This window comes from Trachemys scripta, chromosome 3 (genome assembly GCF_013100865.1).
Source record: "Trachemys scripta elegans isolate TJP31775 chromosome 3, CAS_Tse_1.0, whole genome shotgun sequence".
NCBI lineage: Eukaryota > Metazoa > Chordata > Testudines > Emydidae > Trachemys > Trachemys scripta.
The window spans coordinates 87372519-87444593 of NC_048300.1; the positions used below are offsets into that span (position 1 = coordinate 87372519).

The 72075-nt window shown below is 42.8% G+C and overlaps 1 long non-coding RNA gene across 1 annotated transcript; it reads left to right on the plus strand.

Moving 5' to 3' along the window:
- The first annotated feature begins 45263 nt into the window (after positions 1–45263).
- On the plus strand, positions 45264–58080 carry LOC117875607. The gene is made up of 3 exons (XR_004645303.1): positions 45264–45931; positions 50028–50213; positions 57871–58080. It is a non-coding gene; the product is annotated as an uncharacterized LOC117875607 (long non-coding RNA).
- Positions 58081–72075: the final 13995 nt, after the last annotated feature.

Here is a 72075-nt window from a genome sequence, read left to right on the forward strand (position 1 = left end):
GTCGGGTATTCACCCACGAAAGCTCATGCTCCAATATGTCTGTTAGTCTATAAGGTGCCACAGGACTCTTTGCTGCTTTTACAGATCCAGACTAACACGGCTACCCCTTTGATACTTACATGTCATAGTTAACCAATAAAAGGCGGCATGGTCTTGGGAGGGAGTGTGATCTAGTGGGTAGGGTAAGGCAATGGAACAGTTTTATTTCTGGTTCTAACATTGACTTGCCAAGGGTGCTCACTTGAGATGACCTGTTTTACAAAGATGCCAGCTATGAGGAATCTGTCCAGGCCAAACTCTTGCTGATAGAACTGTTATATCATCACTTCATTAGGTATTCTGCACTATACATATGAAATTATATGTATATTCCTTAATCATTATACTCCTGGGGGAATTCTGCACCAAAAATAAAAAATTCTGCGCACAATAATTTAAAATTCTGCAAAATTCTGTACATTTTATTTGTCAAAATAATGTGGGGTTTTTTAATGCAAAATGATCCACAATTACAGATTGAGAACAATGTTGCTGGATGTGCAAAATAATTTGTCTCCATCTGCATGCAGTTTTATTTTTTACATTTCTACACTCTTTTATTGACAGTTCGAGGGACAACAGTTAGTTTCTTCTTCTCCTCATCATGCTCTGCGGCTTCCTTGGCTTGTTTCGCATCCTGTTACTAGGCACGCAGGCTGCTACGTTTCTGCCTCAGGGGACAGAGCCTGCCTTGTGCATAATAAAAAGCCCTACTCTGTTAGCCCAAAGCAGATTATAAGGTGAGGCTGCTCAGAAGATGGGCTCATCTGCCAGCCCTTCCCCCTCCTGTATCTATCACCGGGAGAGTTAAGCATGAAACCAACAGGGTCAGGTGCAAATACAACAAGGTTTATTAGACCAACATGGTCTTAAAAGCAGAACCCTTGTTACAAAGCTAAATAACATAAGCACAAATAATAACAAAGCCCATGTAATAACAAATGCCTTGGTTGTTATCAGTAGATTGAAATGGACTTGAAGTCTGGAGTCCACAAACCTGATACACTGGGATAACCAAAAGACAATAAAAGGAAAGTACAGTAGCATCTCTCTCTTTGTCCTACGCACGAACCCCAACTGTCCAAGGGATGGACCCCGACTGTCCCACAGAACAAATCCCACCACGCGACGAGGATGGTTCTGGAATCCTGGACAGAACCGAGGAAGACAGGAAATGCTTGACCACTGGAACACACTGGAATGCTGGAACAGGATGCGATGATCACCAGGTAAGTGGCTTGTCCTCTTCTGTCTTCCGTCTCCTATGCATCATCCTGAGTGGTAGTATGCAGACTCGCAGGTGGAAATGGAAACAGATGCATGCAGTGTAGGACACAGAGGTAACCTAGGATCTTACACTACAATCCTGGCCTAGCTGGACTCCTTCCACAGACTATAACATAAGAGACACTGACTATCACTAGGATGGACAGCTCCAAGCAGCAGTGAGGCTGGCACCTGTATAGTCTGCTGTTACTAGGCAGATTACACAGTCATGTGTTCTAACTGCTCCTTGTCTTTCCCACTCTAATTTGAAATGGGCTGTTGGGGGTGGGGGGGGGTGGGAAGCTCTCCGTGAAGGAGGGCGTCCAACATGGAGTCCTACTTGTTGTTTAGTAAAATAAGATGGAGACTAGAGTAGAAACCTACCAAAACAAGATTTTTACCTCAACAACCCCTCTACGTCGGGCATGCCACAATAGCAAGTGAGACGGAGAGAATCTCATGCCCCCTGATGATGAACAACATCTCCCACACAGGCACGCACGCCCACACCCCCCTCCAACAGTGCTTTGCGTCTCTGATGGCTGCTCCGGGTGCGCTGGAACAGATGTGCTGCCAGGGAAGATGTGCCTGTCCCCCGCAGATTTCTTTTGCATTTTTCTGCGTGGGGGGCACAGCAATATGCGGACCATAAGAATTCTGCGCCCCCCAAAGGCACACAGAATTCCATCAGAAGTAACATTAAAAACATTAAGTTTGGAAAGTCAAGCACTCAAAAGTTAGGAAATGCCAGAATTAAGGTTGCCTTGATATGATCTAGGATACCACACCCCAGCTCCTTGTCCCAATCTCCCCATCCCCTTTCCCCCAGCTTCTTGCCTGTTTTAGTTCTGGTCTCCTTGCCCAGCTTGGCCTCTCCAAGGTGCCCTTCTGAGTCCCAGTCTTCCCTTTACCCAAGCTCCCAGTCAGTCTCCCTTCCCCATGGCTCTCAGCCCTTCTCCCTACCTTCTCCCCCTACACTGGCTCCCAGTCCAAGTCTCTTTGCCCAACCAATCCCAGTCTCCCAGCTACCAATCCCAACCCCACCCATATTCTTTGCCCTAACCCCCTCCCCCAACTTCTCCCTTCTGGCTCTTGTTCCCTCTACATTCCATCAGGTAGCTTCCTCCTCCATCTGCCTGGATGCTAGCAGGGTGCACATTGAAAGCACAGGAAAGACAGTCTCTCTGCTCTCTGTTCTGGCCTGCACCAGCAGGAAAGGTACTTCTCAATCTCTGCAGCCTGGGATGGAGCATGCTGAATATAGATTGAACCTTTGGAGAATTTAGTTGCCAAACTCCAACAAGTCTCTACTGAACATGCAATCAGAATTTTTTTTTCAAAGATTTATGACTTGGCCAAATTGGAATTGTTTTCTCCCCCCACCCCCACAATGGGAATAGCAAGATGACACCAGGCCACTCCCGTGCCAAATTTGAAGTCCCATCTCCACCCCTTGGAAGTACTAGAGCTGCTCAATGAAAAGGTTGTATATCTCTTTCAACATGTCAAAACAATGTATTCCCCTCCTCCCCCCCATCTTGTTCTTGGAAATGGCAGAACCATTTTTACTGAAACTTTTAACAAAAAGTCAGCCTGAAGTAGAAACCCAATATAGAAATTTTCAGCCCCAATGATTAAAGTTTGGCAGTTATAAGCAACTGAAAACAGGGTCATATAATGGAAAGTCTCAGGCAACCTAACTGTAGGCAGTGCTACCAGCTCTGCCCATAGTAACTCAATGGAACGACTCTCAGAGTCTACAATGGACTTTGCATCAGGGCCTTAGAAAAATTAAAGCATGGAGCTGCTTAACTTGATGATTTCACTCAGCCCCTTCAAGGGGCATCAACTAGAGGGAGAACGCAGCAACAGAGCTATGAATTTTATGAGAAAGGAGCTGCATTTTGGAACCTGGCATCTCATTTGGTGTGGGATGTTTCTTCAGAGCTGCCACATTGTGTGTAATGATACAGTATTTTGGGGGGAAATAATGTGCAGTTAAAACTATATTCTGAGAGTGTGTCAGCACTTCTAACTGGAGGTGTAAATTGCGACTCAAGGAGACATACCTGCACTAGCTCTGAGTGAGCTAGCATGCTAAAAATAGAGTGTAATCATGGCAGAACACGTCTGGAGGGCATAGCCGTCCAGTTACGCACCCAGCATCTCATATAGATACGTCCTAGCTATATTCTATTTTTAGCATGCTATCTTGATCACAGCTGGTGCAGGTATTCCTCTGTCAGAAATTTACACCTCCAGCTCTAAGTGTAGACGTACCCAGCGTTATAACCATGTCATGCCATAGCCTGGACTTCTAGATTGCGTGGGTTTGGTGGGTCAGAAGAAGCTCAGGTAAAGTTTAAAATATTCATAACGAAGAAAGATTTAGTCTTTTATTTAAAGTGAATTTTGTATTGTGGTCTTACACCACTGTGGGTTCAGCTCTGGTGGCTCCAGTTTCAAGCTTAACAGAGTAAAAGTCACCTCTGCTACTTGCTTCAGATTTAGAGTCTCTAGGAACACATAAAGACCAAGGGTAGTGACCACACATACATTCACAAGTACAAGGTCTAGTCTGTTTTACAAGTTTTGTTAAAGTTGCAATTAAAGTTCTGATTATAGAATTTCTATATGTTTAGGTAAAGACCTATGCACAAGTTACAACTATGGTTATACTCACATCCTCCTAGATAGTGTTAAAGTCTGATGGGTCTCTCATGGATTGACCATTAGTAGAGGGATGGTTCCTGCTGGAGTTTCCTGTAAGAAATTCAATTTTCCAAATTTGGGCACCCCCCTTTTCATAATGTGATTCTGTCTATACCTACATTCTGTGCATGCCCATAAAAGTGTCAACGCTCTTTTTCCTTATTGGTCCAATGTCTCCTAGAAACATAAGTCACCCAATACCTATGGGTTGTGTAGGTTCTTTTTATTCTCATTAGCATTAACGCACAACCTGTATCCTGTGGTTAAGACGTGTTGGAAACAGATGTTCCTTTGCAGCATTTCTGTGATTTAAAATTCATCTTCCGGCTAATTTTTCGCAATATCACCCATTGGTACATCTTTTCCTGTAATCTTCTGGCATAGGGTTATTCTTTGGTCACTTACTTACGTCAAGCATTTCTTTGGCCTATGGCTAAGCTAAAATCTTACAGACCTTTTTGCGTTTCAGCCTTTCTTACTTAGATATCTAATACATGATTCCCTCTCCATACTGATCAATCTTATACTTCTATAAGCCTACAACTTAACTCTATTTAGCATACAATGATTATATATGACATAACATGTTAGTTAAACATAACATCGCACAATAAATGAACAATAAACTAAACTCATTGGCTACAAAGAATAAATGCATTTAATTTGGCACAAAACTAACTATCTCCTGTTGCTCTCAGAATGATTGAGAACTTTGGCTCTCAGTCTTCTACTTCATCTTTGGGCCAAGCGGACATAAAAGAAGTTCAGCATTTTAGGCAGCATTCAGAGACCATCTCTATAAACACATCCTTCCCTAGCTCTATTATTCCATTCAGCCAATTCACTTCTTCATGCAATTGTATGACCTCCCTTTGCCCCATGGTATCCAAGGAGGGAAGAGAGAGAGAGTCCCTGGCGTAGCTCAGTGGTACAGAAATAAGGATTTTTACTCTTTTTCAGACTCCTAAATCCACATTTTTAGAGCATGTGTGATGTCATCTGGGTTAGCAAGTTTGTTCCAAAGCACTTGGTGCTCCTGAAAATAAACAGAGCGCTAATGTAATCTAACACGGTCCATATTGTAGCAAAATTAATTTGCTGAACCATCCCAGCCCTGGACATTAATTTTCAGTCAGAGACCACCACTGTTTGTTTGAATTGTTTCCCTTTGCTAAGCAAAAATGATCCTGTCTTCTCTGAGAGCATCAGAGCGGATATTAGGGTTAAGTGGAGATATGCTGTAGATAATTGGCTAACAGTTTTGTAAGCTGAAGTTTTTAATAATGCAGGACACCATTTGCTGAAATACGCCTTAGGGTGAAAGTTGACACTTAAAAAAAAAGTTTACATTCAGAAATTCTCTTTGTATCTTCAAGGAGACATGCAAAGAAAACGTGCACTGTGTCTCCCTCTTGTGCAGTGTACTGAAGTGTTAAAATTAGATATTTGCGTCAGGGTTTGGTCTCTCCTAGGTACCATAGCTGTCTGGTGGCTTCTCTGTTTACCAAGAGAGCCTATGGTAGATTAAATGAGGGCTGTTACCAGCAATTTGTCTTGGGTTAGAACTTTTAAAAAATTGACAGTTTCTTCTTGCTTCTGTAGAGGTGGCTGTAATCATCACTAGTATTGCTCTGATTATTTCTTACTAGACAGAAGTCTCACCTCTCCTTTCTACCCTAAGTTTATCATCTCTAGATGAGGCCATCCATCCTTGATTCCATATGGGAAGCTAGGGAGACAGGAGGATATGAGATTAAGTGATGCTATGTAGCAATTTGTCGATTTTTATGTCATCCAATGGCTATTTTATTGTGAGTTTAATTCCCATAATCAATCACATGGAGTTTTATGTGTTTAAAATAAACTTTGAAAAATCAGAGGCCTTATGCATTCTAATGCATGGCTTTCTCAGAATGAGGCTAATGCACCCACCGTTGACTAAAAGCTGATGAACATATCTGTTGGGTGGGAGTTAAATGCCTTCAGGGTATTGGATTTATACTTATACAGCATCCCTTCTCTCATTTATAACATAAAATATGATGTATCAGAGACTGAAGCTTCCACTCACCCTGTGTGGGATCATTCATCTCTTTAAAATTCCACTTGTTTTGGATCAATTGGCTTTGGTGGGGAAAATACCTCATGTTGAGAAGCTATTTGTGCAATTTGTCTGGAGGTTCAGGTGCTACCATAAGAGGCTGAAAACTCTTGTAATTAACCACTGGAACAACTTAGGTGGTGGATTCTCCATCACTGACTATTTTAAAATCAAGATTGGATGATAAAAGATATGGGATAATTTTGAGGTAATCCTATGGTCTACACGAGATGAGAGTAGATGATCACAATGGTCACTTCTGGCCTTGGAATCTATTAAAAACAAAACCCCAATCCTGTACGAAGATGGCTTTGAGTTCCTCTGCCTAAAACAGGATAACATTGCCTGTCAGCTTTGTTTTAGAAGAGAGTGGTTTGGTTCCAGGGGATAAAACATCCCAGCAGAAGTCTATGTGTTCCATCTTCCCTATGGCTACTCTCTTTCCCAACTGATTGATTACTCCCAAACTCTTAGAGAAGAACCCACTGGAGTCAATGGGGCTACCTGGGTTTAAGAGAGCAGCATTCAGTCTCTATTGTTTACTGCCCCAGTTTGGGCATGGGAGGCAGCCTGTAGAGAGGCAGCTGGTTTCTGTGCTCTTTCCCCATTGTGCCCAATTCTCACTCATTCCATGTTTCAGCATAGCCTGGCCAGCCCAATTTTCGAACTAGGTAGGAATGCCACTGGTAAATAAGGTCTGGCTCAGGTACATGGGACAAGAAGACTCTACTCACGTCTGTACCAAGTCACTCCCAAATTCAGCTGTACTAAACACTGGGGCTTTAGCTTAGCCACGTGCTTACGTTCTTTCTTGAAGCAGGACCATAAGGATGGGCCAAGTTATGATGATTGGGCTTGTTTAGCGCACAAAATATCTTCATCATCTCAGAGACTCTGTGTTGTTCCCTTATTGCCCTTTGAACTTTGCCTGTCTTCTTTCCCCCAGTTTTATCTCAGCCTTTTCAAAATGCATCAGCTTCTTAAAAAAGAAAATAGGGAGGGGGAACAAGTCATAAATAATGTAATATACTTTTAATATACTCTTAGCATACTAGGTTTTTATGAGGAAATGAAAGGATGAAAGTGTTTTTGAGTAGACGGGGAAAAACGGGGTCATTAACATTAAATAAAAATTTACCTTTTAAAACAACTTCAGACCTACAAAAACACGGAAAAAATACATCTGTGTAATGTATAGTAAGTTATAGTTTCCATTATTAAAGCACAGACAGAAGCAACTGTACTACAGTATGTTCCTTAAGAGGGTGCTGTGAGTCTCACACTGATGAGGGGTTGCTAAGTAGGTTCTTTTACATTGATTACTAATGTAAACAGGGATATAAAGAAATCCCTCATGTGGCCAGTGCCCTCCCAAAAACAGAGCTTCCTCTGTTGTATTAATTTAGATAGAATATATGGGCTAAAGGTGTTAACATGACCCAGTCACTGTCCACATTAAACCGTGTTAAACAAGGTTTGGGGTTTGGTATACAGAGACCTTAGCCTGCTTAGTACCAAGGCAAACACACCATTAAAAAAACCCCACCTTTTATTAAAGATACAGAAAAGAAAAAAAAAAACAGTTAAAGCATTTGAAATGTAAAATATTAAATAAGGCTTTCATTTAACAACACCCCATGTTCCCTTTTGCTGGAGGCATAGTTGCTAGAACTGGGGGTGCTACCGCTGGCTTGCAAGCTGGCTTGAAGTGGTTTACATCATATGTAGGGTTTACAGTTTGGTTCAATGGCTCTCAGCACCCCCTCTGTCCAACTTGTTCCAGCACTCCTGGCTAGAGAAAGATTTTAGAAGGAAAAAACCCTTGTTTGACAGCCTTTTGGATGGTATTAAAAATGGTAATAACTGTCCTTTTGGAGGAAGGAAGAAAGAAGAAGTTAGTTGAAGGGGGCTGGAGATGTTCATGTTGTTAACGTCTGATCCAGTTTGCTAAGAAGACAAGACAAACACACACAACAGGGAAGTGAAAAGAACAGCAAAGGTAGAAAATTCAGCTTCTGTCTGTTGTTGACTCTCATTTGCAACCTCACTACTCGAGAAATACAGGCACAGCACATGGTCTTATTAGCCACTTTGAGACCTAGCAAGCTGACACCTGCATTGGGCTGTGTAGGGCATTGTTTTTAGTTGCCTCTTTCTGGTCATAGACTGTTGCAAAATATACAGTCTTGGCCAGCTAAAGCAGGGTCTTATTAGACAGAAGGAAAAAGAAGAGAGATAGGAAAGAGAAGAAATAAAGTGGGAAAGGAAAAGAACATGTGGTGGGGTGGGACTCTGGGAGGGAGGAGACAAGTTTACATCCCAGGTGGTGTTTGGGATTCAGTCAGAACTGGTGGAAGTAGTGATGTCATCTGACTCCCTCTCTGGCCCAGTTTGGTCAGGACATCTTTTAGGATCAGGATATCATAGGCCCAGGGAGATGGTGGGGTTGGTAACCATGATGGTGAAGCTTGCTCCAGTAGCCAGTTTTTCCTCCCCAAAATCTTTCTGAAGAAACCAAAAGGAGTAATGAGTAGAATAAGCCATCCCCTCATTATTTTGTCCACCCATTAGGCCTAATAGTTGACATACCAATTTTAGTTTATTCATTTTCAGTCCTCAGTTTCTCATGTTTATCAGGCATGATCTCAACAGTTCTTACCTATGGTAACCTATGGGTTACCATAGAATCATAGAATATCAGGGTTGGAAGGAACCTCAGGAGGTCATCTAGTCCAACCCCCTGCTCAAAGCAGGACCAATTCCCAACTAAATCTTCCCAGCCAGGGCTTTGTCAAGCCTGACCTTAAAAACCTCTAAGGAAGGAGATTCCACCACCTCCCTAGGTAACCCATTCCAATGCTTCACCACCCTCCTAATGAAAAAGTTTTCCCTAATATCCAACCTAAACCTCCCCCACTGCAACTTGAGACCATTACTCCTTGTTCTGTCATCAGGTACCATTGAGAACAGTCTAGATCCATTCTCTTTGGAACCCCCTTTCAGGTGGTTGAAAGCAGCTATCAAATCCCCCCTCATTCTTCTCTTCTGCAGACTAAACAATCCCAGTTCCCTCAGCCTCTCCTCATAAGTCATGTGCTCCAGCCCCCTAATCATTTTTGTTGCCCTCCACTGGACTCTTTCCAATTTTTCCACATCCTTCTTGTAGTGTGGGGCCCAAAACTGGACACAGTTCTCCAGATGAGGCCTCAACAATGTTGAATAGAGGGGAATGATCACGTCCCTTGATCTGTTGGCAATGCCCCTACATATACAGCCCAAAATGCCGTTAGCCTTCTTGGCAATAAGGGCACACTGTCGACTCATATCCAGCTTCTCGTCCATTGTAGCCCCTAGGTCCTTTTCTGCAGAACTACTTCCTAGCCATTCGGTCCCTAGTCTGTAACAATGAATGGGATTCTTCCGTCCTAAGTGCAGGACTCTGCACTTGTCCTTGTTGAACCTCATCAGGTTTCTTTTGGCCCAATCCTCTAATTTGTCTAGGTCCCTCTGTATGCTATCCCTACCCTCCAGCGTATCTACCACACCTCCCAGTTTAGTGTCATCTGCAGACTTGCTGAGCGTGCAGTCCACGCCATTCTCCAGATCATTAACAAAGATATTGAACAAAACCAGCCCCAGGACTGACCCTTGGGGCACTCCGCTTGATACCGGCTGCCAGTTAGACATGGAGCCATTGATCACTACCTGTTGAGCCCGACAATCTAGCCAGCTTTCTATCCACCTTTATACTCCATTCATCCAGCTCATACTTCTTTAACTTGCTGGCAAGAATACTGTGGGAGACTGTATCAAAAGCTTTGCTAAAGTCAAGGAATAACACATCCACTGCTTTCCCCTCATCCACAGACCCAGTTATCTCCTCATAGAAGGCAATTAGGTTAGTCAGGCATGACTTGCCCTAGGTGAATCCATGCTGACTGTTTCTGATCACTTTCCTCTCCTCTAAGTGCTTCAGAATTGATTCCTGGAGGACCTGCTCCATGATTTTTCCAGGGACTGAGGTGAGGCTGACTGGCCTGTAGTTCCCCGGATCCTCCTTTTTCCCTTTTTTAAAGATGGCCTATATTAGTAGGCCTTTCTGTTTGTTGTTTTCTCTCCCTTTCATATCCTTTCCCATCCACATTTGTTATTTAGGTTACTGTGACATTTTATGAACTTTCATTTATTTTTTACAATTGAGCTCATAGGGTAAATTTGTAGGTCCAGTTATTACAACAGCTCCCTGGCAACCTTAATTAGTATCCCTCCCCTTTGGGGAAGTGTGTCCAAGTGGATGGATTTTTTTTTCTTTCAAGGTGGAAAATATGATATTGCGAAAAGAAAGAAAAACATGTTTGAGGCCGCAGCTCCTTTTTTGCTTGAACATGCTGCAAAGAAACATGTCAGGGTTTAATATTTTTGAATAAATGAAGAAAGATTGAAAGGCACATTTTTAATGATGAGATTTAGGCACATTAGCTTTCATCTAGTCTCCAAGCTACACGTTGGAAACTACTTTTTTTTAGTGAGTAGGAAAATCAAAGCCACCCTTAAAATGGTGTATAATTTTTATAGAGAGAGAAATCAAAGTACATCATAAACTAGTCATTAATGTATAGGTTTCTTAGGCCACCTCTTTAGAGAAATACTACACAGACCTGGCAGAAATTTTTCAAATTGAAAAGTGGCCTGTTTTTCATATGGAAAATTTCCAGAAAAATGTGTCCTTTCATTGAAACAGGAAGATGAAAATGTAAGCCATTTTGTTTTTTGCAATTTCAGTTCATTTTTTTTCTATTTTTATCTTTGCTGCTGCTTTTTCTTGCCCTCCCTCCTTTTCCCTTTTCCATTCTGCTATGAGGGGGAGGGGAGGAAAGGGGAGGGAAAGATTTTTTTTTCCGCTTTTTTGCTTTTCCATTTTCAAAATAAAAAATTGTCTATAAACACTTCATGAAAGATTTTGAATAACCAAAAAAACCATTCCTTTTTGAAACCTGCAGAAGGAAAATGACTTCAACGTTTCTCCCCACCCACACAATGACCACCTAACCCAAATTGGGTGGGACCCTCCACATGCATGCCCTGGGGGTTGGGGACACAGGCTGGGGGATGCTCTCGGGTACTATGGCACCCAGTCCACAGTGACCCAGGCTCCCTGGGCAGATCTTACCATGGTCTGGCTCCATCTTCTGGCCTGGAAAGGGGGTGGGGCCTTGGGAGGAAGAGGAGAAGCAGGGGGTGAGAGCTCAGGGGAAGAGGAGGAGCAGGGGTGGGGCCACAGAGGGAGGCAGGGTTCTTCCTTTTGCCTTTTGAAAAGGTGGTCACCCTTCCCACCCCATTTTTTGACCTGCTCCAGTGCTGTAATATCCTTGTTCTTCTGCACTTGGTAGCAGGTACTGACATTAAGCTGTTCTGCAGGAGGTGATGCTTTTCTGGATGCATCAGTACAGACAGAATCTTGATTTATTATATTAACAAAACATGCAGATCCTGTTTCAAAAAGACCTGCAGCAACAACTGTGCCTGCCTTCCCTCTTTTCTCCCCTCCTACTTCTGCTTATTCTTTTTCATTATACAGAATGAGAGTTTCCCTCTCACCTGTTGCACACTCCCTTTCCACCCTATCTGCCACCTACATGCCCGCTATGTGAAGCACCAGGCAGCCAGATCTGAGACTGAGGACCTGGCCCTATATTCTTAGGAAAATCTGGAGAAAATAAGGGCATGATACCACTGAGAAGTTCCAAGGATACTTTAAACTAATCCTCTATAGGCATCTTTCTACACAATTCTGTCAATGTACCTAATTCTTGATCTGCAATTAGGTGTGTCCGAAATAAGGTTGGATTTGTTTTTAAACCAAATCTATGAATAATTAGCCCAGGTCCACAAGCCAATGAAATTAGCTGAGCACTACCAAACTCATGTCATCTGTGATAAAATCCAAACTAAAACCTAGGCTACCCCACCTAGTTCTGTGTGAATATACTGAAGAAATCTTTGTCCAGGGCAGTTTAACCTTTTTTGTTTTAGCTTAATAAATGTCTCCTTCCAACATACGGTAGATTTGCAAACACTTACATGTTTTGATGCCAGCAATGAGTAATCTGGTATGCAGTTTGGCTTCCCCCCCCCATTAACAAATAAGCTTTAAAAAAATAATCAATTGGAGCACTGTATGGAGTTAGCTTTACGATTTCTTTGTCAACCAGCTGTTTATTTTTCTTGGGAAGGAAAGCCTATATCCTGTGCTATTTTGTGGTGTTTCAGGCGGCTTGTTATCCACTGGAACAAATGCAGTCTGTCCCATTACATTTTCCTGGACATTTTTGAAATGTTTGGAAACTTAGAAAAAAGACAGACTTTAATACACTCAGTATTTGTTGCTTTGTGCCTCCTCTGGGATTTATGTCCTTTGTAGCCAATTTGTATTCACTCTATGCAAGATGGTTAGGGACATTTTGTCATTCAATATAGCATAATGCTGTGTTTCTTCTTCCTGGAGATAGTGACCTGCAGGTGACTGTGCTGTGGTGATCCCTACTGGGGGGAGAAAGGTATCATATTGAGGTTAGAACTCGGGGAATACATATTGTAGAAGGTGAGGATTGGAATACTGGGAGGAACTGGGGTATGTTTGATATGTCTGTATAAAACTGACAAAAGAAGGGAAGTTTCTGTTCAAATTTGTATGCTAGAACAGTAAAGAACCTGCACCCTGAATCCTGTCCTGATTGTCTTGAGTGGGGAGAGTGATGTCCAAGCATTGGACAGGAACCTGGAGATCAAATGGACCTAGCATTAAATGATGATTGCAGTTATAGTTACACAGACCCTCACAATCAAAAACTATTTAATGTATAAATAACGACACTCTTTATTTCCCGTGGGAGCTGCTTTCTGTGTCCCTTTCAGATTCCTCCTCCTTCAATTTTTTCCTCCGCTCTATCAGTCCCTGATGTGTGCACACATACATGAAACTGAAAGGTCATAAATTTCAAAGCCGGGTACATTGGTTTTCCAATGACCTGTGACTCAAAAACAGATTTTTCTGCAGATTTTGCTGATTTTTCTTCATTCTCCTTCACCTTCAGAGTAGGGTGACCAGATAGCAAGTGTGAAAAGTTGGGACGGGGATGGGGGGTAATAGGCCTCTATATAAGAAAAAGCCCCAATTATCGGGACTGTCCCTATAAAATGAGGACATCTGGTCACCCTACTTCAGAGTAAGTGTTGCAATTCTCAGGCCAAACTGGAGAGAGATGGGAGTCAGAAAGATCTTAATAAGAAAAGCTGGTTGCAATCTTAACTACATAGAGGTTAGTGCCTCTCCATAATATGAGACTGGACAAAAGCCTTAGAGCCAACCAACCGCCAACTTTGAAAAAGCTCATACCTGGATAGAGAACTTTGAAGCTCATGCCCCTCATTGTTTATGATTTGTTTTGTCTGCTAAACACCAAGCACTGTGTTTACTAGTTAAAAGGAGCTTTGACATAGAAGGCCAGACAGCAGAGGCCTATCCTAGAATTGTCTAACGTAGGAAATGTATCAAACATAAAATGATGGCATGGAGGTGATACAGGGAAGAAAATCTGTCCCAACCATTTAGAAAATGTTGTTCAAAAGTTTTACTTTTGCATGAATGACCTGAAATATTTTCACCTGCAATTGCAAATATATTGTATATTGACCCTAGACAGCTTCGCAAGGATTATTTGTCTGTGATCATCGTAGAATAAAACCTTGGAACTGAATATATATAACAGAAAACATCTGTTTTGGCATCTTACAATTGCAACATACAGCAGTGGGAAAGTGTGCTTGTCAAACTAGTGATTCCAAGGTAAATGGGTCCTCACAGACCAACATTTTTTTGGGACATCTTTGGCTTTAATGGCTAGAAAGCCTTGTAAATTCATCTTTTTTGTTCTTCTCAATCATCTGTTTAATTGTATGTAGGAAATAGAAATCTGTCAGAAACACACTACTAGTACTAGTAAATGTATACGGTAACAACATCCTCATATGCACACAGAGTAAAATGCCAGTCCCAAGCAATATGAAATGCAGGGCTAGATTGCTCAGAGACTAAAAACAATATTGTGACGTTGCACTCCATATGTTTGAGTGAAAATATAATGTATTTCCATAAGTATAACTGGAATATGCTTTATGCAAAAGGTATCTTGTAGGGTATCATTATAAAGCTTATGTACTGAGTGTGTTCATCCTATTTGTATAAATGTATCTTTCTTGTATCTGAAGCTAGAAATATGAAGTATTACTCTGAAGTCCTACTGTAACTATGCAAAGTGTGGGCCATTAATGGTGGTTTAGAATCTTGATGGCTCCCATTAACCAGGACAATTGGTTGTAAATGGCTTTGTTTACTTGTAAGCATTCACGTGTTCATGTGAGTCAGGCTGGAAAGAATGGAGGCTTGGGGGTCTCACAGGACATGTGACCATGTCACCTGGTTCTGGAATCCATCTTAAACCTTGTGCTTTTCCATTTATAAGGAGGGGTGGGGACCCAGAGAGACAACATTCTCGCCTTGTGCCAAAGCCATAAAAGGGGGTGGGACAGAACAAAGGGGGCTGCAGTCATGAGAAAACTCCTAGTTACCACTTGAGCTGGAACTAACAAGAACTGTACCAGGGAAAGGATTGGACCCAGACTAGGAAGGAGTCTAGTCTGTGAAAGGAGCTTATTGGAACATCTGTGATGGTGAGATTTTTACCTTTATTCAGTTTCTTAATGTATTAGGCTTAGACTTGTGTGTTTTGTTTTGTTTTGCTTGGTAACTTACTTTGTTCTGTCTGTTATTACTTGAAACCACTTAAATCCTACTTTTTATTCTTAATAAAATCACTTTGGCTTATTAGTAAACCCAGGGTAAGTGATTAATACCTGGGGAGCAAACAGCTGTGAATATCTCTCTACCAGTGTTATAGAGCTTGGACAATTTATGAGTTTACCCTGTATAAGCATTATACAGAGTAAAATGGATTTATTTGGGGTTTGGATCCCGTTGGGAGCTGGATGTCTGGGTGCTGGAGATAGGTGACTTGCTGAGCAGTTTTTGGTTAAAGTCTGCAGTTTTGGGGGTGTGGACCAGACCTGGGCCTGTGTTGCAGCAGACTAGCGTTTCTGGCTCAACAAGGCAGGGTTCTGGAGTCCCAAGCTGGCAGTGGAAAATGGGCTCAGAGATAATTCTAGCACATCAGGTGACAGCCTCAAGGGGGTCTCTGTGACCGAACCCGTCACAAATGTCTTTCCACACACTTCAAATTTGATACAGATTGGTTGGAAATGACCAAAAGCCACTGCCACCTGATGCTTATTTAGTAGCCAAAATTAGTGATTAGTCCTAATTCTAGTGTACAGATGTCCATAGCTCAACTGCAACTTGATTCCAAGCTTTCAACGGGCATAGAAATTGATCTATCTCCTCCCCATTAGATGCTGTCACTGCAGGTAATTTGAGCCACGTTGCTGGACGAGGATGGAGAAGATTGCACTGCTACGGCCCTTTCTTGTCTGTCCTGGGGATAAACAAAGAACTTCATCCTTCAAATTTGACACTATGGCACCTTGGACCAGAATTAACCCTTAAAACAAAAGAGAAATCCACTGTCCAAAATCCCCAAACCAACACTGCTTAAACTGGTGTTACTGTGGATGTGATATCACTTGTTTGGAAGAATAGACTAGTAAACCACCACCATTCAACTGTGTGACATTCTCACTGAGTTGTCAAAGAAATAATCATGGTGGAGTGGAAGTTCATCGTATGCAAAAGGAAAAGTAAGCAAGCACATCCTTTTTCCACTGAAGTCAGTGGCTGAATTTCCACTAGCTTAGGTGGGAGCATGAGGTCTTTAGCTTAAGTCAGCTTAATGAAAGAGGAGGTATCCTATGTCCAATCTGTATCAAAACATCTTGATGTAGCTTTGAGATGGATAGAATCAGAGGCGACGCATGGGGAGGGGCATGTGTGCCCTCCCAAAGTTGCTGCTTAGCTTATACTGAGCATACTCTCACTAACTGAGCATGCTCCGTAACATTTGCTGAAGCTGCTGCCATCACTCTGCCCCCCACTATCAGCAGGTACGGGTCCGTCTCTGAATCAATGTATTCTGTGAGCAGAAGGAAAGCAGCTGTAAGGGACTGAATTAAGGAGATGCGCTAATACTAAGGCTTGGCATTCAGCAAACAATGCACCCGCTCCCCTCTAAGTGCTGGACTAAGTAAGGACCTGATCCAAAGCCTATTTAAGTGACTGGAAAGACTCTCATTGGCTTCAGTGGGTTTTGTATCAGACTTTCTCTGCACAATGTCTCTGTTGTTAGAGCTTCTGCACTTGTTCCATTTCCTCAGCACATAGTGACTATCAACTGAATCACTCTGATACATATTTCCTTTAAATAAATGTGTCATATTTAGGTGAACAACAAAGAGTCTGGTGGCACCTTAAAGACTAACAGATTTATTTGGGCATAAGCTTTCGTGAGTAAAAACCTCACTTCTTCGGATGCATAGAGTGAAAGCTACAGATGCAGGCATTATATACTGGCACATGGAGAGCAGGGAGTTACTTCACAAGTGGAGAATCAGTGTTGACAAGGCCAATTCAATCAGGGTGGATGTAGTCCACTCCCAATAATAGATGAGGAGGTGTCAATTCCAGGAGAGGAAAAGCTGCTTCTGTAGTGAGCCAGCCACTCCCAATCCCTATTCAAGCCCAGATTAATGGTGTTGAATTTGCAAATGAATTTTAGTTCTGCTGTTTCTCTTTGAAGTCTGTTCCTGAAGTTTTTGTTCAATGACAGTGACTTTTAAATCTGTGATAGAATGACCAGGGAGATTGAAGTGTTCACTTACTGGCTTGTGTATGTTACCATTCCTGATGTCCGATTTGTGTCCATTTATTCTTTTGCGGAGGGACTGTCCGGTTTGGCCAATGTACATGGCAGAGGGGCATTGCTGGCACATGATGGCATATATGACATTAGTGGATGTGCAGGTGAATGAGCCCCTGATGGTGTGGCTGATGTGGTTGGGTCCTCTGATGCTGTTGCCAGAGTAGATATGGGGACAGAGTAGGCAACGAGGTTTGCTACAGAGATAGGTTCCTGGGTTGGTGTTTCTGTGGTGTGGTGTGTAGTTGCTGGTGAGTATTTGCTTCAGGTTGGGGGGTTGTCTGTAAGCAAGGACTGGCCTGCCTCCCAAGGTCTGTGAGAGTGAGGGATCATTTTCCAGGATAGGTTGTAGGTCGTGGATAATGCGCTGGAGAGGTTTTAGCTGGGGGCTGTATGTGATGGCCAGTGGTGTTCTGTTATTGTCCTTGTTGGGCCTGTCCTGTAGTAGGTGATTTCTGGGTACCCGTCTTGCTCTGTCAATCTGTTTCCTCACTTCCCCAGGTGGGTATTGTAGTTTTACGAATGCTTGATAAAGATCTTGTAGGTGTTTGTCTCTGTCTGAGGGGTTGGAGCAAATTCGGTTGTATCTTAGGGCTTGGCTGTAGACAATGGATCGTGTGATGTGTCTTGGATGGAAGCTGGAGGCATGTAGGTACGTATAGCGGTCAGTAGGTTTCCGGTATAGGGTGGTGTTTATGTGACCATCACTTATTTGTACTGTAGTGTCCAGGAAGTGGATCTCTTGTGTGGACTGGTCCAGGCTGAGGTTGATGGTGGGGTGGAAATTGTTGAAGTCCAGGTGGAATTCTTCAAGGGCCTCCTTTCCGTGGGTCCATATGATGAAGATGTCATCAATGTAGCGCAAGTAGAGGAGGGGCACTAGGGGACGAGAGCTGAGGAAGCGTTGTTCTAAGTCAGCCATAAAAATGTTGGCATACTGTGGGGCCATGCGGGTACCCATAGCAGTGCCACTGACTTGAAGGTATAAGTTGTCCCCAAATCTGAAGTGGTTGTGGGTGAGGACAAAGTCACAAAGCTCAGCCACCAGGCTTGCTGTGGCCTCATCAGGGATACTGTTCCTGACAGCTTGTAGTCCATCCTCATGTGGAATATTGGTATAAAGTGCTTCTACATCCATGGTGGCCAGGATGGTGTTTTCAGGAAGAACGTCAATGCACTGTAGTTTCCTCAGGAAGTCGGTGGTGTCTCGAAGATAGCTGGGAGTGCTGGTAGCATAGGATCTGAGGAGAGTGTCCAAATAGCCAGATAATCCTGCTGTCAGAGTACCAATGCCTGAGATGATGGGGCGTCCAGAGTTTCCGGGTTTATGGATCTTGGGTAGCAGATAGAATACCCCTGGTCGGGATTCTGGGGGTGTGTCCATGTAGATTTGTTCCCGTACTGTAGCTGGGAGTTTCTTGAGCAGATGGTGTAGTTTCTTTTGGTATTCCTCAGTAGGATCAGAGGATAGTGGCCTGTAGAATGTGGTCTTGGAGAGTTGCCTGGCAGCCTCCTGTTCATAATCTGACCTGTTCATTATGACTACAGCACCTCCTTTGTCAGCCCCTTTGATGATAATGTCAGAGTTGTTTCTGAGGCTGTGGATGGCATTGCGTTCTGTACGGCTGAGGTTATGGGACAAGTGATGTTGTTTGTCCACAATTTCAGCCTGTGCAGCTAAAACCTCTCCAGCGCATTATCCACGACCTACAACCTATCCTGGAAAATGATCCCTCACTCTCACAGACCTTGGGAGGCAGGCCAGTCCTTGCTTACAGACAACCCCCCAACCTGAAGCAAATACTCACCAGCAACTACACACCACACCACAGAAACACCAACCCAGGAACCTATCTCTGTAGCAAACCTCGTTGCCTACTCTGTCCCCATATCTACTCTGGCAACAGCATCAGAGGACCCAACCACATCAGCCACACCATCAGGGGCTCATTCACCTGCACATCCACTAATGTCATATATGCCATCATGTGCCAGCAATGCCCCTCTGCCATGTACATTGGCCAAACCGGACAGTCCCTCCGCAAAAGAATAAATGGACACAAATCGGACATCAGGAATGGTAACATACACAAGCCAGTAAGTGAACACTTCAGTCTCCCTGGTCATTCTATCACAGATTTAAAAGTCACTGTCATTGAACAAAAAAACTTCAGGAACAGACTTCAAAGAGAAACAGCAGAACTAAAATTCATTTGCAAATTCAACACCATTAATCTGGGCTTGAATAGGGATTGGGAGTGGCTGGCTCACTACAGAAGCAGCTTTTCCTCTCCTGGAATTGACACCTCCTCATCTATTATTGGGAGTGGACTACATCCACCCTGATTGAATTGGCCTTGTCAACACTGATTCTCCACTTGTGAAGTAACTCCCTGCTCTCCATGTGTCAGTATATAATGCCTGCATCTGTAGCTTTCACTCTATGCATCCGAAGAAGTGAGGTTTTTACTCACGAAAGCTTATGCCCAAATAAATCTGTTAGTCTTTAAGGTGCCACCAGACTCTTTGTTGTTTTTGTAGATACAGACTAACACGGCTACCCCCTGATATTTAGGTGAGTCTATTCTCACAGCTTCTTTTGATATGGTCTGTTGCTCCTAGTGTGTATTAATAGTTGACTGCAAACTACTGTTGGCATATTAGGAGCTGATTGTTGTATCCATCATTAGAAAGTTAATTTTCCTTGGATTTGATCTATAATTTCTACTACAGTAATTTGGGGATTTTCAATATAACTGTTCCTTGGATGGCCGCCTCTGCTGTTGTGCTCAATAATCCCTCCATGTACAGTACTTGTTTTCAGAAAGAATCCCATACTTTTACAGTTGTGAATGTTCCAACTTGCTAATAACAGATTAGAAGGTTTATTCTAGTTAATAAAAACACAGCTGCCCTCCAAAGGATGTGAGATGTTTGTTTAATGATTACACAGACTTGCAAATCAAAGCTGCAGTTTGTGTTCAAGCAAGGATCTCAGTCTTTGCTTTCCATGCTGGGTTTCAGAGAGCAAGCGCTCTGCTTTGTTAGCTGATGATGAATGCCCTCCGCACAAAGGTAGAATGTTGGAATGATGCCAAAAACATTTGGGAAAAAAGTTTGGTTTAAAAATTTTCCTTATTGTCTTTTGACAATAAATGATTTGTTGGAACATGTCCAAAACATCACACAGTAATGCTGGGGAGGAAGCAGAGGGAAAAAACACACTCTTTGGGTTATGTGGGTTCATTCATCTTGCTGGTGCACCAGGTAAAACTGGACATGTCTAAAGGGGCTGGAAAACAGGCCCCTTGAAAGGCTTCAATGGTGAATGATAGACATTTATGTCTTCAGTTTAATGAGATTGTTGACAATTTTTCATGCAGTGTTAAGAGATTTCAGACAGCGGGTGAGATCATGAGCTGGAGTATGTTGGCATTACTCTATTGAGGTCATGGCAGCTACATCAATTTATCCCTATTGAGGACTTGGTCCAAGGAATAGGCCCAATTACATTGTGTGATTTGAGTAATCATACTGGGGGATTAGCTAATTATACATTGGTATATATCTACACTGCAATTAAGTACCTGAGGCTGGCCCCTGTCAGCTGACTTGGGTTCTGGGGGCTGTAAAATATTCTGTGTAGACATTTGGGCTCAGGCCCAAGCTCTGGGACCCCACAAGAGGGGAGGGCCACAGAGTCCAGGCTCCAGCCAAGCATCTACACCACCATTTTACAGCCCTGTGAGTCTGAGTCAGCTGACATGGCCCAGCCACCGGTGTTTAATTGCAGGGTAGACATTCCCAAAAAGTCACCCTCTTCTGTGATTTTATTCATAAAAATAAAAAGGGCAACTCTAAAACAATAGCCTTTTCCTTTGGCTGGGCTGCTCCTAGCATTCCTTTGATTTGGATATACCTGTGCCAAACCCTAATGCTCTCTCTTTGGTTGAGGACTACCCCTTCCCCTTTCATTTACTCAGCGTGGAGACTAATGAGCCGTACCTTGCACTGGGTGGGTCAGCTGCTATTACCTCTCTACAGAGCTCTAGCACCTGCTAACAAGGTGAGGCATCAATAGAATCCTGCCACCCAGTTACAAGTGCCTTGTGACCCTTCTTTTAAAATATACTATTATAAACTAGAAACCACCTGTTCCTCCCACTTCCAGCTTGCAAGCTGGTGTCTTAATTTAAATGTGAGGAAAACCTCACAGCAGTTTTGTTTGTTGCGGGAGGCAGACAGATAATTTAATTCTTCTATTAGATGATTCTTCATGGTTCCAATATCCTTTTAGGCATGAGTCATATGTCTAAATATTCAAGGTCCCCTGTGACCATCTCTAGGCTAAGCCTATGAGCCTCTTCTCCGTATTTACCCTTCTTGAGCCGTCTGCTGCTTTTTGATAGCTCAGTTGCTTTCCTCCTGAACTCACTCTCGTCCCCAGGCTTTCATGAGTCTGTGCTCTAGCTTTGCCAGGTTGGGACAGCTCATTTTAATCTCCTAAGAATGGGTTGGCTTTTCTTACATGGATTTTGTTACTGTAGCCCTTTAAGCATATGTGTATACAGCATTTTGGAGCAAGTAGGAGCAAGTAGGAGCAAGCCTCCCATCCCAGAGGCCAGGTCGACAGGCTTGGGCTTGGGCTAGCAGGGCTCATTCTCGCACTCTAAAAATAGCTGTACAGACAGCGCTTTGAAATTGCAGTTTGGTCTAGCCCCTACCCTAGGCCCAGCTCCAGCTTAGGCCACAACTTAAAGGGCTGCCTATACAGCTATTTTTAGAGCACTAGTACAAGCCCTGCTAGCCCAAGTCTGTGGATCAGGGCTGGGAGACTCCCACATGGTCCAAAATGCTGTGTAGACATATCTGAAGTCATTTTCAAAGGCTTTGATACTCTCACGTGTCTGCTACATCTACACTAGTTTATATAAACATATTTTATTTATGTTGAACAATCATTCTAACTTAATTCAATTCCCATCAGTGAAATCTCTTTGGCTGCAGCTTCAGAGTTACCATGACTTACAAAATCTTATTGGAAACGAACTGACTGGGGCACTGGTTGGAGCGGTAGGGAACAGCTACAAAATGTTTATTGAAACCTGATATAGAGGCAAAATTTGACTTCATGAAACTGAAATGTCAATAGTTAATTAACAGCATATAGCTCCATCAGTGAATTTAAATTAAACAAGTTTCAGAGTGGTAGCTGTGTTAGTCTGTATCAGCAAAAAGAACAGGAGTACTTGTGGCACTTTAGAGACTATCAAATTTATTTGAGCATAAGCTTTCATGGGCTAAAACCCACTTCGTTGGATGCATGCAGTGGAAAATACAATAGGAAGATATATATACACACAGGACATGAAAAAATGGGTGTTGCCATACTAACTATAACAACAGTACTCAATTAAGGTGGGCTATTATCAGCAGGAGAAAAAAAACTTTTGTAGTGATAATCAGGGTGGCCCATTTCCAACAGTTGACAAGAAGGTGTGAGTAATAGTAGGGGGAAAAATTAACATGGGGAAATAGGTTTTACTTTGTGTAATGACCCATCCACTCCCAGTCTTTATTCAAGCCTAATTTAATGGTGTCCAGTTTACAAATTAATTCCAATTCTGCAGTTTCTCGTTGGAGTCTGTTTTTGAAGTTTTTTTGTTGGAGTATTGCAACTTTGAGGTCTGTAATCGAGTGACCAGGGAGGTTGAAGTGTTCTCCGACTGGTTTTTGAATGTTATAATTCTTGACATCTGATTTGTGTCCATTTATTCTTTTGCGTAGAGACTGTCTGGTTTGGCCAATGTGCATGGCAGAGGGGCATTGCTGGCACATGATGGCATATATCACATTGGTAGATGTGCAGGTGAACGAGCCTCTGATAGTGTGGCTGATGTGCGTAGGTCCTATGATGGTGTCCCCTGAATAGATATGTGAACAGAGTTGGCACCGGGCTTTGTTGCAAGGATAGGTTCCTGGCTTAGTGTTTTTGTCGTGTGGTATGTGGTTGCTGGTGAGTATTTGCTTCAGGTTGGGGGTCTGTCTGTAAGCGAGAAAATGTGGTTGTATCTTAGAGCTTGGCTGTAGACAGTGCATCATGTGGTGTGGTGTGGTCTGGATGAAAGCTGGAGGCATGTAGATAAGTATAGCGGTCAATAGGTTTCCAGTATAGGCTGGTGTTTATGTGACCATCGCTTATTAGCACTGTAGTGTCCAGGAAGTGGATCTCTTGTGTGGACTGGTCCAGGCTGAGGTTGATGGTGGGATGGAAATTGTTGAAATCATGGTGGAATTCCTCAAGGGCTTCTTTTCCATGGGTCCAGATGATGAAAATGTCATCAGTGTAGCGCAAGTAGAGTAGGGGCGTTAGGGGATGAGAGCGGAGGAAGCGTTGTTCTAAGTCAGCCATAAAAATGTTGGCATACTGTGGGGCCATGCGGGTACCCATAGCAGTGCCGCTGACTTGAAGGTATACATTGTCCCCAAATGTGAAATAGTTGTGGGCGAGGACAAAATCACAAAGTTCAGCCACCAGGTTTGCCGTGACATTATCGGGGATACCGTTCCTGATAGCTTGTAGTCCATCTTTGTAAAATTCTGAGTAACAGCATTCACCATTTCTATGCTTCATCCCTCAAGTATGTAATACATGAGAAATAATAACTGGAAAGAATCTAAGAGGTTAAAAAACTTAATATTGGAGACCACATTTTCAAAAAATTGTATTGATCTGAATTTTCATTTGTTGTCTAAGGCCCAGCTCCTCAAAGGTATTCAGGCACTTAGCTGCCTAATTTGTTTATGCAAGTACAGTGGCGTCTACAAAACCATGCTCGCGGGCATCCCATAAATGCATACCCTAAAACCTGTGTGTGCAATGTGGAGGTACGAGTTTGGGCCCTGATTCTACACACACACGTGTAAGCTTTACATGCAACAGGACTACTCATGTTAGTAAAATTATGAATACATTTAACAGTTGGCAGGATCAGAGCCTTATGAGGTAACTGAATTTAAACACAGGTATCCTATTCTTTTTCTTCATACAATCAATTAAGGATGAATAAGATATGTGGTGAGTGTCAGTGACCAGGACATGGGCAGTCGTGCCTAGCAGGAGTTGATAGGTACCAGAGTCCAGGGTTAGAGCTGGAATCAGAGGCCAGAGGCAAGGGGCTGAACCAAAGTCAGAAATCAGAGCTGAGGATCAGGACCAGAACACCTGGAGTGAGGTAAGGCCTCTAGAGACAAGGCTGGGAACAAGCAGGCACTGAAGGTACACAGCTTTCAGTAGCAGCTGAAATGCTGCTGCTGCTGCTGGGCTTAAGAGCCAGTCTGACTCTTCCGACCAGTCAGGAGGCCTAGCCAATCAGGTAGCCTACTGCAGACCAGTTGCACTTGTTAGGTTGCCATGAATATACATGACTGTGATATAAGAAAAGTCTATAGAAGGAATAAGGAGAATTCACAGTAGAACTCCTGTAATCCAGGCAAATAAATAATCAGTCCAGAGCTTGGGGCAGAGTCTGCTCTCTGCTGCCCTTATACTACTATACCTCTATTTACTTCAGTGGAGTTACTCCTGATTTAGGCCCCAATTCAGCAAAGCAACTTAAGCTTGTGCTTATCATTAAACAAGTGCTGAATTTCATCTCTATTCCACAAAATACCTGAGCATGCGCTTAAAGTATTATACAGGAGGTCTGACTCAATGGTCATAATGGTCCCTTCTGACTTTGGAATCTATGAAAGGGCTTCATTTGGAAAAGATGAGCCTTCAGAAGCTGGTCAAATCCACAGTAGTTTTCTATCCTTCAGAGAAAAGGTATGCCTCTGACTTCCACTTAATCACCTCCAAGATGCAATTCACAGTATAGTAAGATCATGGTTCTCATTTACTCACAAAAAGAGAGCAGGCCAACTAGAGTGGAAATACTCACAATCACATAGACAATGATGCTGAATACATGCAACAGCAGTCACACTTCCATACCAACAGGGTCAACAAGGACATGACACAGATACACTTCTATTATCTTAGATTAAAATTCTACTAATGAAAATTACTTCATGTTTTTTAGTGGGGATTTAGGGGGATTTTTCTTTTGGTAGTGTCTAATTGTTTTTAGTATGTATTCTGGGTAAATTCGGCCCTCAGATTTGTATGCGCAACCCTCATTGATGTCACGGGGAATTGTGTACATGTATCTAATGGCAACATTTTGATACTTGGGAAAATTGGCTCATAATGCAAAACGCTAACTGACGAAGTCATGTGGGAGACAGTGTAATGTAAATGTGGATTTAGATTGTGAGCTGTTTGGGGCAGGGACTGTCTTTTTGTTCTGTGTTTGTACAGCACCTAGCACAGTGAGACCTTGGTCCATGACTAGGGCTCCTAGGTGCTATGGTAATACACATAATAATAAGTAATAGAGCTAGACATACAGAGCCTGATCCAAAGCCCAGTGAAGTCAATGGGAATCAAGTTACTAAGACTTCACTAGGAAAAAATATTCATAAACACTTTTATGAACTCTTTAGTGACACAACCGTCTTTGAAATAGATGTTGGTTTAGGTTTAAACTAGGGTTTGGCCTTCCCTACCTCAGAAAACTTTGAGAGCTTTTGAGTACGCACTAGGGTGGTGAGGAGGGAAGGGATACAATGCGGCCCAGTCAGGACCACCCCTTCCTCCAGGACAATTCCCCCCCAACCAAAACCTGTGCAGTGGAGAGCCCTGACTTGGGAGGCACTAGGACCCAAATGGTGTCTCTCCACCCTTGCGGACTTGGGAGAAAGCTGCAGAGAGGAGCCAGCCAGAGACCCCAGCTGGTAGGGGCAGAAGCAGCTAAACCAGGGAGCTCTGGATATTCAGAGAACTTTCTACAGTTCTGACTGGACTTTCTATGTCCTGTGCTGATTGGCTGGATGTTTGCTCTAACCCTTCCCTTCCCTCAGTCTCTTCCCCTCTGCTTCATGCCGCACCTGCCCCTCTTCACCTCTTCTTCTCTGCTCCTTCCCTTCTCTTTCCATTTAGCTGATTCCCTCTTAACTAAACCCATCTCCCAGAAATAAATCATGGGACTAACGTGCCGTTTGCTGCCATCATATTGTTCACTCTGTGTGTTCCCCATCCCCTTCCCCTCCCCCACACTCCAGGTCTGTCTTGTATATTTAGATTGTATGCTTTGGGGGGCAGGGACTGTCTACTACTACTTGTACAGTGCCTAGCACTCTGGGGCCCAGATCTTGGTTGGCCCTCAGGCACAACTGTGATAAACATGGTTATTAATAATATGGGGAGTCTGTCCAGTCATTTGGGTATTTGGTTATTCAGCTTGCCCCAAGCAGCCATTTTCTCTCACTTGTGGAAGCTGTGTCCCTGAGAGCAAAACTATGGGAGCAAAGTTGCTGGATGGTGCACGATGATTGAGGATGTCATTCCTAAACTGCACCCTCTGGGACATACATGCAGGGGAATCTGACTTCTATACTACTGCTACAGTGACCTTCCAAGTGGCTGGGAAGTTCAGCTTAAGCACAACTGTGAAGTTCAAGGTGGCCATGTAAATATGTAAAAATGCTATTACTGCTCTAATAGGAAATTTAAAAACACAAGATGTTCAGCAAATGTTAGGGATCTTAAAGAGCTATTTTGCCATCGTTTTGGTTTCGCTATAGCAGCAATGCAAGAAATACAGTAAACAGACCTGATGAAGAGCTATTCTCAGTTGCTGAATTTTTTGGTTGCAAAATTTCATGTAGATTTACATTGCCTTTTGGCAAAGGCTAAGAATTGAAATGCCATTTCCCCATGGCAGGCAAATCCAAACTCTCCTCCCCACAAACATTTCCAAACTCATGGGTTGTTTAGGTAGCAACTTCTATGTATCTAAGGGACTGTAATTTGCTCTGTCTGTCCATCTCTCTGCTATGTAACATGGAGAGGGTAATACATCCTGTCAAGCTGGCTTGCTGTGCCACAAGAGCCTAGGTACCAACCAGTTAGGAAACGGGGCACAAACCCCAAACTTGTTGTGACTTCTATACTTAGATTTCACCAACCAATCATCAAATATGAACGCCTCACGCACTATAATAGCCTTAATATGGAGTCACAGAGAGTCCTCATATGGGTACTCCAATCTGTCTTGCCACCCAGGCAAGCTTGCCTTTGTGATAGATGGTCCCTTATACCAAGATCTCAGTAGTGTTCAGGTTACTCCCAGTCCCAAAGGACTAGTCACTTATCCCAGGTCAACTGCATCTTAGATTTCAAACCAAAGACAACACTTGCAGCCAATCCTATAATAAACTATCTAAAGATTTATTTTATAGGAAAAGGAAATGAGTTATTTACAAAGTTAAAGGTAGAAGTATATACACAGAAAGGAGTTCCAACCTTAAGTTTCAAAAAGTAGTAGAAGCTTCTATGATAAGCAAGCTCTATATGTCCTTTAAGGCTGTGATACATGGGGTGGGGGGAGGAGTAGCTTCCTTTCATTGACACCCAGCCAGCCAGTGAGATGTAAAATCCCTCTTGGTCTGCCCAAACAAGCAGAGAACAGACCAAGAGGGATTTTACCTCTCACTGGCTGGCTGGGTGTCCATCAAAGGGAGCTTCTCCCCCCCAACCATGTATCACCAGGGCTAACCCAGGTTAAGCACTGGGAATCGTTTGATTATGCTCAGTAATCCTTGCCCCTCTGTTATTCCACATAGTTCATCTGGTGTTGATGGGCCTTCTTTGTTGGGCAGGACATAACTAGTATTTCACATCCGTTAATGCTTCTTTCATGTCTGGTGATTTACATAGTTACAGAGGCTTACAATGCAAATGCTCAAATATTACCTTGCAATATGGGATACAGATGTTATAACTGAGATTAATGCATGCAGTAACTTACAAGCATTCAGTAAAGCCTAAACACTAAGCAGATTTTTATAACTCTAATACCTATTTTACCAATACTAACACACAGGTGAACCAAACTGATTCCAGCTATGTCAGGGGTTCCCAAACTTGGTTCACAGCTTGTTCAGGGTAAGCCCATGGCGGGACACGAGATGCTTTGTTTACCTGAACATCCGCAGATATGGCCGCTCGCAGCTCCGAGTGGCCGCAGTTCGCCATTCCTGGCCAATGGGAGCTGCGGGAAGCGGCGCAGGCCGGGCCACCCCTGAGCTATGTGTTTGTCAGTATCCAAATGAGGCATGGGGAACCTTGGAATAAACTAGCACCTGGTTTTTCGGCATCACACACCCCTTCAAAAGCAGTGAATTTTCACAAGCTGGCGAGGACATATAATTTTATTTTTATACTTATAAAATTGCTCCTTTTCCATCAAATGTCAGACATGCCAAAACAAACACATTAAGTGTTATGGATTATGGGCATTATTTTATTCAGGAGTCTCCTCCTTTTGTTCCATCCAGGGTGAGGTACGGCTCTCTTACATTTCCTTGATAAACTCCATACAGGGTGTTCACAGGCTGTTAAGCAACTCTACAAACATACATCTGAGTAGTGCAAACCCTGGCAAAAGGATGCTTAATGGGCAGGGGTTGAGTTTGTAGTTCCTTGTGACTTGTATGGATTATGGTGCTGTTTTTTACTGAATTCACTCAATTACATGTTATGCAATGGAGGAAAAAAATAGTCACAGCTGGAGCTGGGTGCGCTGTACACAATGTAACACACTGGAGATTTTGTTATCTATATACATCTTGTAAACACATCACACAGCTCTCTCTCCTGCCTACAGTTCCAGTTATTGCCAGCGTTAGTAGAGGGACATAAATCATTTCACCTTGTTTACACTAAGCTCGAGACAGAGCATCTGTTGTATTTTAGATTATGTCAGCGCTGTGGTGAGATGGGGTCTTTCTCCAAGCATCTCTCAGCAGACATTGAGAACTGTGATGTATTTCTTTTTATAAACAGCCCCAGCTTCCAGAGTCTAATGAATGTCTTACTAGAATCACAGGCTTTTCAATGATTGCTTTGAAGGACCTGTAATTTGTTTAATGCAGCAGCCCCTCCTACTCTTGCCCAAGAGCATCTTGTGGGCTCGAACCCACCAGGGGATTTCCTAATTGGGAGTATCCCTTCAAGGAGGCCTCGGTGTCTGCCACAATGGATCCAGCAATGGCAGCTCTCAGCAGTGGGAGGAGGATGGGGCTGACTAGCCAAGTGTTTCCTGCTCCCAAACTCTATAAAGCCAGGATTTTAGGGCTATGTGCCTCTCCCCACAGCAAGCAGTGTTTTGGACAGTGCCTTCACAGCCTTGGAGGCCCTAGTGATGTCAGCAGTTCCAAACTCTGAGAGCTGTTTTGTAGGATGGTGGGGTTGCCAACCATCCAGGATTGTCTTGGACTCTCCAGGAATTAAAGATTCATCTTTAATTTAAGATAAATTCATGTAATGGAACCTCTAGGAATTCGTCCAACCAAAGATGGTCACTTTAACTGAGTCAGGGATAGGTGATGGGAAGGGCAGAGTGGCAACTTCACAGCCCAGAACTCAATGACATAAATATTGTCCTGCCAGGAGTGCAGGGGATTGGACTAGATGACATCTCGAGGTCCCTTCCAGTTCTATGATTAAGATATTAGACATGCACATTCTTAAGGGCTAGTTCTGAAGTCACACTGGCTTTTCATTGACTTCAGTGGAATTACTCCTGATGTACAACACTGTGAGAGCAGAATCAAATCCTTAGATGCCCAAATTACCCCTATTACATTAACTGGAAGTAAATCCTAATGTTTGTTATGCTGATCACAAACAAAAACACAGAGCGAGCAATTCCTTTAGGGATCACAGCTTTGTAACATTGGAGCTAGGGAACCATGGACCCCTTACCTGGAGGGAAAAGGAAAGATAGCAGCAGAGAGGCTGAGGCTTTGCTGGTAGAACTGAGTGGGAAATTGTTTTCTTGTCCCATGAAAATACTGATACACTGAAAAAAAATCCTGAATTGGGATGAATAGTAAAAGCTTCATTTTTTGCTCACCAAAAATTCCAAACAATTTTTTGGTTTGAATCAGTCAAAACATTTTTGCTTTGATCATTTTGAAGAGTTTCGTTTTAATTTTGACCATCTTTAACCTTTTGTGAAGTCTAAATTTATTATCGCTTTCAAACTAAAAATCATTGACTCAGAAAATACAGAAACTTCGTTTTGAAAATGTTGAAACAAGGCATTTCCGCCATTCTGACACCCTTCACCCATCTCCCTCCCCCCACCCTGAAAGAATTTTTTTAGTCTGGAGATTTATTCGTTGCAATTGGCCCTGTTTTGTGAACAGTTTTGGTTTTGACCAAATCAGTATTTTTGGCCAAACAAACCCCCCCCCCAAAAAACAGTTTGTCAAAAAAATCATGACCAGCTGTGGCTTGTAGGTGTTTCCATGATGGGAAGGGGCAGCCTAAGCATCACTGCAGCTTTGGGGGAGGAGATGGGAGCAGAACAGCACATATCCTGCTTCCCCTATAACAGGAGGGGAGAAAGGAGCAGAGCTGTGGCACCACTGCGCTCCTTTTCTGAAGGGGAGTGGGATCAAGGAGCAGAGTAGCTTGGGTGGAGAAGAGTTGTTGTGAGGCCAAGGGCTGGAGGACATTGAAATATAGCCCTAGTGTGCAGCTGCAGTGACACCTTTCCTTGATGCGCTCTTTATCTTGTTTATAGCAATCTCCATTACACTCAGCACTGGCATGAACAGATACACGGTAGAAATTTCCCAAGAAGCTGGGGATTTGTAAAGCTAGCAGGACCCCTTTTCACACCAACGTGTTTTACAGACAGAGGGCCAGATTCTCTGTGCTGCTACACCAGCTTTATGTTGCTGTAACTCCACTGAAACGTGATGTAACTACACTCAACCCTATTTTACACCACCACATGTGTGGGGTAGGGTGGCGGCTGATTGGTACCAGTGGCACTGCCCAATGGTGTCTTTTCAGACTGAAAGAGAAGGATGTACCCAAACTGAAGTCACATAGGGGAAGTGAGTTTGGAAGGCAGAATACAAGTGCCTGAGTTAGAATTCAGCCAGGCTATAAGGGCTACTACTTCTATATTAAATATCTTCTGGTAACAAGGTAATTTCTTTTAAAAAATTGGCTTTAGTGAGTATTTTGAACGTTAAATCCAACAGCAGTCTGTTGGTTTCTTAAATCTCACTGTGATTTGAAAACCAAATTCAAAAATTGTAATGACTCAGTAAAATGTGACAGAGAATTCTGAAGCTGTTCTCGGGCAATGTTAGACACCCAACCATTTCATAATTCCTCGTTATGCATTTTATTCACATAGCTATTCGCTTCAGGGCATCGTTAATCAAGCAGCTGGAATTCAGGCAAGGTGGAATGGGAAAAGAGGTGAATTAAAAAAGAAAAAAGGCTTATTCTAGAATAATAAAAGAACTCCTTTTATATCTCCCAGAAGATGCCTCACAAACTGCCTTTGTGTTGTCAGTGTTAAGATAATACAGATGGTTTTGTTTTCCAGATGTCAGCCCCGGTGCTTGCATTCCCTGAGTAAGTAGGAGAGAGTTCAGATGGTTTGTTTTTGCCAAATAGCAGGCACATTTCAGGTACGGTGTGAATGAGCCTTTCACGAGTGTTTGCTTAGATGGCCAGGAGTTGCCGGCAGTTACCTAAGTAATGGTACAGGGAATGGAGGGTCTGTGAAATTTCTCCACCATTGGACATATTTGTGGCTCCTTATATCATGGTCCCCATGTCAGTCACATAGGCTTTTACTGCTGCCAGCTGTGCACATTCAGCTGCAGAATGTAGGGGGGCACCAGACCTGTTGTAGAATATTATCAAGAGGTTATCGCCTCGTGGGCCAAGATGACTTGACCTCCACAGAATTGAGGGTAAGGGACGAATGGAAGTCAGAGAATGCAGCAGTTCTGAAAATACAGGTGCAATGGTATTTATTTTACCATGATTTTACACCCATTCTACTTTTAGTCCCAGATTCTATAAGATCTACATGCTCCATGTTTCTCAAGTGCCATTAGAGTCTTTTTTCCTTCCAGGAACCCAAAGTTCAAGTTGTTAAGGGAGGCAGGTCCAGTATATGCCCAAATTCTCCCTTGGTCAGTACCTTCCTTTCCAAGGGTCTGCCCTGCTCCTGGGCCCCTTTCTAGCCTTCCTGGTTTACTGGCTAGTCTCCACCCACCCAGCTTTCACCAGGCCATTCTTCAGAAAACAACAGCACCCTTCTAGAAGCAGAAATCTCCCTCTATCCCCTTTGGAATAAGATGGGTTTTCCTTACAGAGGCGCCAGACCACTCCTACCAGTCTGAGGGGATTTTGGTTGATTAAAACCAGCTGGACCACCTACAGCTGCTTGGTTTTCTCCTGCCCCTGTGTGACAGTTCAGTCTGTCATAAAACACTCTCTAACTCTTAGCCACTTGTGTCATGTTCACAACAAAACTAGCCGACTCTTATGGGAAATTACTATGGCTATAGTTAACTCTCATGCAATTAACTAAAAAAATTAATCGCGATTAATTGCACTTTTAAACCATAGAATACAAATTGAAATTTATTAAATATTTTTGGATGTTTTCAAATATATTGATTTATATTACAACACAGAATACAAAGTGTACAGAGCTCTCTTTATATTATTATTTTTGATTACAAATATTTGCACTGTAAAACAAAAGAAATAATATTTTTCAATTCACCTCATACAAGTACTGTAGTGCAATCTCTTTATTGTGAAAGTATAACTTACAAATGTTGATTTTTTTTTGTTACATAACTGCACTCAAAACTTTAGAGCCTACAAGTCCACTCAGTCCTACTTCTTGTTCAGCTAATCGCTAAGACAAACAAGTTTGTTTACATTTATGGGAGATACTGCTGCCTGCTTCTTATTTACAATGTCACCTGAAAGTGAAAACAGATATTCGCATTGCACTTTTGTAGCTGGTATTGCAAGGTATTTATCTGCCTGATATGCTAATCATTTGCATGCTCCTTCATGCTTCGGCCACCATTCCAGAGGACATGCTTCCATGCTGATGATGCTTGTTAAAAAAATAATGTGCTAATTAAATTTGTGACTGAACTCCTTGGGGGAGAATTGTTTGTCTCCTGTTCTGTTTTACCCGCATTCTGCCATATATTTCATGTTATAGCAGTCTCGGATGATGACCCAACACATGTTTGTTTTAAGAACATTTTCACAGCAGATTTGACAAAATGCAAAGAAGATACCAATGTGAGATTTCTAAAAATAGCTACAGGACTCGACCCAAAGATTAAGAATCTGAAGTACCTTCCAAAATCTGAGAGAGACGAGGTGTGGAGCATACTTTCAGAAGTCTTAAAAGAGCAACACTGTGATGCAGAAACTACAGAACCCAAACCACCAAAAAAGAAAATCAACCTTCTGTGGGTGGCAGCTGACTCAGATGATGAAAATGAACATGAGTCAGTCCGCTCTGCTTTGGGTCATTATCAAGCAGAACCCGTCATTAGAATGGACATATATCCTCTGGAATGGTGGTTGAAGCATGAAGGGGCATATGAATCTTTACCGCATCTGGCATGTAAATATCTTGTGATGCCAGCTACAACAGTGCCATGCGAATGCCTGTTCTCACTTTCAGGTGACATTGTAAACAAGAAGCGGGCAGCATTATCTCCTGCAAATTATAACCAAACTTGTTTGTCTCAGTGATTGGCTGAACAAGAAGTAGGACTGAGAGGACTTGTAGGCTCAAAAGTTTGTTTTATTTTTGAATGCAGTTTTTTTTTACAATTCTACATTTGTAAGTTCAACTTTCATGATAAAGAGATTGCACTACAGTACTCGTATTAGGTGAATTGAAAAATACTATTTCTTTTGTTTTTTACAGTGCAAAAATATGTAATAAAAATAATAATATAAATTGAGTACTGTACACTTTGTATTCTGTGTAGTAATAGAAATCAATATATTTGAAAATGAAGAAAACATCTAATATATTTAAATAAATGGTATTCTATTGTTTAACAGAATGATTAATTGTGATTAATTTTTTTAATTGTGTGATTAATCATGATTTATTTTTTTAATCTCTTGACAGCCCTAGAAATTACTAATGCTTTTTCAACTTAAGACTTGCTCATCTCTAAACTTCTCAAATAATGCCCTTTGCTGACTGATATTCACCTTTTCAGGCTTAAAGTATGTAGCACTGATAACTTTGCACAAGTTGTCAGCAGCAGAAATCAAACCTGGGACATCTAAGCCTCTACCAACTGAGCTAAAAGACCCACTTCTTTTAGCCAAGGCTGTAACAGGCTCTTCAGCCTCTCTCTGGCCTAGCCACCACTACAGGGCAACAGAGTACCTCATCAAGCGGGCATGGCTTACACAATCCCCCTGACCAGAGGAGCTGCTCTGTTAGGGTGAAGAATTTGTTCTTCTATTACATATGAAATGGCTGTAATGAACTGGGTGTGATATGAAATGTGTTCATTGTTCATGCTGTAGTTACTAACATTCTAGCTAAAGGCAAACAGTGGTGTTGGCAATGATGGGCAAGGTAGCATCCATGGATCTGAGCCATGGCTTATTATAGTATTTCAAATATCTCCCGTGTACTGTTTTTAGCAAACTAATGAAGCAGACATAGGTGATGCATAATGGAGGCTGGGGGAGGCCAGCCAGCCAGGGTGGCTCAGGTGGACAGGCAGGGCTTCTTTGGCGAGAGTGGAGGGTGGGGGTAGGGGCACGGGTTCGAGCGGAGGGTTGGGGCAGGGATCTAGCCTCCCCGAACGGGGGGTTCACATGCCATCTATGATAGCAGAGATTGTGCTATATCAGCACTAGGGGAAAAAATCAGTGTGAAGGAAAACAGCCTTTTTCTCTCTTACATGGGATGTTTCAAGGACAGATGATTATTTCCATTAAGCAGATGAGACAGGTGCATGCAATTTAGGCATGTAGGCTTGGTCTACACTAGGAATTTATGTGAGTATAACTACGTCACTCAGGGGCGGGGAAAATCCACACCCTGAGTGACATAATTATACTGCCTACAGTGCTGTTTCGATACGAGGGCTTCTCCTGTCGACATAGCTACTCCCTCTCAGGGCAGTGGAGTAACTGCACTGATGGGAGAAGCTCTCCCGTCAGCTCAGGTAGCATCTTCACTAAGCATTACAGTGGTACAGCTGCAGCTCTGTCAGTGTTGATAAGCTCAGAGTGAGGTGTCCATTGTAATGTACAAATCTATTCATGTCCTGGTTTCTTTTTCCACCCAAATTAGAATGGGGTGTTATTTTAATGACTGTACATGTTTGTTCCATGAGGCTTCAGTAACCGTTTCAACTAATCCTCAATGTCCTGTTTAGAAATGTTCTGGGTGAATAGTTTATTCTTTGAAAAATGCAGTTTCAGTCGACCCAAAACTATTCATGAAGTTGACATGAATTCGCCCACCCATTTCCTCAGCAGGAAGAGTTGGAAGTGCCATAACACTAAGGTAGACCCCAGAGTGCTAAATCAAACACAGTCAGCTTCATTTCTTTGAAATGACATCTAGTTTGTGGGACAATCTGTATAAGAGGATGTACAGTGTTTATTTTAAATGGTCACTCATGCAGAAACTGTTCTAAGACTAGGAATACATAATCCTAACCACATGACATTTAACAATTCCACATGGAAGATGCACTACATTCCCTCCAAACGCATCACTGAAAGCTTGTACTGAGCCATATGGGTTCAGTAATATGTCCACATATACATACAGCATGAACCTGTTTCCTTTTGCCAAGGATGTTTATAATGGTCCTTTTTGCATTAGTGATCCCAAGGCTAACAAGTAGATGACAATTACAGTTGATTGAGCGAGAGCCCATTCTTCTCTCTCTGAAACTATGTCCATACTATAAGGCAAAATAAGATCATTATCAGATTACTTTTAATGTAACACAACCAAAGAAGGGTCAGCCACATAGGGCCGGCTCCAGGGTTTTGGCCGCCCCAAGCAACCAAACAAACAAAAAAATTCAGCGGGTGGTCCTTTGCTCCGAGCAGGAGTGAGGGACCGTCCGCCGAATTGCTGCCGAACAGCTGGACGTGCCGCCCCTCTCCGAAGTGGCCGCCCCAACCACCTGCTTGGTAAGCTGGTGCCTGGAGCCGGCCCTGCAGCCACATATTTCTTCTTAACTTTCTTCTTAACTCCAATTCTCTCTTATTGGACATGATTCTCTCCTGAACTGAGATCTTCTCATCAGGGAGCTGGTTAAGGCTCCCTGAATCATAAGCCACCTCTGCTACAGCCCTGGCATAAGTTAAAATAACTTAATGGTGCTCCAACTAAGAGTTCATTCACACCGGTGTAAATGTGGAGTAAGCCACTTACATTGTCATAAGTGAGCTCAGCATTTGGTTCCATCTTTCCAGCTAATTACTGTAACATCCCCTGTCTTTTTTGTGTCTGTGTTTCTAAATCATGGTAGTGTTGTAGCTGTGTTGGTTCCAGGATATGAGAGAGACAAATTGGGTGGGTAATATCTTTTACTGGACCAACTTTTGTTGATGACAGAGACAAGCTTTTGACTGGGTACATGTCACCTCAGGACGGGATGCAGAGATAAAAAGTTTCTTGACACCTTAAATGACTGCTTCTTGGAGCAGCTAGTCCTGGAACCCACAAGGGGAGAGGCAATTCTTGATTTAGTCCTAAGTGGAGAACAGGATCTGGTCCAAGAGGTGATTATAGCTGGACCGTTAGGTAATAGTGACCATAATATAATTAAATTTAACATCCCTCTGGCAGGGAAAAAAAACACCACAGCAGCCCAACACTGTAGCATTCAATTTCACAAAGGGGGACTACACAAAAATAAGGAAGTTAAACAGAAATTAAAAGGTACAGTGCCAAAAGTGAAATCCCTGCAAGCTGCATGGAAATTTTTTAAAGACACCATAACAGAGGCTCAACTTAAATGTGTACCCCAAATTAAAAAACATAGTAAAAGAACCAAAAAAGTGCCACTGTGGCTAAACAACAAAGTAGGAGAAGCAGTGAGAGACAAAAAGGCACCCTTTAAAAAGTGAAAGTTAAATCCTAGTGAGGAAAATAGAGAGGAGCATAAACTCTGGCAAATGAAGTGTAAAAATATAATTAGGAAGGCCAAATAAGAATTTGAAGAACAACTAGCCAAAGACTCAAACAGTAGTAGCAAAAATATATTTTTTTTAAGTTCATGAGATGTAGGAAGCCTGCTAAACAACCAGTGGGGCCACTGGACAATCGAGGTGTGACAGGAGCACTCAAGAACCTTAAGGCCATTGCGGAGAAACTAAATGAATTCTTTGCATTGGTCTTCACGGCTGAGGATGTGAGGGAGATTCCCAAACCTCAGCCGTTCTGTTTAGGTGACAAATCTGAGGAACTGTCCCATGTTGAGGTGTCATTAGAGGAGGTTTTGGAACAAATTCCAGGACCAGATGGTAGTAACCCAAGAGTTCTGAAGGAACTCAAATGTGAAATTGCAGAACTACTAACTGTAGTTTGTAACCTATCATTTAAATCAGCTTCTGTACCAAATGACTGGAGGATCGCTAATGTGACACAATTTTTAAAAAAGGGCTCCAGAGGTGATCCCGGCAATTATAGGCCAGTAAGCCTGATGTCAGTACCAGGCAAACAGGTTGAAACTATGGTAAAGAACAAAATTGTCAGACACATAAATGAACATAATTTGTTGGGGAATAGTCAACACGTTTTTTATAAAGGGAAATCATGCCTCACCAATCTACTACAATTCTTTGAGGGGGTCAACAAGCATGTGGAAAAGGAGGATCCAAGGGATATAATGTACTTAGATTTTCAAAAGCCTTTGACAAGGTCCCTCACCAAAGGCTCGTAAGCAAAGTAAGCTCTCATGGGATAAGAGGGAACCTCATGCATTGGTAACTGGTTAAAAGATAGGAAACAAAGGGTAGGAATAAATGGTCAGTTTTCAGAATGGAGAGAGGTAAATAGTGATGTCCCCCAGGGGTCCGCACTGGGCCCAGTCCATTCAACATATTCAACATAAATGACCTGGAAAAAGGGGTAAACAGTGAGATGGCAAAATTTGCAGATGATACAAAACTACTCAAGATAGTTAAGTCCCAGGCAGACTGCGAAAAGCTACAAAAGGATCTCACAAAACTGGGCTACTGGGCAACAAAATGGCAAATGAAATTCAATGTTGATAAATGCAATGTCATTCCCATTGGAAAACATAATCCCAACTATACATATAAAATGATGGGGTCTAAATTAGCTGTTACCACTCAAGAAAGAGATCTTGGAGTCATTGTGGATAGTTCTCTGAAAACATCCGCTCAATGTGCAGCGGCAGTCAAAAAAGTGAACAGAATGTTGGAAATCATTAAGAAGGGGATAAATAATAAGACAGAAAATATCATATTGCCTCTATGTAAATCCATGGTATGCCCATATCTTGAATACTGCGTGAGCTCTAGCTGAAGTTGTAGAATCCACTGAGCCATCAGGCATAAAGCCAGAGGTGAAACTAAGCCGGTATGGGCTAGTACGATGTACTAGCAAGAGCCAGTGCTCCGTACCAGACCGTCTTCCCCAGGCCAGCGATTTAAAGGGACTGGGGCTCCCAGCAGTGGCCAGAGCCACCGGGTAGAGGAGGCAGCCAGGAGCCCCGGGGCTCGGGCGGCGATTTAAAGGGCCTGGGACTCCACTGCAGTAGCGGTGGCCAGGAACCCCAGGCCACGCTGCTGGAGCCCTGGGGTAGCGTGGCAGTCCAGGGCTCTGGCTGCCACAACCGCAGTGGAGCCCTTTAAATCGCTGCTGGAGCCCCTGGCTGCTGCCGCTACCCCAGGGCTCTGGCAGCGGGGCTCCAGTGGTGATTTAAAGGGCCCAGGGCGCTCCACAGCAGCCGGACCCCTGGGCCCTTTAAATTGCTGCCCAATCCCCGCTGCCAGAGCCCCCAAAGTAGCGGCGGCGGCCCGGGGCTCCGGCGGTGATTTAAAGAGCCAGGGTCTCCCGGTTGCCACTCCTGCAGTGGAGTCCTGGGCCCTTTAAATCTCTGCCAGAGGCCTGAGGTAGCAGCAGCAGCTAGGAGTCCCTAGCCCTTTAAATCACCGCTGGAGCCCCGGCCGCCGCTGCTACCCCGGGAGCTCAGGCAGCACGGATCGGACGGCGATTTAAAGGGCCCGGGGCTCCGCTGTGGTAGTGATGGCTGGAGGCCTGGGCCCTTTAAATCGCCCCTGAGCCCCGGGGCTCCCAGCTGCCTCTGAAGCTGGTAGCTCCGGCGGTGATTTAAAGGGCGCAGGGCTCCCAGCCACCGCTACCGCAGCCAGAGCTCCGGGCCCTTTAAATCGAGCCTGGGTCCTTTAAATATCAATTTAAAGGTCCCGGGATTTAAAGGCCTGCCTCTTCCGGTTGAGGCCCCGCCCCCCTGCTCAGGACTCCGGCGTACTGGTAAGTCTTTTAAGTTACTTTCACCCCTGCATAAAGCTCATATGAGGGGCTGTATCTAGGGCAGAGGTGGGCAAACTATGGCCCGCAGGCCACATCCGGCCCGCAGGACCCTCCTGCCCGGCCCCTGATCTCCTGGCCCGGGAGGCTAGCCCCCGGCCCCACCCCCACTGTTCCCCTTCCCCCACAGCCTCAGTGAACCGTGCCGCTGGTGCAATGCTCTGGGCGGCTGGGCAGTGCAGCTGCAGAGCCCAGCCTGACCCAGTGCTCTGTGCTGCACTATGGCATGGCTGGCTCCAGCTGGGCGGCCCGGCTGTAGTGCCACCAGCCACCGGTGCTCCAGGCAGCGCGGTAAGGGGGCAGGGAGCAGGGGGGGTTGATAGAGGGCAGGGAAGTTCAGGGTGTGGATAGGAGTCAGGGGTCTTATGTTGGGACGAATTTATATATAAACAGAGTCCAAAGCACAATCCTACTAAGCAGGCTGGGTAATCTACATCCCCTGGGTATTTTAGTAGGTCCTGCAGGAACCCTCAGGAAAAATGGGTGTTTTGATTGTGTGACCACCCTTCACTAGTTAGGAATTTTTTGTGTGCTTTGTTTTTACACATGGATCTACTCATACGTGCATCTGGCGATGAGTTTACTCCCAAGAATGTGAAGTAATTTTTGGCCTCCCAACTCAAGACATGAGATTTTGCTTTTTAACTCCTTGTTGCTTCTGGATGTACAGCACGGCGTGAACAGAGTTACATCAGCAGTAATGAAAGGTTCCCTCTCTGCTCTGCTGCTATCCATAAAAGTGGTGTCTCTGAGAGAGTGGGATATACGGCACTTAGGGTAGGTCTACAACGCATTTTGAAATGAGCCTCCCAGGCCAGGTCGACGGACGCAGCCTAGTGGGGCTCCTGCAAATACTCCCAAGTGCTATCTATAGGCTCTTTTTAAAGTCTCAGCCCAGGCTGGCGCTCAGTCCACCCATCCTGCTCTCTAGGCTGCCGAGCCTGAGCCGCAACTTCAAAGCACTGTCCCTACGGCTATTTTGAGAGCTCTGTCGGGAGCCCTGCTAAGCCATGTTTGTCAACCTGAGCTGGGCGATTCGCTTCTGAAAGCTGTGTAGACGTACCCTTAGAGTTTAACTTAATTTTGGAAAGGCATTTTCATTGTAATGAATGTTAGAAGTGAACATATCACTATCATGCATGTCATCTGAGTTAAAATAGACAGGACAGGATTCTGGATATACTAGAGATAGAGTTGTCTGTTGCATTACTGGAGATGCAGAAGCTAGATCGATTTTGGGTTATGTTTTCATATTTTTTTTTCAGGAAAGGAATTTGTAGTTCCACCATCTTTGCTTTTCTAACTTTGGCTCACTGGCCTGTGATTTATGCCATCTAAAAATGCTTTATTATGGGTAGATGCTGACGGCCAAGAAAGTCCTATTGGTAGATGTTGAAGACTTGTTTCAAAACTGCATCTGGATTTATTACTGTAAACTCCACGATCTAGCTCTCCTAAGATACGAAGCTTTTCTCTTGCTGAGCAACATGAGGCGATCAAACTCCATATCAACAGCAGAAAAAAGCATATTAAATCCTTATGTGCGTGTGTGCGTGTGCACACACACACATGCACGTGTGTGAGCCAAAGAATTGAAATTTGGGTGGGAAAATAGTTTGAATGTCCGTTTCATGTTCCAATGCTGCCCTTTGGGGCTATGGTATAAAGAGGAAGCACAATATAATTTGGTCTCAACTGAGCTCAAACAGGCAGAAAAGAAAAACAATTAATTTTTTATACTGTGTTAATATAAGGCACAAGAAAAGATCAGTGTGCACTCAGCTTTATTTTCTTCAGAAATGCCCATTTATGACTGAGTGCAGTAATAAATCCTCAAACTGCAAATAAATACAGGCAGGAAACAATGTGTAAAGAGTGACTGATTGTGCCACTGACTATCTGCATTTCCACTTCCAAAAATGGGATTGTGCACAGATTTTTGAGTTGACACCTAATACCTACCCTAATTTAAACCAGAAAAAATATAAAAATGAGAGCAAAGTAACATCTAGTATTTATGACACATGACTGGGAACTGGGGTTGTGGGTTCTAGCCTCACATCTGTCCTTGACTTGCTGTGTACCCTTGTACAAATCATCTAACGTCTCTGTGCCTTTGTTTCTCCATCTGTAAAAGCAGGAGGCGAAAATGACACTTCCATCCATCACAAGGCTATAGTGTCACTTCTGGCATCACTGAGAGCAGGCAGTTCCTGATCTTGCAAGATTTCCAGTCCACCTTTCTAGACTCAGAAGTCTAGATGAGATTTGGAAAAACATCTGATCCTGTCAAAGAAGCTGGTTCTCCTTCACTTCACAAATGGAAAAGGCTGTTTTAGAGCTAGTCTTCTGTGCAGCACTCACAATGAACCAAACAGTGCCAATCGTAGTGCCTTTGCATTTACACAGAGGGTGTGATTTTGCACCATTGAAGTCAACAGGAACTTTGCCATTAACTCCAATGGTAGCAGGACGAAGCCCTAGATGTGAAGATCCATGGCAGCAGGAGTATGTTCTTGATGAAAGTGACTGGTTTGAAAGCAGCTTCCTCTTGACTTTGCTTTGGGTATGAAAATATGCAGGAGAACCTTGGAGACTTCTGGGCCACTGTCCTGGCACTACAGCCTTTCTGTGCTGATGTAAATATCATATGTTTGTTCTCTAGGCTGGAGAGTCCCTTTTAGTGTGGTACCTTCTGGGTGCCTCAAGCCCAGAATGAGGTAAATAGGCCCTTAGAACACCCACCATGAGAACAAGTGACCATTTCCCAGCTTCACGTCTGCTGATGAATGGGTGCTGGGTAGGCTGGACAGTGCCCTGAAAATATTGCCTTTAGATCAGGGGAGAGTAGCCTTACCTTGCTTGCCCCAAAGAGTGAAGATGATAGGAACAAGCCATCGAGCCTCCAGCTGAAGATGTGGAAGGTAGCTAGTCAGCTGCCTCTTAAATGTAGCATGAGAGGAGAGGGGCTTGAATACTCCCTGATGCCAGTCTAACCAAAGAGGGGTTTCCTGGGATGGAAAGGAAAATGCACATCTTCTCAGAGATTTGCTGAACCTCAGTAAGTTTTGGGTTCATGCTGAAACTAGGCCAACCATGCTGGGTTGGGGAAGTCAGAGTGTAAGCTTTTCACAGCCCTATAGAGGGAAAGACTTTACTCTCCTGGCAAGGACTTATTTGTCATGCAGGGGAGTCGGGGCATCTTGAGGGAGGATGCACAAGGCAGGAAATGGAGCCCAGTATGAATGGGAGTGTTGTTCTTGGGTGTTTTTCTCTGGAGGAGGAGGAGGAGCTGGGCTGCCAGAGCATCCGGAGCACTGAGGGGATGGCTTATGGGCTTGTTTTTAAAGCACAAAACACTAACTATGAATGGTAACAATAGCCCTTCTTTAACACATTTGGCTTCTTCCAAATACAGAGTCGCGAGCAGGAATAAACAAAACATTAACACTGTCATGGCCGCATTCCAGCCTCCAGCATAATCCCAGGGTTCTCATTTGATGAAGTCCCATTATTTTCAACACAGAAACGTAGAGGGGGTGTCCAGCATATAACTGCACAAGTGCTTCTTGATGGGACTTGTGTATAGAATGCACTCAGTGCGTCAAAGCCTTCGGTGCTGCGTGTGTCTGGACAGTAACACAGAGCATTCATTTAGATCAATAGAACAGCAGGGTGCTGCTCCAGCAGCACACACTAATTCCAGCTAAGACTTGGAGGGACCTGCCTTTAAGAAAAATGCAACAGCATCTAAGTCATTGGTCCAGAATACTATCCCACTGCTAATGCAAGCTGTGAGCAGCCAGCATCAGCTACAGCCGAGAGTGCAGGGGGTATACGCACCTTTCTGCCACACTGGGATTGTTCAGGGCACTGAGCCCATGGGCCTGCCTCCCTGCCCCCTCCACATGGGAACCATCAATAGTTGGAAGAAGCTTGCAGAGGTGGACCAGGAAAACATCCATACATTTAGGGTTCCTTCCACCCAGCATCACTACAGCAGATGCCACAGGCAGTAAATCACAGCTTTCCAACCCAAAGGATAAGCCAGAGGCCTTTCATCTCCCTCTCCAGGAAGGGAACAGCAGCAGCAGCTGGGGGAGTGGGGTAGGGGGAGAGGGAAGGGGAGGGCCTGGCTGGCCTCATCATTCACTCAGCTCTGAAACGTAGATGTTGGATTTTTTTCTCATTTGCGCTATTACCATTGTTTGCCAGTCCCCCTTAACCCTGCTTATCTCCTTCCACTGCAATTCCCCAGCCCCACATCATCACTGTCCCTGCCCATTGTGCTTTTAAGCCTCCTCCCCTGTGCTCTCTCCTTCCCCTCTCAACCTCCCTGCCCCTCAGTCTCCATCCCCTTTTACGTTCCTTTCACAACCCACTGCCAGGCTCCCTGAGGAGTTCTTCTAGGGAAAGCAGCTTCCCTTTCAGGTAAAGGCTCCACTAAAGCCCCATTGGTGGATGTTGCACCAGGGATGCACTAGATGCCATCATTCCCCAGGTGTCCTAGCCACACCCCTAGCCAGTGCCACTCATTTTTTGGGTAGAACAGACCACACATGAACCCCTGGGGGAAGAGAGGTTGCAGCTTCTTTTGGCCACCACAGTCTTAACTCCTAGTGGTCCCCCATTAGGGCTGTGCCTCTGGGTCGGCCATCAGAGGCCAGCACAGACCTAAAAGTGAATCTGGCCTGAGATGTTTCTACTGATACACAAATGTCTGGGCACTCTGCCATGGCTGAGAAGGAAATGCAGGCACAGAATATAACTGATGAAATACTGTTTACAGCTTTCTAGGTAAGACTGTGGAGCCACAACAAATGTTAAAGGATGGGAGATGGTTCCTAGAGCATTGCAGGTCTTCCCAAGCATCTTGGTGTGGTTGATTATTCCTTTCTCACTATGCAGGGAGCTTCTGGAGTGGAAAGTGATGGAGCCATCAGTTTTACATTATTAGCATCTGTGTAAATTTCAGAAGTTCATGTCATGATTCCTACATGTTATCCAGATCCACCCTGGGGAAGCGATTCAAATCTTGAGAAATCATTGGTGGCTGGGCCTCAGTGTTATTATGAAAAATAAATGTATTATTTAAAATGCGATCTCTGTAATAAAGTGTTTCCTATTGTTCAGACCTGCGTAGCATTTTGTAGCTGGGCTCAGTATGTGCTCACAGGCTGGAAAATAAGTGTAATAACAGTATGCTGCTGTTCTGTTTTGTCAATATTCATCCAGCTTTTACCTTGGGATTATATGAAAGTTACTGCCTTATGTGTAACGTGTAGAAAAAGACAGCAGCTAGTAATATAAGTTTAAACTTAAATCTCTTTGTGTGTTGCTCTCTATAGCTTTGCTGAGCTGCCTGTGCTGGTTCTGTATCCCTCTGGATGGGAGACAACACACTGATACATGGACAATATACGGGGGTCCGAATTCACATACCACAGACACAGTAACTTCCTATTGGGTCCAATCTTGCTCACCACTGGTGGGTGCATGGGACTTGAAGGACAGCAGATTTGATGTTGTTTTGCCAGGTGAGTGTGGGGATGATTTGCAGGGGAGGTGCTGGCATTATCTGCATGTGGTGATGTACTGCTTGGTGGGGACTAAAATCAACAGCACTAGTGGGCCAATGAATCCATGCAGATCCCCTGGCCAACTCCCAACGTGGGATGGAGGATATAAGTGACCTTCTGGAGCTACAGCTTCATCTCGTGGGTTACCATGGCTGCTCCATCGCCTGTGGAGGAGGTGATTCCATTAATCAAACCCCAACAAAACTCTCCATGCACAAAGTCCATTTATTTGGGCTCTGCAAAAGGTGAGAAGATTTAAGCCACAGACAGAATGTGTCACTGTGATAGGGCATACACCTCCCATCCTGCACAACAAAGGGTTAAGGAGCTTCTCTGGGCCCAGCCAACTCCAGCCTGCCACAGCTGCCAGGAATCTACAGGCTGGAGGAGAAGTTTAAAAGGGAAGCAGAGCCGCTCACTTGTGGGCAGACCAGGGAAGAGAACAAATCTTCAACCCTCAGCTCCTGAAGAGAGGGATGGTTGAAGGCAGGCGCTTCCCTGACAACTCCTGCCTGAAGGCCAGATCCTGATATGCCCTGAGAGGGAGGCATTTCGCTCCTCCCCTTACTTGCTCAGTTTATTTGTGTTAGTTCCCCTTGCTTTTTGTTCATAGACTACACTGGAAGGGGAGAGGTTTTGAAGTGATGTGGCCAATGGGCCAAGTCACAGGAAGAGGCAGGCCACTGCAGATGTGGAGCACTCAATAGCAGCAGACCCCAGTGCTCAGACAGCTGCTATGCCACAGCTACTCATGAGGAGATGCCATTGGTGAGTTGATCCTTTCACAGTAGTATGTAGTAATATCAGCATATTGTGTATGGCAGTCCTCTTTTCTATCTGCCTAAGGCACTTTTGTGGCTCCCATTACCTGAGTGCTTCACAAATGCCAATGTATTTATCCTCCCAACACCACTGTGAGGTTGGGCAGTGCTGTTGTCACCATTTTACATAGGGGGAGCTGAGGCACTGAGAGGCTAAATGCCTTGCCCATAGTCACACAAGAAGTCTGTAGTAGAGCAGGGAATAGAACTCAGATCTCTCAAGTCTCGGGATAGTATCAACGGACCAGCTTTCACTACTAGAATAGGATTTTTTTTTAATGTAACTTGTCTGCGGGTATTGTTGGCAGCAACACATGGCCATTTCAAATACCTAAGGGTTCTTGTACAACAAACACCATTGGCTTGAGCCACCACCCAGAATTTCTGGGATCACTAAACCTGAGTGCCCTTACTAGTTGCCCACTTGTGAGCACTAAGTCTGTATGAAATTAGGAAAATTTTATGAGGGGAAAAGGAACATCGTATCAACTTGGGAGACTACAGCAACAATCCATCTATAATAATGATAAATAAAACACTATCCCATAGTAACTTCAGCAGTTGTCTGTTAACTTGGTTCCCCACTCACCAGTGTGAATGTCCAGTAGATATATATCCTTTTACCATGTCACTTTCCCCTTTGTTGAGCCCCCTCACAATTTGGTGTCAGTTGGTATTGTACTCCCAGAATGCTGAGCTATGCAGAGTCCTTGGATAGGCCTGTCTCCAGTCTCTTGGGAAGTGCTTCCTGGTCCTGTCTTGAGGCTCCACCACCTAAGCCAGTTAGAGTGACTTCAGCTTTATTTAATTTGTGGCGTGAAGGAGCTTCACCAGATTTCACACACAGTTGAAGCTGTAGAGCACAGCAGCAGAGATAACTGCCATCTCTATATTGTATCCCATTAAAGAGCCCTCTCTGAATCATCTCCTCTCAAATAGTCCTTCCATCAGTAGATCATTAGTGGAAGGGAACTTGCAGCCTACAAGACCTTCAAGCAGAGTCATTGCCACCAAAGATGGATGCTTTGCCAAAAACTAGGAACTCTTCACCTTTTCCCCTCTTTGGTTCCACTACCCAATCAATTCTGGTTTTGCATACAGTTATGCAGACTCCCATAGTGTCCCTGGAGGAATTCTGGGTAGAAAGCACATGCAGCTGAAGAAGCAGTGACGCCATTTCCCCGACATTCATCAACAGATGGGGGCAGAGAGTTCCTTACCCTCTGAAGCTTTAGGCCACAGAGCTTACGTTAAATTAAACAATTCTGGTAAATTAAAAAAGTTCTTTGGAAGGTTGGTCTATTTTAGCTCTGATTCTCATTTAGTCTAAGGCCTCTTTACACCACTCCAGAAGGGTAAATGGGCGTTAATGTTGCAGGGTAATGCCCATCTATTGTTATGCTACATTTTTTCAGAGTTTTTCCCTGCAGGTGGCAGGCTTTTCCTATTAAAATCCTACCTCATATGACTTCAGTAGGCAGGACTCCAGTTTGGGCACAATCTGGTCTCCAAAGGAAACAGAGAAGATCAATCTAATCTAATTTATTTCAGAAGGATGGATCTTAGAATTGTGTCCATATTTAAAAATTAAGTCCTATATTCCACAATAAATAAAGTTTGTTTGAACGTTTGCAAACTGTAATGTTTGTAAAGCACTTTAAATGTTCAGATGAAAGGCACTATAACAACAAAAAGTATTTTTATTGTTATGGCTTGTCTATGAGGGTTTGTTGATTTATAAGAACCTGGGACAAAACTTCCTATAAAAAGAGTTGACGTCTCCATGCAATAATCACAGCCAGAGTCATTATTGTGTGGGTTTAAATGCTTTCCTTGGTTTGATAGTTAAAGCTGTGAGGTTCCTTTTGTTCAGCTGCTCTGCAGTACAAAATGAGGGAGATGCCCAGGTTCACTTTTCCAGTCTGTGCAATCTCCATGAGCCGTCTTGGACTACAGGTTTCCAATCTGAAAAACTCAGGACTGCGGCATGAAAGGGCAACCCTGGTGTTAAGCTGTGAGACTTGTTAGGCTCCTAACAAGACAGCTGCTTCCGGGGGAAGGGTAGTGGTGCCTGACCTGAGCAGGGAGTTGCCTGTAGGCAGTCTGTTGGCACCTCTGTTTTAAGGAGCAGGACTTGTGTATGTTTTATAAATAAGCAAATTACAGTAAGAAAATACCTAACCCTGTGTCACTGACTTCTGCTCCAAACAGGAAACTGGCTTGCAAGGCCCCAAATTCTGCTACTCCTTGGCAAAGAGGCAACTGTATTATTTATTTCATATAGATTGTAAGCTTCAGGACAGGGACTGTCATTAATTAGATGTTTGTACACAAAGTACACCCTACACAATGTTTGTGCACCCTACACAATAGGTCCCAGTACTGATTGGGGCCTCAAGACTCTACTGCAATAATAATAGGAACTGGAGATATTTGTTGCAAAGGGCTAGACAGCTGTGGCCCTGTAACAGACAAAATTTGCATTTGACCAACTTTTGAAATGCTGGTTGGTTTGTGTGTCTGATGGCAAATTACAGTGCATTATCCCAGAGGTGATAGGAATATTCTTTGAGGAATTTAAAACTCATGTTAAATGTCTTGGATGCTGATGTTTCCTGATGAAACTAGACCTTCTGAAGTTTAGGTCTGTTTAAGCCTGTGCAAGGAGCAGTTTAAATGAGAGCTCACTCACTCATCTCTGCTTCTAGTCAAGCTTTTGCAACTTGGCTGAGAGGTGCAAGAAGTAGTAGGAGGAAGGGTGGTAACAAGGAGAAGAGTTAAACAAAAATACAACCCTAACAGGATATGAACAAACAGCCTTGGAACTATGGTGCAGACATTTATCCAGCAGGCAACAGTTTTTTGTTGGCATCCCTGGAGTTTAATGGTATGACTTTGTTCACTTTTAGCGCTCTCATATTTTTCCCATTAATGACATATTCAGTACTACAAGGAAAAACTCAACGTGCAGAGCGTAAAGTTCAAAGAAAGAATGTTCCCAATCCACATGCATGCAAAATTTCACAAAAATGAGACTTCATGCTGCATATGTTTTGCTCGTTGAACAAAAAGGGCTTCATCATAAGTGTTTGCAGCATTGAGCCCCTCAGCCCACCTCCATTTAAACCCCTTTGTCAAGCAAATAGAAAAATGAAAACCTATTTTAGCAGAAAAACTGAACAGGTTTTTGTTTCAAAGCAGACCCACTTCTCAGAGTTTTTTCAAAATTTTAATCATAGACACTATTGAAATTCAACACTTTTTACTAATCAAAAATGAAACCATTTGCTAGTAATGTTTTTATGATGATTTTTTGGGGATGGGGGTGGAATAAACATGGAACTTTTCATGGATTTTTTTTTTTTTTTTTGAAAAACAGGTAACTTTTTGATGATATTTAAAAAAAAACTAGATCTACTGAGTGCTTTTGAAATATAAGGCAATATATCCACTTGGATAGATAATCTTATCATTGGTGGGACTGTAGAGAGATTGGACTAAATCCAACCTTGGTATAATCACGTGCAACACCCATTGAAACCAATGGGTGAGTTGAAGCTATTGATGCCCGGGCTAAATACGGTCCATTATTTTGACTTCCAGAAATCTGCCATAGGAAATATAGGTTAGATATTAGGAAAACCTTTCTAACTACAAAGATAGGTAAGCACTGGAATAGGCTTCCAGGGGAGGTTGTGGAATCCCCATGTAAACACCCCTGTATTCATATCCCCCATACCACTGCAATGTTTGTACAAAATATGCCTTGTAAGATATCATTTGAAAACTAATAGCATGCTGGTTGTTAATAGAAGGATAACATGCATTTTACAATATGAATTCCCTCTGTACAATGTCACTAGGACCTGTTTAAGAGGATGGCCTAGCCGAGGTAAAGATGATAAACAGGTCTGCCCCAGACACAGGAATGTGGGTTTACATCAGTTTTCATATTAGCCATAAATGAAGCTATCAAGCAAACCAACAGGGTTTGTCTTGAGACAGAACAGAGACAGAGAATTGACTTTGTTCCTACACCTCAGAGATACGCAGAAGACTGAATCCCCAGGAGGCCTTCCTAACTTGGAGAACAAAGACAATTCTTTGGGAATATAAGGGACAGAGAGACTCCATCTTTCACTAAAAAAGAGTAGAGAAACCAGCACCTCCATAGTTCCGTGGAAGGTCCTGACCGAGAGAATGTCTGCCCTGCTGGACAAAGACTATCGGTAAGAGGAGCCATCTTAAACAACTGTCCCTTACTAGATTAAGTTTTAGACTTTCTGATGCATCTTTTCACTTTTATTTGCTTGTAACCATCTATACTTCTATTTCTTTTACTTACTACGACTTAACCTATGTCCTATTGTTAATAAAATTGTTTTATTTTTAATCTAAACCACCCCAGTGCTGTGTTTGAATTGAAGTAATTACTAAGTGCAGTTAATATGGCAAGCTGCTCGGTACTGACTCTTTGAAGGAGCAAACAAACCTTATTATTTTTCTGAGTGATCAAGGAAAGGGTTGGACATTTCAGGGAACATGGATTTAGGGAAATTTAGGACTGAGGGTGTATTAGGGTCACTTGGCTAGCAGTAACCCAGGCTGGTGGAGACCAGAGTGTGGCTGTGGTGTAACATGCAGGTTGCTGTAGTCACAGTTCCTCAACCAGGGCTGCTTATCACACAGACACTCAGTACATGCTTGTATGCTGGCTGTGAGCATCCAGACAGGAAGTTACAGCAGCAGAGCATTTAAGGCAGGGTGACAGGACAAGTGGTGAAACAATCTCTCACTGGTCTGGGTTGCATCCCAGAATGTGACACCCCATCACTTCTTAAGAACAGGTTAGGGATGAATGATAGAAATGTAGGGCTGACAGGATGGTCTAGGTATACTTGGTCCTGCCTCATCACAGAGGTCCAGACTAGATGACCTCTTAAGGTCCCTTCCAGCCCTACATGTCTATGATTCTGGGTTTTTTTTTTCATTAATGTACTAGAAATATATTGAGAATTACAAGGGGGAAAATTACAAGATAGATTATGGAGCTACTGACTTAAGAAAAAGCCTGTTCACTACTTGGAATTCAGTTCAGGAAACATACAAATAGCCTCAAGCCAGATCTCAATTACTGGGTGTTTTGCTTTTTCATATAAAAGTAAGAGGATTATGAAGCTTCCTATATTTTTACTTTAATTTTCTCTGTAAGTGGGGCAACAACTATTGCAATGCTTTTTGTATATGTTTTCTGGGAGGTTAGGTCTGTGCAAAACTACAAAAAGAATGGTGGGCCAGTGCTTGGTATTGTCAGGGAGATAAGCCATGAAGGAGAGGAACAATGGCCACTGGGTAGGGTGCTTCCCTGGAATTTAGGACTTCTATATTCAATTTCCTGCTCTGCCATAGGCCTCTCATTAGCCCTTGTGCAAGTCACTTAAGCCCAGATCCTCAAAGGTATTAGGGGCCTAACTCCTATTGGAATCAACAGGAATTAGGTTCCTAAATACATCTGAGGATCTGGACATTAGTTCCCCATCTGTTATCTGGGAATAACAGCACTTCCCCACCTCACAAGGGGTCTTGTGAGGATAAATATATTAAAGGTGAGGTGCTCAAAGACTATGATAATGGGAGGCCATATAAGTATCTAAAATAGTAGGATAGAATCCAGGGTTCCCCATCCAATTCAATCCAGGGTGGATATTTGGCCTGATCCTGCATACATTTACTGTTGGGCACAGCACTCATTGCTGGGAATAGTCCTGTTGAGGTCAATGGGACTATTTACAGCAGTAAGTACTACACCCAGTAGACAGTGTTGCAAGGTCAGGTCTGTTGAAGGTAGAGGCTGTAGCAAAAATACTTGGGCTTGGTCCTGTGAGGAGCTGAAATTAGTGGGAACGGCAGGTGCTTAACCCCTCTGAGGGTCAATTCCGAGGTGCTGATGTGGGGTGCATAAAAATTTCTTTGCAGTGTATCTGGGATAACAGCATTGCTCATAAGCCAAGCCGTAGAAAACTTTTTGGTTTATAAAACCTGAAACTGCTTGCAACTCCCCTGCTTTTCAGGTTTGTTACAAAATCGAAACTGTCTAGCGTCGTCAAAAGAACACCTCTGCTTCCTGAACACGTAGAACAAGATAGGCCTTGTTTTAATATACAGAGGCTAGTTTATTGTTCTCTATGGGACCCATTCAAAATTCACTGTTTCCTGTACAACCGGAGGGTTTTGACTGCTCTTTGCTCTGAGTTTTGGGGTTCTTTCAAACCTGAAATCTCAAAGTGAAACTGGAGAGTTCAGAATACCTGTGAGTAGAAACTGAAACAGCTGACACAAACACCTGTTAACGGAAGCTGTTGAATTTTGCTCAGTTCTACCCATGAATGGTCATGCTGAGTAGTTGTTCTTTGCAAGTGAGATATTTGATCCTTGTATAATAAGCAGCCCACATGTTTACATGATGTCTTCTGGGGCAAAAGTAAAGAAAATGTTTTCGGAATCCACATAAAGCTATTCACAGCTATTGGGTAATATAACTGGGCATGTTTGGCACCCTTTTAGACTCTATGGGTCAGATCCTCAGCTGGTGCATATCAGAGCTATATAAAAGGACAATATTAATGGCATTTATTGAATTGAATGGCATTTATTGATGAATTGAAATGTTTGAAATAAAATATTTTAATTCTTGCACATAATGACCCTCTTCTCCTCCCTTTTCTAAATATAATGCAACGCAATTGTGGTCACCGAATGCTTCTCATTTACCACGCTGTAACATGCTTCGGCCACTTGGGATTTCACAAAACTAGAAGGGATAACATTCAGTTCCTTTGACCACAAGAGCACATGCCCTCCCATTTGAGCTATAGCAGACGATGCTACCAGTAAAGAGCTCCAGCTCTAACCAGATAGTGCACTGGGATGCACACGTACTAGCTAGTTCACTTCCCTCCTATTTACTGTAATTACTTTACTCAAAATTGACTTCAGTATAGCACTGGAAGTTGGAATCTACGCTTCGATTCTGTTCAGATTCTTATGCCGCAACCACTACCATGATACCTGAGGGCTTGTGTACATGGTAGGGTAATGTTCTCTATAGGGGTATGATTTCTAAAGCACACTAATGTATTGCTCACTAATTGGTTCTGGTACACCCTGCCGGTGCACTTTAAAATAGTGCTGTTTGAAACAGAATTATGTTAAAATACTCTAGGGCAGTGGCTCTCAGCCTTTCCAGACTACTGTTTCCCTTTCAGGAATCTGATTTGTCTTGAGTACCCCAAGTTTTTCCTCACTTAAAAACGACTTGCTTACAAAAGTGTCACAGCACATTAAGACTGAAAAATTGCTTACTTCTCATTTTTACCATATAATTATAAATCAACCGGAATATAAATATTCTACTTACAGTTCAGTGTATAGTATATAGAGTAGTGTAAACAAGTCATTGTATGAAATTTTAGTCTGTGCTGACTTTGCTAAATATTTTTATGTAGCCTATTGTAAAACTAGGCGAATATCTCGATGAGTTGATGTACCCCGTGGAAGACCTCTGCATACCCTCAGGGGTACGCGTACCCCTGGTTGAGAACCACTGATCTAGGGAACCTCTAGTGTGCACCAGCAGGGGCTATGCAGACCAATTAATGCACAACATGTTAGTACGCTTTAGAAATCCCCACCCCCCAGAGTGGCATTACTCCACCATGGAGACAAGCCCTGAGTCGCTTCTAGAAGTCCTTTAAGCAATATGGCGTGCATCTATCACATTTGGTTCTTTCCTTCTTTGTCCCGTCCTCTTCCAAGGGGAAAATGAGGGGATCTGGAAGTTCAGAAAGAATTACAAAATGCCTCATACATTGTGCTATGTGTTTTTTTTATTAGTGAAGGATGGGTTAAAGAAATATGCCTTCCACTTGAAGTGGGAAAGGTCTCACTGGCAGCTGTGTGACTTGCCCTTTTACCACAATGCATTATTTAGTCAAACTAGCCTATTTAGATCCTATTATGCAAACATTGTCATAATTTGCTCATGTTGATCCCTGATGCCAAGATCCTGTTTGTCTCATCCAGTTGAGTCTTTCTGCTGGGATACTTGCAAGGCTTCACTTAGTGCTCATTCGGGTCATCATATAAACAAGCTCAGCTCCCAGATTAGACATTCAGATCACATTACTTCAGTTGGGTATTGTAATGAGTGATGATGTAGAAATTGTTTTAATTTGTTTGATTTCTAAGATACTGTGTGGTCTTAGGCTCTGTTTACCCAGCAGATGTATTGACTCTGTAGATCAGTGTGCTATTTGAATACTTTTGAGAGGACTGTTTGTTGTTTAGGCATTCGACATGTTAACAATGTGTAATAACTTAGGAGGATGTCGCTTTTTATGAAGCTCAAACTTGTTTACGAAATTTCAGCATGTCTGTCTCTTTCTGAAGTGCCACTAAGCATTTTAAAGGATACTCTACACCAGTGGTCCCCAACCTTTGTCACCTGGCGGGCGCCAGACGACAAGCCACGGAGGACCATGGCGACGGATGAGCATCTGCCAAAATGCTGCCGACAAGCAGTGTCATCCAGAGGCGTCGCCGCCGAAAAGCTGCCGAAAATCGGCAGCAACGCCTCTGGATGACGCTGCTTGTCGGAGGCATTTTGGTGGATGCTCGTCCGCCGGCCAGTACGCGGGCACATTTAGACGCCCCAGCGGGTGCATTTAGACACCCCAGCGGGCACCATGCGCCCGTGGGCACCGCGTTGGGGACCCCTGCTCTACACCTATGTTTATTATTAACTAGTGAAAGTAACAACTCCCACAGAGGAAAAATGCCTGGAATGAAGCTGGATGTTAGATGTTTCTCTTGGGTAAACAGACTGGGTCTAGGTGAAGGCAAACCAAATTAATTCTACATGATTAAAATATCATTTACATTTTGTACACCAACTTTCATTCTAAATGAGCCCAAAGTGCCATACAGACTGCTGCATATATAAGGAGCAATTTATCCACTCCACAATAGTAGCTTCTTGACTGGAACATAGCATCCATTGAACAGCACACAGCATCACTAGAAGACAGATCAGTTTTCAGAGAATAAATTATCCAATTGAAACTACAGGGTGAATTTGTGGAGCAAATATAAATATTCATCTGGAAGTCAGATGAAATAGGGCAAGCGGAAGAAGAAGAAATCAGGAAAATACAGATTTTAAAACTAGCTGGATAACGTTCTCAAGACCCATATGTCACTGAGAAATCCCACGGCTCCTTTCATGTCTGAGGAGTATAGAGGAGCACACAGGCGAGGATGGGACTGCTGGTGAGATGGGACAGCAGGATTACAACTTGGAATTGGTGACAGGAAAATCAGGTTCCTTCTCCTTTTCTTCTACCAGAGAGACCTATTGCATATGTTTTGCTTGGCTGTTGTCCTGACTCCTGGTGGTCCTTAGGATCTAGTGCAGGGTTCTTTACAAGCTGCTCCATAATGCATGACCATCTTTGATTAGGTCCTTTGAGATTGACATGGCAAGACTGCACAACTGGACAACCTGCTCTTTGGGGAACAGCCTATTTCCTACAAAATGTTCACCTAGTGCCTAAAACACTGGGGCTCCAATCTCTGCTGAAAACTGTAGTTGCTCTTGTAATACAAAAAATGATCATGCTAATAAATAGCTGAAGTGATCAATTTGGGATAATCAGTAGCTTGACATTTGTTCACACAAAGTGTTTGAATAAATACAGAGAGATTTGCGAAAATCAATTTTTATTCAAAAATGATAGCTCAGGAATAGGAAAAAAATAACCCTAAAAAATGAGACTCCATGAAAAGCACTTAATACAGGTTTATTATCATTAACCTTCCACTTAAATCCCAGCTTCAGTGCTGTCCAGAATAGCCATGCTTTCCTGAATCAGAAGGTCTAAATTAACAAAGCATATCGTTTATAACAAATAATTAACTACCATAGATTTATTCCTAAGTACAGTATCTTCTTTACAAATGAGAAGTCTGACAGTAGGTTGGTCTGGAAGTTGAGGTTGCAGTTGTGTGTAGAACACAAAGGTAGATGGTTTTTGTCTTTTAATTGACCATCTTGGTTCCCCTGGACTGGCCCAGAAAGAAAACTGTCTGCACTGAATTTACACTAATGCCATTTGGAATAAGGTACAGTCCTGCAGTGAAGTATACTGCAAACTTTTCATGAGTGTGATTCAGACATTAGGCCTGCAGAAAAAAATCTCTAGGGTTTTGGAGGTTTTTTGTTACGGAAAACAAGCCACTGGAAATGAACATACTGTAGAAACGGAAATATTTCTTTCATGAGTGAAAAGCGAAACACATGAGTTTAGAAAAAAAGAGGATTTTATGATCCCAGTTTTTCCATGCTGCACTACTGTAGGAATGAAACTGAACACAAGCAAATGAGACATGGAAAAGTTCACTGCTGCTACCACTGAAGAGATATTGTTGCATGTTTTAAAAATCAAGACTATTTCCATTCTGCCATTATTCCATTTTTTCTTTTTCTGAACTTTGGGGAATAGAACTGTAAATATCCTTATTTATTTGACTGCTGAGCAAATGAAAGCAAATAATTATGACCATTATGATTGGTTCTTGTCTGCTCTCACTCTTCCTCCTTGTTCCAGTGATATGTTTTCAATATTTGAACAAGGACTTAGCCTGTGATGACGATGTGGGCCGGTGTGCTCACAGGTCTCTATTCAGCAAAGCACTGACACATAGTCTTAACTTTGATCACATATCATAAGTTCCATTGACTTTAATGGTATTTAAACATCCGTTTAAAGTTAAGCACATGCTCAAGTGTTTTGCTGAATAGGGATTGTTTGCTGAGTCAGGACTACAGAGAGTACAGGTGATTGGGTCACCTGTTCATTTTTCTCATTATAGCAGAAATGCTTTTAAAACTCATAACAATAAGCAAGAAGGGGAGTCAATCCCACTTAGCAAACCTACGTATATTAATTCAAATATTTATACTTTGTTTCTGAAAAATATTTGGAGTAAATTGATGGTGTAGTACAGTGCTCAGTTTGTGTAATTTGTACAGGGGATGGAGGTAAAAACCTTGTGGAAGGCCTGGAGGTAGCCTCTCTAAGAAAATGCCTACCATTTTGTGCAACCTGATCCATTCCCAAGGCAAAAAAAAAAAAATGTTAATCAGAAGTATTTCCAGTGCTTCCCAGAGTAAGTATTCCTTAGCAAGAAGGACTTTGTGGTATCCACACCAGTGGTGAATGCCAGTGGGAACAGGGTAATCATCCACAGGGTATTTTCAGATTGGTGGCAAATTTTTAACAAAGGGCTCCTGCAAACTTCCTCCAGAACATCACTGATCTATACAAGGGGCTAGATCCTCAGCTGGTATAACAAGGAATGGTTCCATTCATGTCAGTGAACATTCTTTTATAGTCAGCAGAGCTGTGGAAATGTACCGCAGCTGAGGAGATAGCTAGAGATGCTGGTCAAGTTTAAGAGGTGTGGGAGGTATCTTTGGGTTCAAAAGTAGACCTATTTGCATGGCTAAAATACTGCATATACATTTCAGCAGAATTCATTAAATACAGCATAGTGGAAGGAGTTCATGCTCAAGCTGAAAGAAGGGGAAATTGCCTACTGGTTGCAAACACAAACAGAGAGTCCAAAGAAAACAGTTTTTACAAAAAGGTTACCATAAAGTTTCTCTTCACCGTTTGACCCATGCTGTGAGTCACTCCAAGATAAGACTGAGCAGGGGACAGTCATGTGGGAAACTGAGCAAAGGGAATTTCTTCTAAAAACAAATAAACTTTACTCAGGAGAATTATGAAAAAGCAAACCCATTTTTTTTGTTTTTCTTTTCAACAGAAAAGAAGTCATGGAAGAGAAGAGATGTGTATAATGGCAACTAGGTCACCAGACTTGCTTCCATCAAAGAGGGAATTCACAGCACTGCAGAGACAAGTACATGGCCCTCCTGGCACTGATGTGAGTGCTTGTGCTATCATCTGGAGAAACACTTTCTTCATTGGCTTAGCAAATCCTGCATTTGGCGTTAAGTACTCTATTAAAAAATATAAGCCCACCACTTTTAAATGTGCAGGAAATGTATTTTTAACTTTTGCGAACACCCTTGTTCCCTTTGGGGCTCACTGAAAGCCTGCTGAATTCAATGGAAAGACTTCTATTGACTTCAGTAAGCTTTGTATCAGGCCCTGTGCGATCAATGGCAATCTTCCATTGACCTCAGGGGTGTAGGATCAGGCCATATTCTGTTCCTGAATAGGGGGCTATTCTGCTGGACGATGCTAATGACTGCCATCAAATGCATCTTTGATCCTAAAACAATCACAGAAGTCCCTTTAAAGCCAATAGGTGAGCCAAGTACTCTTTCAGGTTCAGTGGAAGGCACAATTAGGCTCCTTCTACATAGTAAAAGCAGCTGGAAACAATGGAAGGACAGCGGGTGGCAGGATAAAGTCAGGTGGGCTGAGGGGTTTGGCCTGGTGGAAAATGCTGGGGCTAGTAGTTTGGGTTCGTAGGCTGTGGAGACTAGAGGCATAAAGTCTGGAGAAACAGTTGTAAGCAGGAAACAGAGAGATGGAGCTTCTTACGCAGAGCTTGCTGGAGTGGCAGACATGGAGATTTCTCCCATTATGACCCAGAGGCAGCACAGACCTGTTCCCTGACCCACACCCCAGCTCAGCAGAGACCAGGTACATAAGACACCCCAACATGAGCCAACCCTTCACTCTGCACAGAAGACGAGGGGCTCCTGGTCCTGAGTAGCTTGCCCAGGGTGGCGAGGTAGGAGCAGCGGTGGTTGAAGACAGCAGTAGAGCAGAGCAGTGGGAGGAGGAGGGGCACCCCTGCTCCGGGAGACACCTGGTGGTGGCCCAGCCTGCCCACCCCTAAGGCTGGCCCTGCTCCTGAGCCAGCAGCAGCAGCAGACAGGCTCCCTGTTCCCCGATCCCAGCTCAGCAGCATCCAGGTACATGGACAGGGGGAGGGAGGACACCCTGCCATCATCCCCCTGCCCACTCTGCGCAGAAACAGGGGGCAGGGTCCTGGTCCGGAGCAGAGTGGCCAGGGGCAGCTCCATGGGGGTGGGCTGGGGTGGAGAAGAGGCAAGTGGAGCAGGGTGGGGGGGAGGAGGGGCACCCCTGCCCCAGAGGCACGCAGCGGTGCCCCCCAGAGCACGGCATCCTCATATGTGATTAATGCTCATTTAAAAAAAAAGCAGGTAAATTTGTTTTGTGTTAATCACATGCGTTAATCGTGATTAATTGACAGCCCTAGTTTTAAAGCGTTTTTGTAACAAAAGCTTTGTGGTTTCTTTAAGCAGCAGGCAGGAATAACTGCATACCGATGGCCAAGTCCGCACTTTTGTGTTACGTAGTGTAAGGAGTTCTGCAATCCCTCACTGACATGTACCAGGGAGCCTGATCCCGAGGACCTTTGGGCACAGTGCTTGAGAGGGCAATGATTTCATGCTCCACTTCCCAGGCAGCCCCATGCAAGACAGGAATGAAGTCAGAGGCTCCAGAGGCCACATTCAATATACATGGCTGCTTCAGCAAGGTTGGCTTCCTTCAGGATTTGCTTAGGCTCCTCCAGATACTGGCAGCTTTGCTGCTTATAGGCTCTATCCCACAAACAGGTAGGGCCAGAACTTGCCCCAATATTTTAAGTGCACTAGGTTGGTTTGTCATGTTCCAATGCAGCTGAGCCCTATATGGGAGAGCCAGATCACTCTGCTGAAATGGTCACTTGCCAGCTAACAGTAGGACCAGCCTTCCAAAACCATCATTAAGGTTTCATAGCTAGCTATCGGAGAGGAATGATAGCAGCTCATACTTCTTAGAGGGCCCAATCCAAAGCCCCTTGAAATCAATGGAAAAGCTCCCCACTGACTTCAGTAGTAGACATGAGAGGTAGTAAATTAACGAGAAAATTCACTGACAGTTTTTTTGATCAGCACCTTTATAAAAACAGGAAAGAAAAAATAAATACCCAGGAATTGCAAATCTGCTCACAAGGGGAGAGAAGGACCCTTTGGATCTGCTAAGCAGAATTCCAGCTGAAGAAAAAGAAGTTGTCACTTGCTGACAGTCAGCACGGAGCTTTCAAGCAGCTGCACAGCCTCTTAGTAGAGTAGGTGGGAGGCATTAATAAAGAAGCATAGCTCCCCATTACCCAGGTCTGTTCTGTTCACGTGTGCATAACTTGTGTACCCATGTGTAGTAAGATTAAACAGCTGTGTACTGACCTTTGGAGGAATCTGAAGTCTTTATGACTGTTTAACCGTAGTATTTCCCAGTGCTATTACCTACTGGTACAACCACTGCTACATTCTTTATTAGGACAGAGCAATGAATTCAGAAAAACCTTTGGCACATGAGATTTTTAGAATCAGTTGAATGTTAGGGTTTGTGCCGTCTCTACAGAGTAAAGCTTCTTGGTTGCGCTGATTCATAGATCCAGAGTGGAACCTCCTTCTAATCAACTCTTATGGTGAAGATCTGTTTATAGTGGCATGAAAAGTCTCAAACATTTTCAGCTGATTGCAATGTGCAGACTTCAGTTCCAGCTAGTGCAAGCCCTTAGCTTTAGTGACTTTATGATTATTTTTCATGTAGAATGTATATATAGTATCATTCATTTAAGGATCTCAATATGTCTTACAAGGGTTAGTTATTTAAGCCATACAACTCCCCTGTGAAGTAAATATTATTTATTACCAGTTAATATGGTGCACATTGCCACATTATCATCTCCATTTTACTGACAAATATACTCCAACCAAGAGAAATGACATGACTTGTCCCAGGTCACACAAGTCAGGGGCAAAGCAGGGACTCGCACCATAGTGTTCTGACCTACAGACCCCTCCTGTGCGCTGTAGACCATATCCCCTAGCTCGGTGGTGGTGGTGAGGAATGTCATTATGCATTGACTCTGCAGGATTTCTTTTCTCAAACTATAATTTGATTTTCTAATCTTCACAAATTCTGCTGCTACAGCTGCTCAAGACATATTGCCACTCACAAAGAGACAATGCTGGGCTCACTTATTTAGAGCACAGAGTGTGTTCTGTTTCCAGAGATGGCATCTGAAATAAGGAATGATTGTGATATTTCCTTGCATTTCAGAACTCCCGTCAGCAGCCTTAAAAAAATAGTTTTCAAACAGCCTTCAGCTTCCCATGGCAAAGGTAACTCCCAAACTCCTACCTCATTCCTTCCTTAAAAACGAGCATCAGCATTCCATGCTTCTAATGGGGGAAACTCTGGGTTTAGCCAATGGGAACAGATGGTTCAATTCCACCTTTCCCTCAAGTTCTTACTCTCACACACACTCTCTCTCAAAGTGCCCAATTCCTGTAGACTCATCCCTCACTCAGGCAAGACTCCCAGTGAAGCCAATAAAAGTTTTGCCTAAATAGAGGCCAGCCAATATTTTTATCTCCCATCATTTATAAATGGTCAAATCAACATTCACTTCTGGGTGGGACTTTTTAAAGTGATACAGTCAGATATGAACCCCTGAAAAACAGGGCTTTACAAAGGAAAAGGGAACAGAGGCCATCCTGTATTGTTGGGTCCAGTTATGAGAAGTCTACATTTGCTGCACTAACAACTAAATCCATATGGTTATCATTGTTCCTCTCTAAAGAGATTTAATTTATATTGTACTTGGCTTCTCCTCATTGGCCTATTCCTTAAAAATGTTGTCAAGTTTCTCTAGTGTAACATCCCACAATAACATACATTACCTCAAACACATTGTGATGATATTGTCTCCTTAACGGACTGCCTGAAATTCATCATATTAGCTGACTGGATAATTACAGTCCAAGCAGATCTTAATAGAAGTTTCACCTTGATTTAAGGAGGCACTGCTACTGTAAAATGGTACATGTCCCACTCCCAGCCCCCAAATCTCCTCAAGTATACGCAGTGGAGAAGAGCATTTATTATTCTGTGTGGCATGACAAGCTTAATTTCAGCATTAACTATTTTGTAATCAAAATTTCTCCTGCCAAAGTTTCATCCCAAGTGAGACAAAACTCTAACCAGATGGCAAGTGAATCCATGCTGTTGGGAATCAACGCAGAGTGACAAAGGTTAGAGTGACCCTATTGAGAGCTCCCATAGCACGTGTGTAAAAGCAAATTGAAAAGTGACCTCCTACACTGTAACTTTCAAGTCCAGAGCTGCTGCTGACATTGTCATTTTTATTCCCTCTAAAAGCCAGTTTAAAAATAGGCCACTGTTCTTGCACAGAGCGTATTATCTTTCCAAGACAAAAACAAATGGTAATCACTAAGTGTGAAACTCACCTTCTTGCCAAGTGGTTTGGATGCCTTTCGAATGTTTCCCTTGACCCTTGTCACCGTCCATGTTGACATGACCATGGGGTGCAACAGGAACAAAAAGATGTGTCAAGCTGCCAAAGGGATGTTGACTTGGAGGATTATCAACAGACGAATTAACTGAGAGACCATCAGTACTATATAAGCCGGGCCCTACTGGTCAGCAGATGAGACCTATGTGTGAACACTTTCATAATAAATTCATCATCAGTAAATGAAAATGTGTAGATAAAGGTGAAACAATATTTTAATTCAAGAGTCAGCTAACTTTATTGTGTGTAAACTGCATTTAATGAGTAGCAATCCCTGTATTTTGGGGGTCTATTACCTACTTATTTTTAAACCTAGAGAAGATCAATGATTCTCAAAGCCATAATACCTGGAGCAATTCATCAAAATTAAGATACAGAGTTGAGAAAATATATCTATTTAAAAACACCCTGGGCTGTTTGAACAATACCTGTTGAAGCTGTCCTGTCTATTACTAGAATCTCTAAAGTTCATCATACTAGGGCTACCTACTAGATGAAATTACTATAAATTGGGTGCACAACTGTTTGAAAGACCGTACTTGGAAAGTAATTATCAATGATTCACTGTCATACTGGGAAGATAGGGTCAGTCCTGGGCCTGGTATTATTCACTATTTTCATTACTGAGTTGGATAATGGAGTTGATCTTATGCTTAAAAAATATGCAGATGACACAAAGCTGGGAGCAGTTGCAAGCATTTTGGAGGAGAAGATTAGAATTCAAAAACAACCTTGATAAATTAGAGAATTGGTTTGAATTAAACAAGAGAAATTCAGTAAAGACAAGTGCAAAGTACTTCACATATGAAGGAAAAATCAAATGCATAACTACAAAATGGTGAATAACTGGGTAGGTAGCAATACTGATGAAAAGGATCTGGAGGGTATAGTGGATCACAAATTGAATAGAGTCAACAATGTGATGCAGCTGTGAAATGGCGAATATTCTGGGATGTATTACTAGGACTGTCATATATAAGATATTATAGGTAACTACTGCTCTACTCAGCACTCGGAAGGCCTCAGCTGAAGTACTATATCCAATTCTGGGTGTCACACTTTAGGAAAGATACGGAAAAATTTGAGTGAATCTAGAAGAGGAGCAACAAAAAGGATAAACATTTTAGAAAACCTGACCTATGAGGAAAAGTTAAAAAAAACTGGGCATATTTAGTCCTCAGAAAACAAAAGTGAAGGGGGATCAGATAAGTCTTCAAATCTATTAAGAGCTGTTATAAAGAGGATGGTGATCAATTGTTCTCCATGTCCACTAAAGGTAGGACAAGAAAGAATGGGCTTAATCTGCAGCAAAGACAATTTAAGTTAAATATTAGGAAAAAACTTTCTAACCATAAGGGTAGTTAAGCTCTGGAATATGCTTCCAAGGGAGTTTGTGGAATCCCCATCATTGAAGGTTTTTAAAAACAGATTGAACAAACATTTGTCAGAGATGGTGTAGGTTTACTTGGTCATGCGACAGTGCAGGGGGTTGGATTTGATGACTTCTTGAGATCCCTTCCAGGCCTACATTTCTGTGATTTATGGGATCTTCAGAGAGTTACCATTTAGTATGACGTTAGCTCTCACTTAGTGCTTGATTGCACAGCAGTCAGCTCTATCCTTCATATAATCATAGATCAACAATTACTCTAAATCTTAGACATGGGAAGAGCTGCAGTACAATAGGCAAATTAAACAAACAACTTTTGTTTGTAGCAACCATAAATGCTACAGAATCATTTCCTCTCTCTCTGGTCCAGTGACAAAGTATTTGAAGCTGTTCCACTGTGTATATATAATTAAATCATTGGATCAGAAAGAGAAAGAGAAGGACTTTGAAGTGTTGTGGCTAGGCCACCCACATATCTGGTGAGTACTCTAACCACTAAGCTAAAAGTATAAGATGGGCACCACCACCATTATCTCTTCCTGTGGCCAGATTTTAAATGGGGCTTGATCCATTGGGCATGCTCAGAGGCTGGCTACAGGTTCAGGTATCACCGATGACTTAGGCAGACAAATGCCTTTCCTCTCTGGTTTGTGAATTGCTCTGGGACTTAGGCAAGAGAGAGGCAGCTAAATACACAGAGTGAGGCAGCAATGTACATGCCCAGTGGCAGATGTTTAAGCACCAAGGGAAATTTTACCCTGAAAATATAGGTGCCAAGTGAGTTTAGGCACCTACAGGGTTTGGCAGGAATTTGTGGATCATAGTGATCCTAAAACTGGGACTTAGCTGCCTAAGTACCTTTGTAGATCTGGGCCTAAATAGCTACAAAAATATAACATTAAATATAATCCAGTTAGATCGTTCTGTATTAATTAATATAATTGTTAGAACTCAGATTTTGTAAAGAGGGGCCTGGGGATAGAATCATAGGACTGGAAGGGACCTTGAGAGTACCCTGCACTCATGGCAGCACTAAGTATTAGCTAGACCATCCCTGACAGGTGTTTGCCCAACCTGCTCTTAAAAATCTCTAATGATGGAGATTCCACAACCTCCTTAGACAATTTATTCCAGTGCTTAACCACCCTGACAGTGAGGAAATTTTTCCTAATGTCCAACCTAAACCTCCCTTGCTTCAATTTAAGCTCATTGCTTCTTGTCCTATCCTCAGAGGTTAAGGAGAACTATTCTTCTCCCTCCTCCTTGTAACAACCTTTTATGTACTTGAAAACTGTTATGTCCAGCCCCGCCCAGTCATCTCTTTTCCAGACTAAACAAACCCAATTTTTTCAATCTTCCCTCATAAGTCATGTTTTCTAGACCTTTAATAATTTTTGTTGACTTTTTCCAATTTGTCCACATCTTTCCTGAAATGTGGCACCCAGAACTGGACACAATACTCCAATTGAGGCCTAATCAGCACAGAATAGAGAGCAAGAATTACTTCTCATGTCTTACTGATAACAGTCCTGTTAATACATCCAAGAATAACGTTCACTTTTTTTGCAACAGTGTTACACTGTTGACTCATATTTAGCTTGTGGTCCACTATGACCCCAGATCCCTTTCCACAGTAATCCTTCCTAGGCAGTCATTTCCCATTTTGTATGTGCGCAACTGATTGTTCCTTCCTAAATGGAGTACTTTGCATTTGTCCTTATTGAATTTCATCCTATTTACTTCAGTCCATTTCTCCAGTTGTCCAGATCATTTTGAATTGTAATCCTATCCTTCAAAGCACTTGCAACCCCTCCCAGCTTGGTGTCATCCGCAAACTTTGTAAGTGTACTCTCTATACCATTATCTAAATCATTGATGAAAATATTGAATAGAACTGGACCCAGAACTGATCACTGAGGGACCCCACTCATTATGCCCTTCCAGCATGACTGTGAACCATTGGTAACTACTCTCTGGAATGGTTTTCCAACCAGTTTTGCACCCACCTTATAGTAGCTCCATCTAGGTTGCATTTCCCTAGTTTGTTTATGAGAAGGTCATGTGAGACAGTATACAAAGTTTTACTAAAATCAAGATATACCAGGTCTACTGCTTCTCCCCATCTACAAGGCTTGTTACCCTGTCAAAGAAAGCTATCGGTTTGGTTTGACACAATTTGACACAATTTGTTCTTGACAAATCCATTCTGACTGTTATTATCACCTTATTATCTTCTAGATGTTTGCAAATTGATTGCTTAATCATTTGTTCCATTATCTTTCGAGCTACAGAAGTTAAGGTGACTGGTCTGTAATTCCCTGGGTTGTCCTTATTTCCCTTTTTATAGATTGGCACTATATTTGCTCTCTTCCAGTCTTCTGGAATCTCTCCCGTTTTCCATGACTTTTCAAAGATAATCGCTAATGGCTCAGATATCTCCTCAATCAGCTCCTTGAGTATTCTACGATGCATTTCATCAGGCCCTGGTGACTTGAAGACATCTAACTTGTCTAAGTAATTTTTAACTTGTTCTTTTCCTATTTTAGCTTTCGATCCTACTTCATTTTCACTGACATTCACTATGTTAGACATCCAGTCACCACCAACCTTCTCAGTGAAAACCAAAACAAAGAAGTCATTAAGCACCTCTGCCATTTTCACATTTTCTGTTATTATTCCCCCCACCCCCCACCCAATTGAGTAATGGGCCTACCCTGTCCTTTGTCTTCTTCTTGCTTCTAATGTATTTGTAGAATGTTTCCTTGTTACCCTTTATGTCTCTAGCTAGTTTGATCTCATTTTGTGCCTTGGACTTTCTAATTTTGGCCTTACATACTTGTGTTATTTGTTTGTATTAATCCTTTGTAATTTGCCCTAATTTCCACTTTTTGTAGGACCTTTTTTTTGAGTGTCAGATCATTGAAGATCTCCTGGTTAAGCCAGGGTGGTCTCTTGCCATACTTCCTATCTTTCCTACACAGTGGGATAGTTTGCTCCATTCAGTCTGGTTGAGAGCATACTAAGCACACTAGCTGCTAAAATGGCTTTTGACTGGGTTAAATTGGATGTCCTGGGGTATTCCCTGGACAGAACAGTATTTAGGACACATTTTATAAAACTGACCCAAAGTTTATATGTGTGGCCAATGACTTTTGTGAGAGGTAATGGGGCATTGTCAAATAACTGCACCTTGAGGAAACCATCAGGGTTGCTCCCTTGCTCCTCTTCTTCATATATATATAGCCTCATTTAAAAAAGCTGAACTGACCCAGATGGAGTGAGCATTAAAGTCAGATGATACATATGGTTCTTATAATCTGCTCTATTAATACAATCAACTGGTGTAATTTGCCACATGCCAAGAACAGAGCAAATGTGGGTAGGCTCCCTTTATAACTGAACCTTATTAAATAAAAAATAAAAGTAACACTTCATAGCTATGTAAATGTTTTATTAATGATAGATCCAGTTGAATATGATATGTCTTGTTTTTAATTTTCATGACGGTTTTGAAGATTTCTGATTTTTTCAAAGAAAAATGAAACTCCATTTTTTTCTGGTTTTCATTTTTTTTCAGTAGCAAAATAGAAAGAGAACAAAAAGAAAGAGAGAAAAATAGGAGGGAGGGGGAGAAAAAAGGAGACAGAGAATATAAGACAAAGGACAGAGAATATAAACTAATTGAGATAAAGTAGGTGTGCCTTTAATGTATGAACAGCTGGGCCAAATATGGCATAGACTAGTATCAACCATCCATGGGGGTGAGGGTGGAGAAGGAGATAGATTTCTTTTCCTATTCCAGGGTCTGACATAGACTTCATGTATGACTTTGGGTACGTCACAGTCTCATTAGTAAAAAGAGGATAACATCTACCTCACAGCTTATTACATTCAGGTTTGCCATGTGCTTTAAGGTTGTCAGATAGAAGTGCTGTATAAGTGCAAATCATTATGGAGCAGGTCCTCAGCTCATGTACAACCATTTAAATGGACACTATAAGATACTTTGGGCCAAATTCTGCTGTGAGTCTAAGTCAGTATATGACTTTCACCTTATTCTATCCTCATTGTATGTAGGTTATAACAACTTGACTCCCTTACAACTCGGTAAACTGAATACAAGTAGGTCTGAGTGGGCATAGGAGAGTCTAAGTTACTCTACTTTACACCTTACTTCTGAGTTTGGCACTTACGCTCACATCCGCTTACTAAATGTGTAAATTAAATATCATGCAATTCAACTATGGATGGGCCCCAGACAAGGTGTCTTCATGTATGGCAGGCTGACTCACACAGATTTACTTCTCTGAGTTTATCCCTCTGTTTGTGGGATTAAAGCCCTTCAGTGTCTCAACAATGTGAGTTGTTCTAGTGTGTAAGCAAGTGAATCACCTCTAACAAGCAACAGAGGGTCCTGTGGCACCTTTGAGACTAACAGAAATATTGGGAGCATAAACTTTAGTGGGTAAGAACCTCACTTCTTCAGATGCACCTCTAACAGTTTCTGGTGAATTGGGAGAATGGAATTAGCTTTCTTTAACTTTGATATAGAAAAAATAGTTCTGAATTATCATGAAAAAAAAAACATTTGAACTCCTCTTTAAACTTTTAGCTGCTGAAGTTTATTTTAGGATTTTTGTAGTTATTTAATACAATGATCTCTATTGTACCTGCTATGTGCCTGCAGAGCATTGGCTTAGATACAGAGGGCCAGATCCTCAGCTAATGTAAATCTGTGTTGCTCTGATGAAGTCTATGGAGCCAATCTGATTTACGTCAGCTGAAGATCTAGCCCAATGTTTACTTTATCAAAGGTCAGTATACATGAAAGCATTGACTGAACTTGGGTCAAGTCTCGGAGGCCTGAGGGGTTCTATTTATTTTTTTTCTAAACAGGTTTGCTCATTCCTACTCTGCACCAAATTACATCACTGCATTCAAACAGCTCCCTCCTCCTCTTCTCTCTGAAACAATCCCTCCCCCACCCACCTTTGGCTTTGATGCTGCACATATCAGTCTGACAAACACAATCTGGTTTTAGAGAAAGGTATTAGAATAGGTGTCCTGGAAATAAGGACTGACATAAGAATGCCTACATCTACTCCATCTCTTTGATAGGCATCCATGGAACATTTTTACTAACAAAAGTCTAAATATATTTGTGACACTAGCAGACCAGATGCCAGCTCATTTCAAGGCCCCTCAGCTTCAATGTACACAGACAAATGTACAATTGGAAACCAGTCTGGCTCACCTGTGTGTTAGTGATTTTAAAACAGGTATTAGATTTATAGAGATGTGTTCAGTATTTGGACTTTATGAAGTGCTTGTGAGTTGCTGCATGCATTAATCTCACTTATACTATCTCTCTCATGTTATAAGGTAATATTTAAGCATTTGTTCTGTAACTATAAAAGTGTTTGCCAGGGAACTGTAAACCCCCACAGTCAGGAGAAAAGCATTATCCAAATGTGAGATACTAGTTTACCACAAGAGATGTTATCTGCTGTCCAGCCAAAAAAGGCCTATAGACACCAGACAAACCATTCTGGAACGTAAGTAGACAAAAGACTTTGTTGATTGTTTTCCCCAAGCCCCTGAAGAGGGGAAGTGCACAAAGGCTCATCCCATCACAGCTTGCACTCTGGGGGAAGGGAATAAAAATCCCTGACCAGAAGGAACTGTATCATTATGCTGCTTGGAGTTTGGAGACGGCAATATTTCTAAGGATAAGCAAGCTACTTAGGTTGGGTTAGCCCTAAAGGACATATAGAGCTTGCACATTACAACAGCTTCTATTACTTTTTGGAACCTAAGACTTTAATTCATTTGTGTGTTTATAAAATCAAGGAGGAGTCCGGTGGCACCTTAAAGACTAACAGATTTATTTGGGTATAAAGGATACAGATTAACACGGCTACCCCTCTAATACTTGTGTTTATGTTTACCTGCTTTAACTTTGTACATAACTCTTGTTTCCTTTTCTTAATTAATAAACCGTTAGTTGGTTTATTACAGGATTGGCTACAAACACTGTCTTTGGTGTGTAAGCTGAGGTGCAATGAGGGTGTCCAGATGTCCTGATTTTATAGGGACAGTCCTGATATTTGGGGCTTTTTCTTATATAGGCGCCTATTACTCCCCACCCCATGTCCTGATTTTTCACACTTGCTATCTGGTCACCCTAGGTGCAATTGACCTGAGGTAAACAACCAGTCCTTTGGGACTGGGAGTAACCTGAATATTGCTGTGATTTTTGGTGTAAGGGACCACCTAACACAAAGGCAGGCTTGTCTGGGTGGCAAGTAGACCAGAGTACCCAAGGGGACTGTCTGTGACTCCATGTTAATGCTGTTATAATACTTGAGTGGTTCACACTTGATACTTGGTTGGTGAAATCTAATTATAGAGAACACAACCAATGTGGGGTTTGTGCCCTGGTTTGTAACAGTTGGCTCTGAGGTTGGCACTAACAGTCGTGAGCCTCTCCCATCAGCTTGACATTTGATGAAGGGCATTGGAACAGGTATTCTGCAGATAAGGACTGACATAAGAATGCATCCATTTCTTTTATGGGCATCCACAGAACATTTTACTAACAAAAGTCTAAAGGTATTTTAGTTATCCCTTGCATTTTTGACATATCTGATGTCATTTTGATTTGCTTAGTCTGACTGATCAGATTTTGTGTGTGTCTTACAATGAATGATCTCTGTGTCTTTTACATTTCCCCAATTCTTTCCAGACATGCTGAGACATTAATTGAGTTTGCTGAACTACTGCATATTTATGTAGGATAATAGCTATCAATCCAAGTGAAAGGCCCCAGAAGGGTGCTATCGGCAACAATGAGATCACTGTGATGAATTTGGCTTTTTTGCAATGTAGCAGTACAAAGTGCTTTGTGTGGAATAAAAAGCAGTTCATTTATGCCTTTAGCATTATATTACTAAATAACAGAAGACTGAAAGAGGCTTTCAGTCCCAGTGAACCTACGCGTTTGGCTTTTCATTAAAAGAAGGTGAACAAAGGCAAACGCTGCAGTGGGTTAGATCACATGTACAGTTTTATTGCAGAGGTGCAGTGATATTGCAATGGGGTGTACCCCTGAGCATCAAAAGAACTGTATGGATTAAAGGAAGTCAAAGAAATGATGAGTGTTCCACGGTGAATGTTATTCTCAAAGAAAATTTCACTGAGCATCCTACCAAATGGTTCTGGAGGCACAGTGGCAATGCAACATCCTCTTAACCAGGCAAGATGCATTTATTCTAGGGACTGCACCCAACTACACCTGCCAAAGGGGATTATCTGTTTATAAAGCTGATACTCTCTGTAGAGTACAACAGCTGTTGATCACTGCAAGTCTCTGTAGTCATCCCCATGCTTAAATTAGAGGATGGGAGGGGTGTAAGGCTTGGGTCCAGCAAAGCACTTAAGCAATTCTTACTTTTAAGCAAGGGAATGGTCCCGCTGACACCCATGTGGATACCAGTAAGCACATACTAAAGTGCTGACTAGATAGGGCATAATGCGATTATGTCATACCCCCCACACTCAGCACTGCCTGCTGGGTGGAACAAGTGGGTAGGTGAGGGAGCAACATATCACTTTTCCTTGCTTGCCCAAGCAGTAGGTCATCCCTGGTTAAAATACTACAGACAGTGTGTACAGACATCAGTAAAAGATTGTTATGACAAGCTCTCCAAAATTTAACTCTTCTGTCAAGTACAGAGGCAGCAAGAGGGGACAGGTTCAATATCTAGGCATTCTTCTTAACATTACACAACAGAACTATCTCGAGCCCCCACCCAGTAATCTGGGAGAATTATAACACCACCCCTTGGAGATATCTGTATTAATGTTAAAAAATGTTAACTGTGGACTTGGTTATTGTGGTGTGGTTGGTTAAATGGAACCTGAAGGGTTAATTCCAGCTGCAGCTCTCCCCAAAAACTCAGCATAGACTTGAATTAAATTGTCTGGCTCTCAAATGGACGATACAATGAATTCTCTGCTGAAAGCTTCCCTCATATCTACCTGGAGAGATGCATAAATCAGTTTGCCCAGGTGTAGAAGCCCCACTTGAAACCTCAGGGGATCTTTTGTTGGGAACCCTTGAACAAAGGAACTTTGAAATAAGAGATCAGAGGGGTAGCCGTGTTAGTCTGAATCTGTAAAAAGCAACAGAGGGTCCTGTGGCACCTTTGAGACTAACAGAAGTACTGGGAGCATAAGCTTTCGTGGGTAAGAACCTCACTTCTTCAGATGCAAGA